We start from the raw sequence: 72,089 nt of genomic DNA, 5'->3' as shown, positions 1-72,089 counted from the left end.
TTATTTTAGTCCTAGTGGACTATGCAACACGATGCCCAGAAGCAGTCCCACTGCGTAACATTTCCACATGCAATGTGGCAGAGGCATTATTTAAAATGATCTCCCAAGTCAGGATTCCCAAAGAAATCCTGACTGACCAAGGCATTACATTTATGTCATGCACACTTCGTGAACTCTATGAGTTATTGGAGATTAAATCCATCCGCATCAGCGTTTATCACCCACAGGCAGACAGCTTGGTCGAACGGTTTAACCAAATTCTGAAAAACTTGATTCATTAGTTTGTAAGTGAAGACACACACAATTAGGATAAATGGCTCGAGCCCCTGTCGTTCACAGGATGAGAGGTTCCATGACCCTCCAAAGGGTTCTCCCCATTCGAATTATTATATAGGCGTAAGCCTTGTGGCATTTTGGACATGCTGCGGGAAAATTGGAAGTAGGGACCTTCAAACAGTACAAACAAAACTCAATACATTTTCAACCTGTGCACAAAGCTCCACATACTTAGTCATCTAACCCAGGAGAATTTGCGGCAGGCACAAAGAACATCAGGCCCGGCTGTACAACAGGGGCGTGTGCCTTAGAGAATTTACTCTGGGAGATAAAGTGCTCATATTATTACCCACTTCGAGCTCAACATTACTTGCTAATTGGCAAGGGCCCTTTGAGGTCACACAATGAATTGTGGATGTCGACTATGAGGTGAAATAAATGGATGGGGTGGGGCGCTACAAATATACCACCTCAACCTACTAAAACATTGGAATGAGGGAGTTCCTGTGGTGTTGGCATTGGTAGTTCTGGAGAGGGCAGAATTGGGGCCAAAGGTAAAAACAAGTAATCACTTGAGCCACTCCAGTCCCTTGTGGAGACCACCTCTTGCCAGCCCAACTCACAGAGGTTGCCAGGTTACAAGCGAAGTTTTCCAAAGTGTTCTTGCCTCTTCCCAGCCGCACCCAGCTCATAGAGCACCACAGTGAGATGCCCCCAGGGTTGGTGGTGCATAGCCACCCAAACTGCTTGGCCAAACACAAGAAAGTTGTGGTTTTGATGAACTCAAGGCTATGCTCAAAATGGGAATAATCAAGGAGTCCCACAGTGATTAGAGCAGCCTGGTGGTCTTGGTCCCCAAGATTGACAGGTCAGTCCAGTTCTGTGTGGACTATAGAAAAGTTAATGTGATGTTTAAATTCAATGCGTACCCAATGTCTTGCATTGATGAGTTGCTCAAGCGGTTAGGCACTGCTCACTTTTATTCAACACTGGATTTGACAAAGGGATGTTGGCAGATCCCCTTGACTTCCCTATCCTAAGAAAAAACAGCCTTTTCCACACCATTTGGCTTACACCAATTCGTTACCCTTCCTTTCAGGTTATTTGGCGCTCCCACAACATTCCAGTGGCTCATGGACAAAATCCTCTGTCAACATGCCACCTATGCTGCTGCCTACCTAGATGACATCATTATATATAGCAATGATTGGCTGCGGCACCTAAAACACCTCAGAGCTGTCCTGGAGTCGCTGCGGCATGCAGGCCTCACTGCTAACCTGAAAAAATGTGTGATTGGGCAGGTGGAAGTACAGTATCTGGGTTTCCACTTGGGTCATAGGAAGGTGCATCCCCAAATTGACAAGACTACAGTGACTGTGGCCTGCCTGAGGCACAAGGCCAAAAAGGGGGTGAGACAATTCCTGGGGCTGGCTGGCTAGTATCGCAGGTTTATACCTAACTATTCAGATATCACCAGCCCACTGACTGGTCTCACTAAAAAGAGAGCACCAGATCCCGTCCACTAGACAGAGCAGTGCTAACAGGTGTTCACTAAGATAAAGGCTGTACTGTGTGGAGGGCCACTTTTATATTCCCCTGACTTCTCTCTCCCTTTTATTTTGCAGAGAGATGCATCAGACAGAGGGCTGGGGGCCATTCTGTCCCAAAAGGTGGAGGGGGAGAAACCTCCAGTGCTGTACATCAGCCACAAGCTCTCAATGTGAGAAAGTAAGTACAGCACCATCAAGAAGGAGTGTCTGGCTATCAAGTGGGTGGTCCTCACCCTCCGCTACTATCTGCTGGGGCACTCTTTCTTCCTCTGTTCTGAGCATGCCCCACTCCAGTGGCTCTACTGCATGAAAGAGGCCAATGCGTGGATCACCTATTGGTACTGTATCTAGACCTCCAGCCTTTCAAATTCAAGTTGGTTGACAGGCTGGGGGTGTAGATGGTAGTGGTGGACTGACTTTCCCATTGGGGGGAGGGTCTGGCTGTAGGCCGGACGACTCCCTGGCCTGTGTTGGGTGCTGGGGGTATGTGGCAGCAGGGGCATGGTCAAGCGTCAGTTTGTGAATGGAGGTTGGGGCCAGGGAAGGTGAGTGGCAAAGTGATCACACCTGTTGTCAATTGATGTTTTGTGTGTGTGTGTGTGTGTGTGTGTGTGTGTGTGTGTGTGTGTGTGTGTGTTCCACAGTGATGGCAGAGCAGTGAAAAGGAGGGGAAGAACAAAGAAGTGTCTGTCTCCCAACCAGAGCATGTGTACATGGATGCGTGTGATAAGTCACAACATTATGCTGAAAAGTCCTTTTAATTAACAGTTTGGCTGTGTTGAACATCATTTCCCACCTGTCTGCACTTCAGTGTTCTACCCAACCTCAGGGACATACTATAGTTCAGTAATGTAATGAAACTGTAAAAGCTTTTGTGTGGGGGGTGGGGGGTGGAGCTGATACAGGCAGCTGCACACCACCATCCCTGGAGGAGTCTCAATGTGGTGTTCTATGAGATTAGAGCAACTGGGCAGAGGTGAAAACACATCAGAGAATTCCTCCTGCAACGTGGCAACCTGTGCTCTCTGGGATGCGAGATGTGGTCTCCACAGGTGACTGAGGTGAATTGAGCTGAAATTTTTAGTCTTACCTCTGGTCCCAGCTCTTCCTTCTCAGGAACCACAGTTGTCAGAGCCACAGGAACCTCTTCTCTCTATGGTTTCAGGAGATTGAGGTGGTAAATTGACTTCTCTGACTTATGTGATCTCAAAGGATCCTTGCCAGTTGGCAAGTAATTTAGAGCTCAGCATGGGTAGTAAAACAAGCATTTTATCTCCTGGTGCAAAATCACATGCCCCCCTCCCCCATTGTACAGCTGAGATTACTGTGCTTGCACCTGTAGCAAATTCTCCTGGGTTAGGTAACTCAGTGTGTGAAGTTTTACTCTCAGGTCAAGAATGTACTGAATTCCATTTTTCTATTAGAAGGTCCCTCTTCCCAGGTTTCCCTGATGACATCTAGGATGCCATGAGGTTTGCGACCATACAATAATTCAAATAGGGAAAACCATGTGGAGGCTTGCAGGACCTCTTGCACTGCAAATAAAAGGGGGTTGACACATTTGTCCTAGTTTCTTGTGTCCCCATGAATGAACTTATAAATCATGGTTTTAAGTGTTTGAACAAATCATTCAACCAGCCCATCCATTTGTGGATGGCAAACACTGAAATGAATCAATTTAATCCTTAGTAATTCATCTCATCTCATTATCTCTAGCCGCTTTATCCTTCTACAGGGTCGCAGGCAAGCTGGAGCCTATCCCAGCTGACTACGGGCAAAAGGCGGGGTACACCCTGGACAAGTCGCCAGGTCATCACAGGGCTGACACATAGACACAGACAACCATTCACACTCACATTCACACCTACGGTCAATTTAGAGTCACCAGTTAACCTAACCTGCATGTCTTTGGACTATGGGGGAAACCGGAGCACCCGGAGGAAACCCATGCGGACACAGGGAGAACATGCAAACTCCACACAGAAAGGCCCTCGCCGGCCACGGGGCTCGAACCCGGACCTTCTTGCTGTGAGGCGACAGCGCTAACCACTACACTACCGTGCCGCCCCTTAGTAATTCATACAGTTCTCAAATTCATTTTAGGATTCCGATTCAGGAGATAACACAGAACAATGCATCTGCAACAGTGCATGCAGACATGTTGTAGTGAGGCACTGCTTCCAGGATTCATGTTACTTAAGCCACTAAGACTAATATAAAGAAATACCCTCATGTAGATTGATCTAATAGCCTAATGAGATCCATGCCAATTATTTCAAAGGGGCTCTAGACCAAGGGTAAAGGGCACCATAGCACTTTTGGGGTGACCAGCAGATTCATCAGCTGACATTCGTGACCTGCACCACCTGTGAACATCAGTGCAAATGCCCATGCAATACAAATAGGCCATTAGTCGGTTCCGTGTTTTATCCTGACCTAAATGCCCTGCTATGGGATTATGATGAGCCACATGGAATAAAAGTTCCCTATAGCTCTTTGGGACCGGCAACTGGGTCATTTCCAATCCTGTTTGAGTGTCCTGCATCACTCAATATGACCTATCTTTAAATACCAAATATATGGGTAGGAGAGTGCAGAATTAGGCTGGAGGTTTTTATCAATTACTCTCACTTGGTCAAAAGCATGTATCAGAGTTTCATCCTGAAACTGCTCCAGTGGGAAATCCTGAAGGGAAATCTCTGCAAAGAGTGAGGGGTGGAGCCCTTCCCACCCTCCATGTCCCCATTACGCAGAGTTGACACAGATGGCCCTGGGACCACCTTCCCAGATAACGCTGCACTGGAATTCCCCCAGAGTTTCACTGCAGTAGGACACATCCATGAATAAATGCCTGACTAGCATTTTAAACCCTGGTCAAATTGTCCCCAGGATTAGTGGATGGGTGAAGCAAGGACTTACTACTGCCTCCACATTATGTTTTTGCCCCTAAATTGGATAGTCATGGATACCAGTGGATATTTGTGAATGTCCCTGTGTACACACCTCACCTTCACCAATTGTATATTCCCCAATGTACCGCACTGAATCAGGCTTTGAAGAACTATGGTCTGATTACAGCCCAAATCTACGGTACCAAAACCTGATGTGTGCACCCTTGAATACTCACTGACACTCTGTACACTCCTGTTCAATCAGTGGAAGCCCAAAGCCCATCAGGAAATGCAGATCAGAATCCCTACCTCCTTAAGGGGACACTGATTCCAGAAATGTCTGGCATTCCCGCTGTGCCTATAGACCTGCCCGGGACATGGGTTAGAGGAGTGGGCTTTGGGGGTATCGGTCCCCACTTCCATGGTGCGGGGATAGGGGAGGGGTTTTGAGACACAAAGGGAAAGAGAGAGAGAGAGAGAGAGAAGGGGTGGGAGTGCCTGCTCCTGGAAATGCTGCCAGATGGTTCTCCACCAGCTATACCACCTCCTCAAGTGATACCACATGGTGGCATTGAACACAAGCTACCATTACTCCCAACATTCAAACAATGAACTGCTCCAGTACCACTCAGTCGATGATGTCCTCGGCATGGCATTCTCCAGTCAGCAGCCACTGTCGGCAGGTGTCTCGGAGCTGTTGGACGAAGGCGAACAGGTGACCAATTTAACTGTATACCAGCACATAGAAGCACTGGCAATGTTATTCCAGTGTGCGACTCATTTCAGCTTGAATTATTTTAAAAATATAAATTATAAAATAAAATATAATAAAAATTTCAGCTTGATCTTTATTTACTCTTACACTGCAAAAAACAAAACTAAATTTGAGGAGAAAATTCCTTAATACTAGTAAAATTATCTTGCTGCATGGGCAGATAATTTTACTTGACAAGACATCTTGGAATAAATTGGTTACAATCTAGAACTAGTTTTAATAATCTCAGAGTTGGTGTCATTTATTCTTCTAATAGGAAATGCTAGATCATTTCAATTATATTCAAGATATTCTAACTTGTTAAGCTATCATTTTTGCAGTGTAGAAGAATACAAAATACCAACTCTGAGATTATTGAAATCTTTTCTCAGGCAATTACCACAGAGAACTTGTGGTAGTTGGTGGGAGTCATCAATGGCTCACATTCATGTGTCTTTGAAGAGCTCTTTCCTGTGCTGAAACACCCCTGCAGCCTGATAACTATTCCTCCAATGTGCATAATTTGCAACCTGGATATAGGATGTGCCTGACACCTTTGATCGATTAGTGCTTAAGAGCAGTGGCCTTTGAACAACCAAATCATTATCACAACTCTGTGTCCTTAATGTTGTATTATTCCTAATATTCTGTTCTATTTTAATTTTGAAAAGAATACTGCATATTTCAGTTACACAGATCTGTGATTTTTTTTGAGGCAACCTTAACTCATTCATATAAAAGTGAGATACTATCCATGTTTTGCAAATAATATTTATTTTATTTATTGCTTGTTGTTGCTTACATTTGTAATGTAAAAAAAACAAAATTCAAAAGACTGTAGCATGCAAGTGATCACTCTACACTGGACCTTAATAGTTCATACTGTATTCTTTTAACAGACACTTTTGTGTCATCAGTTTCTGTACACTTTTGTGTAGTAAGGGTGTTAAGGGTCTGAACCATTAAGGGCCAACAAAACCTATGACAACTACACTAGCCAGTGACCTAACCTGTTGTTGTTGGGGTTTTGGGGGTTTTACAGTGAAATTGCTCTCTGCATTTAACCCATCTGAAGCAGTGAACACACACATGCTCACACACATGAGCAATGAGCATGCACACATAACCAGAGCAGTGGGCAGCTATGCTACAGCACCCGGGCAGCAGTTGGGGGTTAGGTGCCTTGCTCAAGGGCACTTCAGCCCAAGGCCACCCCATGTTAACCTAACTGCATGTCTTTGAACTGTCTTTGAACCCAGAGGAAACCCATGCAGACACAGGGAGAATATGCAAACTCCACACAGAAAGGCCCCTGTCGAACCCAGAACCTTCTTACTGTGAGGTGACAGTGCTAACCACTACACCACTATGCTGCCCAATTACTGTGTTATTTTGTGATTTGGGTAGATCTGTGATGAAATCGATAGCCAGGTGTGATCATGGTCTCTGGGGTGTGGGTAATGGCATGAGTTTACCAGCAGGTGGAGCTCATGGCACCTTGGCTTGTACACAGGCAGAACAGGAAGATATGAACTGGTTGATGTCAGATCTCATGTTCTCCCACCAATACTTCATCCTGATAAGTTGATGTGTGTTGGCTATTTGGGTGTCCCATGGCAGGAAATGAATATGCCCACATGATGAGGCAACCTCTGTACTTTGGTGGAATAAACATGAAACCTGGAGGACAGGTTTCAGGCAGGTTGCATGGTTGGTTCTGGGCCAGTTCCTTGTCAATGTCCCAGGAGAGACTGTTCACAAAGCACTTGGGTGGCAGAATGGGTTTGGACAGAGCATCAGCTTTCATATTCCAGAAACCAGGACAGTATGCGATGGTGAATTGGAATCTGTTTTTTTTTTTAAGTGCCCAATGTACCTGTCATGGGTTCAGACACTTAGCTGACTTGTGATATTCAAGGTTCTTGTGGTCAGTGAAGATGACAAGTGGATCTGTGGCCCCCTCAAGCCAATCTCTCCATTCCTCCAAGGCAAGTTTAATTGCCAACAGTTCTCTGTTCGCAATGTCATAGTTCTGTTCAGTTGGTATAAGTTTCCTTGATAAGAACACCACTGGGTGCAGCTTGGGTTTCTCCCCAAAGTGTTGGGACAGGACTCCTCTGACTCCAGTTTTGGAAGCATCTACTTTAGTGGTGAAGGATTTCGTGGGATCTGGGTGTCTCAAGATTGCTGCTGTGATGAAGACTGACTTGAATTCAGCAAAAGCTTCCTCTGCCCCTTGATTCCATTGCAGGTGTTTAGGGCCCTTTTTGAGTAGTGTGATGAGTGGGGCAGCAATGGTACTGAATCCCTTGATGAATCGTCAGTAGAAGTTTGCAAACCCTCGGAAAATTGGAGTTCCTTGATAGATGTGGGTGTGGGCCAGGAGGTGAAGATGGAGACCTTGCTTAAGTCCACACTAACTTCTTCCGCACTAATTATGTACCCCAGGAACAAGATTTGGGAGATGTGGAATTCACACTTTTCAGCTTTTATTTAAAACTGGCTTTCCAGGAGTCTAGTGACTCCTGACTTGACATGTTCATGGTGACTGGTTTGATCTGGGGAGTAAATCAGAATGTCATCTATATATGACTGTGGCAGAAGGGGCATGGCCAAGCGGTCGGTCTGTGAATGGAGGGCAGAGTCAGGGAAGGTAAGTGGTGGAATCATTGCACCTGATGGGAATTAACCTGCTTGTGTGTCTTCCTCAGTGACCATGCCCTTTAAAAGGAGAGAGAGAGAGCAGAGAAAGGGAGCTCTCTCCCCAACCAGAAGACTTGTGTGTGTGCGCGCGTGTGTGGCTGGGAGATTGGGAAAAGCTTAAAATAAAAAGAGTTTTGAGAACTCAGTTGTGGCCTGCAGTGCTTCTGTGCTCCACCCACCTGGTCAGATACTACAGTGGTGCCGAAACCCAGGAGGAGTGCAGAAGGGAACGGCCACATGGAGTCCTCCCCCTTCAAGGACCTAGTCCATGCCCTTGCCACGGCCCAACAGAGACAGCACCAGGTGCTGATCACCCTCCGGAAGGAGCAGGAACAACGGTTCAAAGCCCTGCTGCTGGCACAACAGGAAGATCGCCAGGTGTTCCAGCACCTGCTCGTGTCGGCGGGGGCCCCGATCAGCGCTGCCGCAGAACCTCCCCACCTCACCCTAATGAAGATGGGTCCGCATGATGACCCCGAAGCCTTCCTCACTCTTTTTGAGCAGGCAGCAGAGCCGTGGGGTTGGCCGGTGGAACAGCGCGCAGCGCGCCTCCTCCCCCTGTTAATGGGCGAAGCACAGCTGGCTGCGCTACAGCTCCCTGCCGATAGCTGGCTGGTCTACGCAGACCTCCGCAGGGCCGTCCTCCAATGCGTTGATCGCACCCCGGAACAGCAACGGCAGCGCTTCCGTGCGCTGTGCCTGGAGGAGGTCAGCCGGCCATTCACGTTTGGCCAGCAACTCCGGGACGCCTGCCGGCAGTGGCTGAGGGCCGACAACCACGACGCTGAGGGAATCATCAATCTGGTGGCGCTGGAAGAATTTGTCGCTCAACTTCCGGAAGGAACAGTGGAGTGGGTCCAGTGCCATCGCCCGGCGTTGTTGGATCAGGCCATTGAGCTGGTGGAGGACCATATGACGGCCATTCCAATGGCAGGACAGCGTGTCTCCCCTTCTCCCCTCTCTTCTCTCTCTCTCCCTCTGTTCCCTGTCCTCGCTCCATTCCCCCACCACGAAGGCGGGGGCTGGCTCCACCCCAGCCGGCCCACTGCACCCACGATGTCCTACCATGTCCTACTTCCTTGTCTGTGTCTTCACCCCCTCAGGTGAGTGATCTCTGGAACACCAGTGCAGGGAGAGAGCCTGGGTCAATATGCTGGTGCTGTGGGGAACCAGGGCACCTCCAGCATCAGTGCTCGGCGATGGAGGTGGGTGCAGTGGTCTGTATCCCCGACGTGCCTGGGACCACCCTCAATCGGGTCAGAGTGTATCGCATACCGGTGAGTATCCAAGGGGATACGCATCAGGCTTTGGTGGACTCCGGCTGTAATCAGACCTCAATCCACCAAAGCCTGGTACAAGACGAGGCATGGGGAAGAGCACAGTTGGTGAAGGTGTTGTGTGTGCACGGGGATGTTCACAACTACCCTTTAGTGTCGGTCCACATTCTATTTCGAGGGAAAAAATTTAGAGTAAAGGCGGCGGTTAATCCTTGCCTTACCCACTCAATAATTTTGGGGACTGATTGGCCAGGATTTTGGGAATTAATGACTCATTTAGTGAAGAGTGGGGCCTGCCATAGTTCAGCAGAGGGAGGTCCCGGAGTGGCATTGGCAGGAGCAGCTGTCACAGAGCCGTCTACATCATCACCGCTTCAGAGTGAGGAGCAGCAGGCTCCTCCTCCCTCTCTCGTGGATTCCCTCGAGGATTTCCCATTAGAGCAGTCGTGAGACGAGACTGCGGCAAGCGTTTGACCAAGTGAGAGTAATCGATGGTCAAACTCTCCAGCCAAACGCCACCCCGTCCTTCCCCTATTTTTCCATTATTAAGGATAGATTATACTGAGTGACGCAGGACACTCAGACTAAGGAACAAATAACACATCTTTTAATCCCAAAGAGCCGCCGGGAATTTATGTTCCAGGCAGCTCACTTTAATCCCATGGCCGGACACTTAGGGCAGGATAAGACACTAGCCCAAATAATGGCCTGGTTCTATTGGCCAGGGATTCGCAGCGATGTCCGTAGGTGGTGTACGGCGTGCCGCAAATGCCAGTTAGTAAATCCTGCGGCCATTCCAAAAGTGCCTTTGCACCTTCTGCCATTAATTGAGACCCCATTCGAAAGAATTGGGATGGATGTCATTGGGCCATTAGATCAGTCAACACGAGGATATCGCTTTATTTTAGTTCTGGTGGACTATGCAACACGATATCCGGAAGCAGTGCCTCTTCGCAATATCTCAGCATGTAGTATTGCAGAAACACTCTTCTGCGTCATCTCCTGGGTCGGAATCCCCAAAGAGATTCTGACTGATCAAGGCACTACATTTATGTCATGCACACTGCGTGAACTGTATGGGTTACTGGGAATTAAGCCTATTTGCACCAGCATTTATCGCCCACAAACAGATGGCTTAGTCGAGCGGTTTAATCACACCCTCAAAAACATAATTAGAAAATTTGTAAACGAAGACGCACACAACTGAGATAAATGGCTCGAGACCCTGTTATTCGCAGTGCAAGAGATCCCGCAAGCCTCCACGGGGTTCTCCCCGTTCGAATTATTGTACGGGCGTCTAAAACTTTGAGCGGGTGGGTGGAGCACAGAAGTACGGCAGGCCAGAACTGAGTTTCCAAAACTCTTTATTGTAACACTTTTCAGCAAACACACTCTCCCAGACACTCAGACATGCACACACCCATCGGTCATCTGGTTGGGGATAGAGCTCCCTTCCTCTGCTCTCTCCCTCCTTATATAGGGCGCGGTCACTGGGGAAGACACACAAACACAGGTTAATTGACATCAGGTGCAGTGATTCTGCCACTTACCTTCCCTGACTCTGCCTTCCGGTCACAGACCGATGCTTGACCACGCCCCCGCTGCCACATACCCCCACCGCCCGACTCAGGCCGGGCAGCCATCCAGCCTGCAGCTGATTCCCCCCCCCCCCTTTGACGGGAGAGGAAGTCCGCCACGACCATCTGCGCCCCCGACCTGTGGCTCACCTTGAAATTAAAGGGCTGGAGTGCCAGATACCAACGGGTGAGCCGCGCGTTGGCATCCTTCATGCGGTGGAGCCACTGGAGGGGCACGTGGTCCGAACAGAGGGTGAAAGGGTGTCCCAGTAGATAGTAGCGGAGGTCAAGGACTGCCCACTTGATGGCTAGGCACTCCTCTATTGTGCTGTAGCGCCCCTCACGCACCGACAGCTTCCTGCTGATGTACAGCATGGGGCGATCCTCCCCCTCCACCTCCTGGGACAGAACAGCCCCCAGCCCCCTGTCTGACGCGTCCGTCTGCAACATAAAGGGGAGAGAAAAGTCAGGGGAGTGTAACAGTGGCCCCCCACACAGTGCAGCCTTCACCTCAGAGAAAGCCCGCTGGCATTGCTCCATCCACTGGACTGGATCTGGTGCCCCCTTTTTAGTGAGATCAGTCAGCGGGCTGGTGATGTCCGAATAATTAGGTATAAACCTACGATAGTAGCCAGCCAGCCCCAGGAACTGTCTCACCCCCTTTTTGGTCTTGGGCCTCAGGCAGGCCGCAATCGCTGCTGTCTTATTAATTTGGGGATGCGCCTGCCCATTGCCCAAGTGGAAACCCAGATACCGTACTTCCACCCGCCCAATCGCACACTTCTTCGGGTTGGCTGTAAGACCCGCTCGCCTCAGCGACCCAAGGATGGCCCTCAGGTGTTGCAGATGCCGCGGCCAGTCGTTACTATAGATTATGATGTCGTCTAAGTATGCAGCTGCATAGGTGGCATGGGGTGGAGGACCCTGTCCATAAGCCGGTGGAACGTAGCGGGCACCCCAAACAGCCCAAAAGGAAGTGTGACAACTTGGTGTAAGCCAAACGGTGTGGAAAAGGTCATTTTTTCTTGGGATAGTGGAGTCAAGGGGATCTGCCAATAACCCTTTGTCAAATCCAGTGTCGAATAAAAGCAAGCCGTGTCTAGTCGATCCAGCAACTCGGCATTAGGTACGCATCGAATTTAGACACCACGTTGACTTTTCTATAGTCCACACAGAACCAGACCGACCCATCGGCCTTGGGAACCAAGACCACCGGGCTGCTCCAGTCACTGTAGGACTCCTCGACGATGCCCATTTTGAGCATGGCCTTGAGTTCTTCCCGAACCACCTTTTTCTTGTGTTCGGGTAGCCTGTAAGGCCAGCTGCGCACTACCACCCCGGGGGCGTCTCAATGTGGTCTTCTATGAGGTGGGTGCGGCCGGGCAGGGGCGAGAACACGTCCGAAAATTTGGTCTGCAACTGGGCAACCTTCGTGAGTTGGGTTGGGGAGATGTGATCTCCACAGGGGACCGGAGAGGTAACGATGTCAATGTTCCTTTTTGAACCTCCAGCCCCAGCTCTGCCTTCTCCAGAACCAATGACATGGGGACCTCCTCGTTCCAGAGTTTGAGCAGATTGAGGTGGTAAATCTGTAGTGTCCCACCTCTGTCTGTTCACCTCACCTCATAGTCTACGTCCCCGACTTGCCGTGTGACCTCAAAGGGTCCTTGCCACTTGGCGACCAATTTGGAGCTCGACGTGGGCAACAGTATGAGTACTTTATCTCCCGGTGCAAACTCCCTAAGGCGCGTACCCCTGTCGTACAGGCGGGTTTGCCTTTCTTGGGCCTGCCGCAAATTCTCCTGGGTTAGGTGTGCGAGTGTGTGGAGTTTTGCGTGCAGATTAATAACGTATTGAATTTCATTTTTGCTCGGGGAAGGTCTCTCCTCCCAATTTACCTGCAGAACATCTAGGATGCCGCGCGGCTTACACCCATATAATAATTCGAACGGGGAGAACCCCGTGGAGGCTTGTGGGACCTCTCACACTGCGAACAACAGGGGTTTGAGCCATTTATCCCAATTGCATGCATCCTTGCATACAAACTTTTTAATTATATTCTTGAGTGTGCAATTGAACCATTCAACTAAACCGTCCGTTTGTGGGTGATAAACGCTGGTGCGGATCGGTTTAATTCCCAGTAACCCATACAGTTCGCGCAGTGTGCGTGACATAAACGTAGTGCCTTGATCAGTCAGAATCTCTTTGGGGATTCCAACTCAGGAGATGACGTGGAAGAACGCTTCCGCAATACTACGTGCTGCGATATTGTGAAGAGGCACTGCTTCCAGGTATCACATTAAATAGTCCACCAGAACTAAAATAATGCGATCTAATGGCCCGACGAGATCCATCCCAATTCTTTCAAACAGGGTCTCGATTAATGGTAGAGGGCGCAAAGGCGCTTTTGGAATGGCCGCTGGATTTACTAACTGGCATTCGCAGCATGCCATACACCACCTACAGACATTGCTGCGAATCCCTGGCCAATAGAACCGGGCCATTATTTGGGCTAGTGTCTTATCCTGCCCCAAGTGTCCAGCCATGGGATTAAAGTGAGCCACCTGGAATACCAATTCCCGGCAGCTCTTTGGATTCAAAAGTTGTGAGATCGTCTCCTTAGTCTGAGTGTCCTGCGTCACTCGGTATAACCTATCCCTCATAATGGAGAAATAGGGGAAGGACGGGGTGGTGTTTGGCTAGAGCGTTTGACTATTGATTACTCTCACTTGGTCAAACGCATGCCGCAGAGTCTCGTCTCATGACTGCTCTAACGGGAAATCCGTGAGGGATTCCCGAGAGAAGGAGGTGGAGCCTGCGACTCCTCACTCTGACGCAGTGATGACGTAGATGGCTCTGTGACAGCTGCTCCCACCAATGCCACACCAGGACCTCCCCCTGCTGAACTATGGCAGGACCCACTCTTCACTAAATGAGTCATTAATTCCCAAAATCCTGGCCAATCAGTCCCCAAAATTATCAAGTGGGTAAGGCGAAGATTAACCGCTGCCTTTACACTAAATTTTTCCCCTCGAAAAAGAATGTGGACCGACACTAAAGGATAGTTGTGAACATCCCCGTGCACACACAACACCTTCACCAATTGTGCTCTCCCCAATGCCTCGTCTTGCACCAGGCTTTGGTGGATGGAGGTCTGATTACAGCCAGAGTCCACCAAATCCTGATACATATCCCCTTGGACACTCACCGGTATGTGATACGCTCCGGCCTGATCAAGGGTGGTTCCTGGCGTGTCGGGGCTCCGGACCACCGTGCCCACCTCCATTACTGAGCACTGCTGTTGGAGGTGCCCCAGCTCCCCGCAGCGCCAGCAAACCAGCCCGGGCTCTCTCTCTGAACCGGCGCTCTGGGGCTCACTCACCTGAGGGGGGAGACCGACAGACACGGAAGCGGGAAATGGGAGAGCACCGCGGGTGCGGCGGGCCGGCTGGGGTGGAGTTGGCCCCCACCTCCGCGGTGGGGGAACGGGGCGAGGACGAGACACTGAAGGGGAGAGGGAGAGAGAGAGAGGAGAAGAGGAGATCTGCAATCCTGCCGTGGGAACAGCCGCCAAATGATCCTCCGCCAACTCGATGGCCTGATCCAGCGACGCTGGGCGATGGCACTGGACCCACTTCGCGGTCCCTTCGGGAAGTCGGGCGATGAACTGCTCATCTTCGTTAGGGTGAGGTGGGGAGGGCCTGCGGCGGTGGAGGTGGACCCCGCTGACGCGAGGAGGTGCCGGAATGCCTGACGATCTTCCTGTTGCGCCAGCACCAGGGCCTCGAACCTTTGCTCTTGCTCCTTTCGGAGGGTGACCAGTGCCTGGTGCTGGCTCTGTTGGGCCGTGTCGAGGGCGTGGATCAGGTCTGCAAAGGGGGAGGACTCCATGGGGCTGTTCTCCTCTGTGCTCCATCCCGGGTTTCAGCACCACTGTAAAACTTTGAGCGGGTGGGTGGAGCACAGAAGTACGGCAGGCCAGAACTGAGTTTCCAAAACTCTTTATTGTAACACTTTTCAGCATACACACTCTCCCAGACACTCAGACATGCACACACCCATCAGTCGTCTGGTTGGGGAGAGAGCTCCCTTCCTCCGCTGTCTCCCTCCTTATATAGGGCACGGTCACTGGGGAAGACACACAAACCCAGGTTAATTGACATCAGGTGTAGTGATTCTGCCACTTACCTTCCCTGACTCCGCCCTCCCATCACAGACCGACGCTTGACCACGCCCCAGCTGCCACAGGGCGTAAGCCGCGTGTCATTCTGGATGTGCTACGGGAAAATTGGGAGGAGGGACCTTCAACCAGTAAAAATGAAATTCAATATGTTATCGATCTGCGCGCCAAACTCCACACACTCACGCACCTAACCCTGGAAAATTTGCGGCAGGCCCAAGAACACCAAGTCCGTCTGTACGACAGGGGTACGCGCCTTAGGGAAATAACACCGGGAGATAAAGTCCTTGTGTTGTTGCCCATGTCGAGCTCCAAATTGATCACCAGGTGGCAAGGACCCTTTGAGGTCACACGGCAAGTTGGGGACGTAGACTATGAGGTGAGGTGAACGGACAGGAGTGGGGTGTTACAGATTTACCACCTCAATCTCCTAAAACTTTGGAATGAGGAGGTCCCCATGGCATTAGTGTAGGTGGTTCCGGAGAAGGCGGAGCTGGGGCCGGAGGTTCAAAAAAGAAAATTGACATCGCCCACCGCTCCGCTCCCCTGTGGAGACCACCTTTCCCCGACCCAGCTCACGGAGGTCGCCCAGTTGCAAACAGAATTTTCTGACATGTGCTCATTGCTGCCTGGCCGCACCCACCTCGTAGAACACCACATTGAGACGCCCCCGGGGGTAGTAGTGCGCAGCCACCCTTACAGACTGCCCGATCACAAAAAAAAGGTGGTTTGGGAAGAACTCGAGGCCATGCTCGAAATGGGCATCATCGAGGAGTCCCACAGTGACTGGAGCAGCCCGGTGGTCTTGGTTCCCAAGACCGATGGGTCGGTCCGGTTCTGTGTGGACTATAGAAAAGTCAACGCGGTGTCTAAATTTGACACGTACCCAATGCCTCGTATTGACGAGTTGCTCGATCAACTAGGCACGGCTCGTTTTTATTCGACACTGGATTTGACAAAGGGATATTGGCAGATCCCCTTGACTCCGCTATCCCGAGAGAAAACTGCCTTTTCCACACCACTTGGCTTACACCAGTTCAGCACACTTCCTTTTGGGCTGTTTGGGGCACCTACTACGTTCCAGCGGCTTATGGATAGGGTCCTCCGCCCCCACGCCACCTACACGGCCGCCTACATGAACGACATTATTGTTTACAGTAATGACTGGCCGTGGCACTTGGAACACCTAAGGGCCGTCCTTAGGTTGCTGAGGCGAGCGGGTCTCACAGCCAGCCAGAAGAAGTGTGCGATTGGGTGGGTGGAAGTATGGTATCTGGGTTTCCACTTGGGCAATGGGCAGGTGCGTCCCCAAATTAATAAGACAGCAGTGATTGCGGCCTGCCTGAGGCCCAAGACCAAAAAGGGGTTGAGACAGTTCCTGGGGCTGGCTGGCTACTATCGTAGGTTTATACCTAATTATTCGGATGTCACCAGCCCGCTGACTGATCTCACTAAAAAGGGAGCACCAGATCTGGTCCAGTGGACGGAGCAATGCCAGTGGACTTTCTCGGAGGTAAAGGCTGCACTGTGTGGGGGGCCACTGCTACACTCCCCTGACTTTTCTCTCCCCTTTATTTTACAGACGGACACGTCAGACAGAGGGCTGCGGGCTGTTCTGTCCCAGGAGGTGGAGGGGGAGGACCGTCCAGTGCTGTACATCAGCTGGAAGCTGTTGGTGTGTGAGGGCGGGTACAGCACAATCAAAAAGGAGTGCCTCACCATCAAGTGGGCGGTCCTCACCCTCTGCTACTACCTGCTGGGGCGCCCTTTCACCCTCTGTTTGGACCACGTGCCCCTGCAGTGGTTCTACCGCATGAAGGATGCCAACGATCACCCATTGGTATCTGGCACTCCAGCTGTTTAAGTTCGAGGTGGTCCACAGGCCAGGGGCGCAGATGGTCATGGTGGACTTCCTCTCCCATCAAAGGGGGGGGACTTGGCTACACGCCAGACAGCTCCCCGGCCTGAGTCGGGTGGTGGGGGTATGTGGCAGCGGGGGCATGGCCAAGCGTCGGTCTGTGAATGGAGGGCGGAGTCAGGGATGGTAAGTGGTGGAATCATTGCGCCTGATGGGAATTAATCTGTGTTTGTGTGTCTTCCCCAGTGACCGCGCCCTTTAAAAGGAGAGAGAGTGCAGAGAAAGGGAGCTCTCTCCCCAACCAGAAGATTTGTGTGTGTGCATGTGTGGCTGGGAGATTTGGAAAAGCTGAAATGCTTAAAATAAAAAGAGTTTTGAGAACTCCATTCTGGCCTGCTGAGCTTCTGTGCTCCCCCCACCTGGTCAGATACTACAATGACATATAGGCAATAACGTAGCATCCCAGCATGTCCCTGAGCACGTCATTGATCAGGCACTGTAACACACTGGGCACACAAGAGAGTACATATGGCATGACCAGATATTCAAAATTACTGAAAGTGGTATTAAATGTTGTCTTCCACTCATCCCCTTCATGAATCTGCACCAGGTTGTAGGCACTTCTGATGTCAAATTTAGTGAAGACACAGGTAGACCATAACTGTTCCAAGGCAGAGGGTACAAGGGGTAACAGATATGGGTATCTTCAGTTATCTGATTCAATTCTCTATAATCAATGCAGGATTGAAGGCCTCCTCCATTCTTTTCCATGAAGAGAAACCTGCAGAAGCTGTAGAGGTCAATGGACAGATGTAACCTTGTTGTAATGCTTCTTGTACATATTTCTCCATAGCAGATTGCTCAGTAATTGAAAGAGAGTAGATACGGCATTGTGGAAGGGTAGTGCCTGGAAGGTGGTCAATCATCCAGTCATATTGGCTGTGACGGGGTTGACCACTAGCTTTTCCTTTACTGAAAACCTCACTGAGTTCATGGTAGCATACTGAGACATGTTTGATGCCCCCAGGAGAGGGGCTCTCCACAGATGTGGAAGCCAGAGTGAGTTGGGGCAATTGCAGGCAGTTCTAGTGGCAGGATGGGGACCATTTTAGAATCACCCATGTTGCTAGGAAATGAGGGGATCATGAAGCTGTAACCATAGGAATCCTAGAATGATTGCATGATTGGAAGTTTGAGTGATGTACAATGAAATGTGTTCCTTGTGTAGAGCCCCAGCCCGAATTTCAGGTGGTATGGTGTGTCTGGTGACCAATCCCTCTCCAGTGGGTCTGCTGTCTATAGCTCAGAGACTTACTGGTCACTGGAGTTTTTCTGTTGGCTTCTCAAGCCTTTGAACAACCTCAAGGTCAATGAAGTTACCCTCTGCCCCAGAGTCTAGTAGGGCAGAAGGAACATGGGAGGACTCTGATATGGATAACAAGACATTGAGTTTAAGGAATGGGTAAGTATGAGAAGGTTTGTGACTCACTGGGGTGTTGGAGTAGCCCTCCTGCCCGAGGTAGTCATGCTTCCTGGTGGTCATTGGCCAGACAGGACACTGGGCCAGCAGGTGACTGGGCTCACCATAGTGGAAACACAGTCCTTCCTGGCATCTTCATTCTCTTTCTGAGCAAGGTGTGCATGTGTTGGAGATCTCCATGGGTGTAGGAGACTGTGCTGATGGGGTAGGAGCATGGACTTGCTGCAAGGAGGGACAGATATGGAGGATATTGTCCAGTTTAATAGCCAGATCAATAAGAGAGTCCAAGGTGTGCTGCTCATCTTGGCATGCCAGTTCAGTGAGGATGTTAGAGTCCAGGCCCTGACAAAAAAAAATGGCCTTCCATGCTGGGTCATTCCATCCACTACCAGCTGCCAGCGTGCGGAATTCTAGGGTGTACTCGCCCATGCTTCTTGCCGCATTGTAAGCATCTCCTCCCCAACCTCGATTCCCTCTGGCTGATGTTCAAATACTCTTCTGAAGAGCTCAACGAACCAGTCATAGGATGTTGTGGGTTCGCCTCCGCAATTCCATATGGCATTGGCCCATTTCAAGGAACAACCAGTAAACAGATTCACAAACTGGGCAATTTTCTGCTGTTCAGAGGTCCCTGTTAGTGTTGTGAATTATAATGAACATTGACAAAGGAAACCCTTGCATTCAGAATCATCCCTGGAGAACTTATCTGGTCAAGGAATGATGGTAGAGGGGTTCCCAGCTGGAGCTAGATGTGTCAGGAGGGCCTGTGAAACAGCAGCAGCGAGCTGAGATAGGTGGATTTCAATATCACTCAACAGCTGCTAATTTTCTCCCAGTAGTTGTCCTTGAGCCAAAAGAGCAGTCTGCTCCACCTCTTCTGCTGAGTCTATGATGGCGAGGTATCCTGTCAGTATGTGCAGGCACTTATGGATGCAATTGCAGGGAGAGCAGGTGCATCATAAACTGGTAACCAAATCCAAGATGTAAGGCAAGAATCAGTTGAATCACGGTTGTGCCAAAAGTCAGTTGATGAACAAACAGAGTGACAGAGGTAAATAAAAGTCTCAGAGTCTGAAAGTAAATGTAAATGGGTCAAGATCACTAAAGTCAGGCAGACTGACAAACGGCTTGGTATGATCAGGTACAGGGACACAGAAAAATACTTCACATCATGTGTTTGTGACTGCTATCCTTAAATAGGGTGTGCTGATTACTGGGGATATGGAACAGGTGTGACCTCAATCAGAACTCGGGAGAGGGAGGGCACTGTGGTGCTTGGGAGTTGTAGTCCATAGTGGCCATATTTGAAGGTTGCTGCGAACTTGCATTATCAGTGACACTTAACATAATATAGATATAATAGAATAGAATGTCTTTATTGTCACTGTACACATGTACAATGAGATTAAAAGCAACTCCAATAACAGTGCAAACAGCGTGTAGAGAAAAAAAAAAGAGGGTGTAAGGGGGGTAAGGTAAGGTGCACAGTCCTGAGGTGTATGTGTTGTGTTTCACATTATGGAGTGAGGTATTGCACATTATAAATTATTGCACAGAGAGAGTCACATTATAAAACAAAATATTACACATTATGAAGTATTGCAAGGTAAGGTAAGGTGCACAGTCCTGAGGTGTATGTGTTGTGTGTAAGGTGCATAGTCCTGAGGTGTATGTGTTGCATTTCACATTATGGAGTGAGGTATTGCACATTATAAAGTATTGCACAGAGAGAGTCACCTTATAAAGTATTGCACATTATAAATTATTGCACGAAGAGAGTCACATTGTAAAATAAAATATTCCACATTATGAAGTATTGCACAGGGGGTTAGACTATAAAGTCAGAGCATATCCGAGTTCAGGGTGGTTATGGCTTTTGGAAAGAAGCTGTTTTTGAATCTATTTGTTTTTGTCCTGATGCACCTTTAGCGCCTCCCTGAGGGCAACAGCTCAAACAGATCAAAGCCAGGGTGGGAGCTGTCCTTGATAATGTTCTTAGCTCTGCTGAGGCAGCGGGAGGTGTAAATGTCCATCAGGGAGGGGAGAGGGCAGCCAATGATCTTCTGTGCTGCCTTAACTACTCTCTGGAGCCTCTCCCTGTCTACAGCAGTGCAGCTGCCGTACCATACTGTGATACAGTACGTCAGCAGGCTCTCGATGGATGAGCGGTAGAAGGTCAGCAGCAGGTTGGAGTTTAGGTTGTGCTTACTGAGGACTCTCAGGAAGTGTAACCACTGCTGAGCCTTCTTAATGACTGCTGTAATGTTTTCTGACCAGGAGATGTTGGCGGAGATGAGGACGCCAAGAAACCAGAAGGTGTGGATCCGCTCCATGTACTTGTTGTTGATGTCAAGGGGGGCTAGGTCGGTGTTGTGCTTCCTGAAGTCAACAATGAACTCTTTGGTTTTCTTGGGGTTCAGAGCGAGGTTATTCCCTGAACACCAGGCTGCCAACTTCAGGACCTCCTCTCTGTAGGCTGCCTCGTCTCCCTTTGAGATGAGTCCGACCACTGTGGTGTCGTCAGCAAACTTGACAATGAGGTTGTTGTTGTTGTTGTGGGTCGAACTACAGTCGTGGGTGTAGAGGCAGTACAGGAGGGGGCTCAGCACACAGCCCTGTGGAGAGCCGGTGCTCAACGTGCGGGTGGAGGAGAAGTGGGGTCCAAGTCTTACAGTCTGGGGCCGGTTGGTAAGAAAGTCCTTTATCCAGGCACATGTGAGAGGGGGAAGGCCGAGAGTGTCCAGTTTACTGATGAGGATGTCCAGGATTATTGTGTTGAAAGCTGAACTGTAATCCACAAAGAGTATGTGGACGTAGCTCTGCTGCTGCTCCAGGTGGTTCAGCACAGAGTGTAGAGCTATGGCGATGGCGTCCTCTGTGGATCTGTTTGCGCGATATGCGAATTGGTAGGGATCGAAGTCTGGGGGGAGGTGGTCCTTGATGTGCTGAAGAACTAGTCTCTCAAAGCACTTCATGATTACCGGAGTGAGGGCCACAGGATGGTAATCATTCAGGCTGGTGATGGGAGACTTCTTCGGCACCGGGATTATTGTAGCTGATTTTAGGCAGGGCGGGATGACTGCCTGAGCCAGGGAGAGGTTAAATATTCTAGTGAAGGTAGGGGCGAGCTGGTGGGCGCACGCTCTGAGCACCTTACCAGGTACTCCATCTGGGCCGGCAGCTTTATTGGGGTTCACTGCCAGGAGCACCCGTCTGACATCGTGCTCCTGTACAGTGAATGGAGTGGTGTAGGAACTGTGTGGTGGTGGGGGCAGGGCTGGAGCAGATGAGTGCTGCTGAGATGTTTCAAAGCGAGCAAAGAAGCAATTTAGCTCCTCTGCCAGCGGCACACTCCAGTCTCCTGTTGACGCATCACGGTCTCTGAAGTTCGTGATGTCTTGTATGCTCTGCCACACCTCCTCTGTGTTGTTGCTAGACAGGTGGGACTCTATACGCAGCCTATGGTCCGCCTTGGCTTTTTTAATTCCTCTTTTCAGGTCAGCTCGAGCGGCTCTGTACAGAGCTCTGTCACCTGACCTGAAGGCAGCGTCGCGAGCCCTGAGGAGTGAGCAGACCTGGCTGGTCATCCAGGGTTTCTGGTTTGGGAGAACCCGGATGTTTTTATCCACCGTCATATTCCCGATGCAGAACCTGATATAGTCCAGTACCGTTCCTGTGAATGTCTCCAGCTCCTGGTGTTCAAATAAGTCCCAATCTGTCCATTTAAAGCAGTCCTGTAGTTTGGAGAGTGTGTTGTCAGGCCAGGTTGTGATGGTCCTTGTGGTGGGCCTGGCTCTGCGTCTGAAGGGGGTGTAGGCTGGGGAGAGCAGGAGGGAAAGGTGGTCTGACTGGCCAAGGTGGAGGAGGGGTATGGCTCTGTACGCATGCTTGATTTTGGAGTAAACATGATCTAGAGTGTTCTCCCCTCTAGTGGAACACTTGACATGTTGATAGAACTTCGGCAGTACAGTCTTCAAGTTGGCCTTATTAAAGTCTCCTGCGATTATGTGAACACTGTCAGGGTGGGCCCGCTGCTGTTTGTTTACGGTGTCCAGCAAAAGAGAGAGCGCTGTGTTAACACTGGCGTCAGGTGGAATATACACAGCTGTGACAATCACCACAGATAGCTCTCTCAGTAGAAAAAAAGGCCGGCATCTTACAGACATGTACTTGAGGTCTGGGGAACAGTGTCTGTCTATAATTGTTCCGTTGTTACACCAATTGTCATGCACGTAAATACAGGGCCCCCCTCCTCTGCTCTTACCGGAGTCCTCAGTCCTGTCCCAGTGGAGCAGAGTGCGACCTGCTAGCTGCAAGCTAGCATCGAGTATTTCTGGATGAAGCCAGGTTTCGGTGACAATTAAAATACAGCAGTCACGAACATGGCAATTTCCAGCGAGTTGTAATTCCAGATTATCCATTTTATGCACCAGGGATCTGGCATTGGAGAGATACAGGCTTGGTAGAGGTGGCTTGTGTGGTTGTTTTCTTAGCCTTAGCATAGCACCGGACCTGCGGCCCCGCTTCTGCTTCCTCTTCCTCCGTCTGCGCCGCCTCCTAGACCCGACAACAATCCACGGAGAGCCCAGCGGTCTCGCTTATGTCATCTGGGATGTTATGCGTGTAGTGAAATTCGCTCGAAACAGATATCTGGTGTTGGTCACTGATGGCCAAAAGTGTCTGATGGGTGTACTGGATGTTCGCAGAACCGATGGTGCACAAACAAGAAAGAAAGAAATATTAAAAAAAAGCGCACTGAAAAGGAGAGCCATGAGCCGCTGCAACCACGCGTGCCGCCATCTTGGAGATTACTACAGTTGTCAAATAGAGCTATTTACTGTATTTTTATTATTTGCTGTTTACTATTTAATAGTTTCAGATGTCTTAAGAAGGCAAGAAATTCCATAAGTTAACTTTTAGCAAGACATACCTGTTAAATGAAAACATCCCAGGTGACTTTCTTATGAAGCTGGTTAAAATAATGCCAGTGTGCAAAGGTGGCATCAAGGTAAACGGTGGCTACTTTTAAGAATCTAAAATATGAAACATTTTGGTTTTTAAACACTTTTTTGTTTCCCACATAATTCCATATACACTGATCAACCATAACATTATGACCACTGACAGCTGCAGTGAATAACACTCACTACGTTTACATGCACATAGAGAGAATCGAATTTCTGCCGTTGCTCGACTGAAATCGAAGTTCAAAATGCCATGTATACACCTTAATTCGGCTGAAATTGAACCGAACTTGATTTCTCGGAATCGAGCTACACGACCTAGTTTATGCGATTTCTGCCGAGCTACTTTGTGCATGTATACCCTATCGAGCTAGTTGTCAAGCTACTTCCGGAAGTGACGAGTGACGAGACCACAAGCGGGAAACACAACAGCCTCGGTCGGCATGACAACGAATCATGACAACGGCATGAATCTTTTCTTTTTGTGGCATTGTTTGCACTGTTAAAATTTAGCTCACTTACTGTATCACCAAATACATCTGTACAGCTGTTGCATAGCTGTGAATTGTGTACATAAACAAGTCATTGTATTTGTGTGTGTGTATATATATATATATATATATATATATATATATATATATATATATATATATATATATATGTCCAACATCTGAAGAATGTCAATAAAAACAAAACAATTGAACTTTTTGTGTGTTTATTAAGACACAAGTTAAATTGTAAGCAAAAAAAAAATATTTTTTTGTAAGCAAAAAATGGACTTTAGAAAAATATTATTGTGCAAAATAAGTTGTCTTACAAAACAGTGGTCTGCGCCGGACAGTTTGTAGCCATAGTCTGTTAGAGCAAGCCTAACAGCTTGAACACGGAACTGCTAGTGTTGCCAGATTGGGGGGTTTAAGTGCATTTTAGCGGATTTGAACATGTTTTGGGCTGGAAAACGTCAGCAGTATCTGGCAACACTATAGCTCTTCTTCATGACGACAACCGGAGGTGTACCAACACGATGGGGCGTGTAGCGCCACGTGTGGCTCGGGTGCACAATGCACCTTGCACAATAGCCCGATTTCACTTGTGCATGTAGGATTGGATTTCTCTGGCACCCCTGCTGGGACCCTTTGCTCGATTACCAACAGCAGCTCGATTTGGACGTGCATGTAAACGTAGTCACTGATTATCTTGTTCCAATGGCACCTGACAGTGGATGGGATCTATTAGGCAGCAAGAGAAGAGTCAGTTCTTGAAGTTGATGTGTTGGAAGCAGGAAAAATGTGCAAGCATAAGGATCTGAGCGACTTTAACAAGGGCCAAATTTTGATGGCTTGATGACTCAGTCAGAGCATCTCCAAAATGGCACATTTTGTAGGGTATTCCTGGTATGTAGTGGTTAGTACCTACCAAAAGTGGTCCAAGGAAGAACAACCAGTGAACTGGTGACAGGGTCATAGGTGTCAAAGGCTCATTGATTTGCATGGGGCATGAAGGCTAGCCCATATGGTCCAATTCCACAGAAGAGCTACTGTAGCACAAACTGCTGAAAAAGTTAATGCTGGCTAAAACAGAAAGGTGTCAGCATTAACTTTTTCAGCCGTTTCTTCATTACAGTCTTTTTATCCCATTAAAAGTAAGGCATGAGAGACAGACATCACACCTATAACTTCCATCAGCTGTTCCAATACTCTGAAAGCAGAATTTTAATACTGATCCTGGACCAGGCTTGATTCCTATAACTTCTGAGTGTGGAACATAGGTTAGCCTTTTCCAAAATGTACTTACCATAGCTGAGTAGAATTTAAGCCCTTAAAGTGTATGTAATACCTCTAAACCCCACTCTTTTCCTTGTACAAAGCAACAATCATTATTTTGATTGACCATGTGTTTTCGAACCATAGCTGATCCAAAAGGCCATAAATTGATGGAAAATCAATAAGCAGTTTCTCCCCAACCTCGACTCCCTCTGGCTGATGTTCAAATACTCTCCTGAAGAGCTCAATGAAACGATCAAAGGACGTTGTGGGTTTGCCTCCGAAAATCAATAAGATTAGCCGATTTTAAGCCCCTGGTCCAGCTGGCTATACTTCAGAATTTTACAAAGCCTTTAAAGAGCAAATTTCACCTCTGCTGTTAGAGGTATTCAATGAGGCTTTACATAGGGGCTGTTTACCTCCAACATTTTATCAGGCAAGTATTTCCCTTATTCACAAAAAAGACAAAGACCCCCTAGACCCTGCATCGTATAGACCTATGAGCTTACTTAATGTAGACAACAAAATACTAGCAAAAATCTTAGCCACATGTATTGAAACAATCTTACCAACAATCATCTCACAAGACCAAACCGGGTTTATCAAGAATAGACAATTGTTTAATATTAGAAGATTATTTAATATAATCTATTCAAGGGACAAAAAAAATCTGCACCCTGAGATTTTACTTTCTTTAGATGCAGAAAAAGCCTTTGACAGGATTGAATGGGATTACCTCTTTTCAGCCCTGTCAAAGTTTGGATTTGGCTCAGGATTTATATCTCTGGTAAAATTACTATATACCCATCCTCAGGCTTCAGTGCAAACTAATAATATACATTCAAGTCATTTCTCTCTCAGCCGCTCAACCAGACAGGGGTGTCCTCTCTCGCCGTTACTTTTTCCATTAGCCATTGAACCCTTGGCTCTTTTATTACGTGAAACAAAGGAGTACACTGGGATAGGAAGAGGACAGTCAGAACATAAAGTCTCTGTGTATGCAGACGATCTCTTACTGTACATATCAAACCCGGCAAAATCCATTCCAGTGATAATGGAAATCTTAAAGGAATTTGGGACAATATCGGGATACAAATTAACTTTATCAAAAATTACGTTATTTCCTATCAATTCTAAAGCCCGAATGAATACCAGCGCGTTTTAATTTTTTCCTTTTTCAGTCTCAACTCAATTCAAATATCTTGGGATAAATATTACTCAAGAATATAATGGCCTTTTTAAACATAACTTTTTAAAATTATACAATAAAACAAAACAGGACATAGATACATGGATGAATCTGCCAATCTCATTACCCTGTTTTCGACGCTATTATTGGTCATGTAATGTTCGCTCAATGTTGTTCTGGATGTCCACACAAGGGCCTGATTGGAGTAAGATGGAAGATGAAAGCTGTTATCCTTCCTCTTTAAAAGCATTATTATATTCAGCTCTTCCTCTCTCAAATCAAAAGATTAAGAATCCAGTAGTCTCTCATTCTGTTAAAATCTGGTCCCAAATAAGAAAGCATTATGGATGGACAGACACGTCAGTTCTTAGTCCATTGTTAAATAATCACACGCTCCCTCCATCAGTTTCAAACATATCATTTAATCAGTGGAACCATAAAGGGATTCAATGTATAAAAGATTTATTTATCGAAAATGTTTTTCCCACATTTCAACAATTACAAAACAAATTCAATTTGGAAAGTAAAGATTTCAGGCAGCACAGTGGTGTAGTGGTTAGCGCTGTCGCCTCACAGCAAAAAGGTCCGGGTTCGAGCCCCGTGGCCGGCGAGGGCCTTTCTGTGCGGAGTTTGCATGTTCTCCCCGTGTCCGCGTGGGTTTCCTCCGGGTGCTCCGGTTTCCCCCACAGTCCAAAGACATGCAGGTTAGGTTAACTGGTGACTCTAAATTGACTGTAGGTGTGAATGTGAGTGTGAATGGTTGTCTGTGTCTATGTGTCAGCCCTGTGATGACCTGGCGACTTGTCCAGGGTGTACCCTGCCTTTCGCCCGTAGTCAGCTGGGATAGGCTCCAGCTTGCCTGCGACCCTGTAGAACAGGATAAAGCAGCTATAGATAATGAGATGAGAAGTAAAGATTTCTTCAAATACCTACAAATTCGAAGTTGTATAAAAAGCCTATTTCCATTCTTCCCTAGTCAGCCCCCATCCTCCACTATGGAGACAGTGCTTCTGTTTGATCCAGTTAAAAAAGGTTTAATAACAAGGATCCATAATTGGCTATCACAGGAAGACTCAGCGCCTACATTAGACCATCTGAAAAAGGCTTGGCAGGAAGATCTAGGAGTGATTATTACAGATAATCAATGGTCTAAAGCCCAAGAATATGTTCATTCTACAACCCCGATTCCAAAAAAGTTGGGACAAAGTACAAATTGTAAATAAAAATGGAATGCAATGATGTGGAAGTTTCAAAATTCCATATTTTATTCAGAATAGAACATAGATGACATATCAAATGTTTAAACTGAGAAAATGTGTCATTTAAAGAGAAAAATTAGGTGATTTTAAATTTCATGACAACAACACATCTCAAAAAAGTTGGGACAAGGCCATGTTTACCACTGTGAGACATCCCCTTTTCTCTTTACAACAGTATGTAAACGTCTGGGGACTGAGGAGACAAGTTGCTCAAGTTTAGGGATAGGAATGTTAACCCATTCTTGTCTAATGTAGGATTCTAGTTGCTCAACTGTCTTAGGTCTTTTTTGTTGTATCTTCCGTTTTATGATGCGCCAAATGTTTTCTATGGGTGAAAGATCTGGACTGCAGGCTGGCCAGTTCAGTACCCGGACCCTTCTTCTACGCAGCCATGATGCTGTAATTGATGCAGTATGTGGTTTGGCATTGTCATGTTGGAAAATGCAAGGTCTTCCCTGAAAGAGACGTCGTCTGGATGGGAGCATATGTTGCTCTAGAACCTGGATATACCTTTCAGCATTGACGGTGTCTTTCCAGATGTGTAAGCTGCCCGTGCCACACGCACTAATGCAACCCCATACCATGAGAGATGCAGGCTTCTGAACTGAGCGCTGATAACAACTCGGGTCGTCCTTCTCCTCTTTAGTCCGAATGACACGGCGTCCCTGATTTCCATAAAGAACTTCAAATTTTGATTCATCTGACCACAGAACAGTTTTCCACTTTGCCACAGTCTATTTTAAATGAGCCTTGGCCCAGAGAAGACGTCTGCGCTTCTGGATCATGTTTAGATACGGCTTCTTCTTTGAACTATAGAGTTTTAGCTGGCAACGGCGGATGGCATGGTGAATTGTGTTCATGGATACTGTTCTCTGGAAATATTCCTGAGCCCATTTTGTGATTTCCAATACAGAAGCATGCCTGTGTGTGATGCAGTGCCATCTAAGGGCCCGGAGATCACGGGCACCCAGTATGGTTTTCCGGCCTTGACCCTTACACACAGAGATTCTTCCAGATTCTCTGAATCTTTTGATGATATTATGCACTGTAGATGATATGTTCAAACTCTTTGCAATTTTACACTGTCGAACTCCTTTCTGATATTGCTCCACTATTTGTTGGCGCAGAATTAGGGGGATTGGTGATCCTCTTCCCATCTTTACTTCTGAGAGCCGCTGCCACTCCAAGATGCTCTTTTTATACCCAGTCATGTTAATGACCTATTGCCAATTGACCTAATGAGTTGCAATTTGGTCCTCCAGCTGTTCCTTTTTTATACCTTTAACTTTTCCAGCCTCTTATTGCCCCTGTCCCAACTTTTTTGAGATGTGTTGCTGTCATGAAATTTCAAATGAGCCAATATTTGGCATGAAATTTCAAAATGTCTCACTTTCGACATTTGATATGTTGTCTATGTTCTATTGTGAATACAATATCAGTTTTTGAGATTTGTAAATTATTGCATTCCGTTTTTATTTACAATTTGTACTTTGTCCCAACTTTTTTGGAATCGGGGTTGTACTTCTGTATGTATTAGACATGGTCTTTTGCAGTTCAAGGTTCTACACAGATTGCATTTATCTAAACTGAAAATGTCAAAGATGTTTCCCTCTCTTGATCCTTCCTGTGACAGGTGTACACTGGGACCGGCCTCACTAGCACATGTTTTGGAATTGTCCGTACATTATAACATATTGGAACACTATTTTTCAAACCCTTTCCAAAATTTTGAAAAACCAGATCAAGCCAGACCCAGTTTTGGCTCTATTTGGTGTGGGGCCGGTTGCTGTACAACTGTCAGACACGCAGGATAGGATGATCCGTATTGTAACTTTAATGGCATGGAGACTGATTTTATTATGTTGGAAGCAGAACACCCTCCCACACACACTTGGCCTTAATGAAAGATATTTTGGGACATTTAAAATTGGAGAAAATTAAATATTCATTGAAGGAGAAATCTAATGTTTTTTACTCAACTTGGCAGTCCTTCATAAATTATTTCAATACAGATATATGATTATTTAGTTTGGTACAGTGATGTATATGATGTCCTCTGATGTTTGTTTGTTCTTTTGTTTTTGTGTGCGTATTTTTGTACTATGATGGAAAAGCTTCAATAAAGAGAAGATTAAAAAAAAAAGATTAGCCGATTTTCACAGAATCTGCTGAGACTCATCCGGAAGATACTGAAAGGGTGTGTGACGTCACACATGTAACAATTCAGGTATCAATTTCATTCATGTGCGCAGCAGTGGTTAGACCAGTCTCGATATGGAATCATGTTTTGGAGAGAATTCTGATAGTGATTGGGATTCTTATATGTCGGATGAAGGGGCAGATAATTATCAAGGATATTCTGGAGTAAATGGTTATCTTTTCGAGCCCCCAAAACGAGAAACTGCCAGTTCACTCAGTTCACAACAGTCTTCCTCTGTAGCACGTGTGAGATGGAGAGATAGATAGAGAGAGATGTGCAGAACACGGTGGTTACCTTTCATCATGTTTTCCTGAACAAAACTGAAAACAAATTGAGTCTTGCAATATTGCAATCTGAGAGCACTTAACATGTTTCAGTTAATAATTAATGGTGATTGCGCACATGCATTTTTCTTCCTGTTAAAGTGTCAGATATGATAAGATAGGATGTTGCGAGCATGCAAATGTTGCTCATAATACTGCGTCTGGTGCACTCTGTGTGTGTGTGTGTGTGTGTGTGTGTGTGTGTGTGTGTGTGTGTGTGTGTGTGAGAGAGAGAGAGATAATAGGGAATCGATGAACTGTCCAAATGTCAGATCAAATGTACAGTGGGGCAAAAAAGTAGTCAGTCACCAATCGTGCAAGTTCTCCCACTTAAAAAGATGAGAAAAAAATCCAGAAAATCACATTGTCTGATATTTAAAGAATTTCAGGGTTTCCCATACATAGACCATTGTGTGGCGCAGTGCCACACAATGGATTCCTAGCGCCACACAATCAGACTTATGATTTTGAAAAAAAAAAATTCCGTTGCGTACCGTTCCATTCATTCACGATGCTCTTTCTTCTCGTTCACGCGGGCACACCCACACACAGAGAGAGAGAGAGAGAGAGAGAGAGAGAGAGAGAGAGACAGGCGTGTCCACAGGCCTGCCAGTGCACATATACCCGGACTGCAAGTAGGCCTGTTAGGCTAATTAAAAATAACCCAGCCTTCCTGATTTGCCTTCCGACCCCTTATTTTAAAAGGTAGCCTACGTCGTGCTCGTGATGAGCTTTATCATAGCCTTCTTGGCTTACAGGAAATGGACATCCCTGAGTCAGGCTATAAACCAATTTTGATGCATACAGTAGCAGCTTGACACGAGGAACCGGCCTTAGTGCATTATCCCATTTATCCCGCTTCAGCAATCACTTCTCTTACGATAGGGCACTGGAGGGTTTTTTTTCAGGAAGCCACGCAGAATTAAATGTTCTGATAGGGCATGCAGGCTTTGCACCAATTAGGCTAATGCTTTTTCATTACTGTTAGTTGCCTTGGTGTTACCTTAAGTGGTTTCTTACATCTAATTATGATATTTTATTTTATTATTATTTTGTTACATTATACTATTTATTTCATTTTAGTATTGGTTGAGGTAAGTGTTGAGTTCAATATTTAAAATAAAAACCTCCAGCTTGTTTTTTGCAATTTATTCCTTGAATGTCAACTAAAGAATGATTGAAAGATTGCCACCAAAAAGGCAAAAAACTAAGGTAAAAACCAGAGATGCACCGATTGACCGGCTGCCGATCGGAATCAGCCGATTTTCACGTGATCGGCCATGACCGGCGACCGGCCGGTCAAAATTAAAATATGCCGATTAAAACTTGTGTATCACATAGAGATGAAAGTGGAAATACTCGTAATTCACAACTAAAAAGACTGCAGCTACACTGGCAGCTTGAACATGCTTTCTAGTGTGATTGTGTTACGCTTGCGCAGAACAGTGTCAGTCCTGCGTGCCTAACGAGCTCCGGCGCACACGCCGTTAACAAAAAAAAAAATTCACTATATTTGGATATCCAAATATAGTGATTTTTTTTTTTGTGCCAGATATTGGATGTGAAAAGAAGAAAACGTTTGTGGTTGTGTGAATTTCCCATTACAGGAATTAATACGTTAGCCTATTACCAAACATCTAGTTAGAGTTGTACAAAGAGAGAGAAAAAAAATGTCTTTTTGTTTGTTTTACAACCTTGGTTGCACTTGATTCCATTGGAAATTACTCTACAAATACACATTTGACAAAGATGATAGAATGGCTATGGTATAGAGTAGAGTGGGGTAATACGCCCCCGGCCTGTTTTACCCAAAATAACCACCAGATGGCGCAAAGTTACATTTCTATTGTTGCTATGGACTGGCTTGACAACGGGGATATACAAATATCCACTGTGGATCGCATATCAGCAACGCAGCGGAGAGAAATCAAATTTCATGGTAAGTGATATAATTTTCAGATATCAGTAAAACTGTATTTAGATAGCTGCTGTTTCGTCAGATATCACAGCTGTGTATGTGGTATGAGTAGACAAGTCAGTACGTTAAAAAAAATACATTAGGTATAAAAAGTTGAATCACATTTTAAAAGTAAGACCCTTTTTTGTAAAAGTGTAGTCTGTGGGGTAAAACGCCCCCTTAATGGCGGGGTAAATGGCCCCCGGGGGCATCGTTTCCTTTTATCATAATTACTGTATTTCATACATTTCTGAATAGCAGATACATAGTTTTTAATAACATCTCACTTACCTGGTTGAGTAAAGCAAGTAATTTGAACTTAATATTAAAAATAATTGAAATTAAAAAAAATTGAAATTAAAATGCGAAATATAATAAAATAATGCATCTATTCATTAATTCAGGGATATTTTCTTGTTTCTTTCACATTATAGGCTTAAGTAAACACTTTTGCTATCCAAACAGCTTTTTTTGAGTGAGGGGGCCTATTGAGGTATTTCACCTGACGTCACAGGGTCACGTGACGCCCCGGTGTCCGTCATTTTGAACGTCAAGCTACATACTAACGCTGCAGACAGAGAGGGAGAACCAGCTTGAAAAAAAACATGTTACAGACACCTAGAATAGATTAATTTGTCAGTAAGCACTCTATAAATAACCATGGTGTTTGCTTGTTGTGCTGTGGGCTGCCACAACAGACAGGGACAGGACGCTCCTTTTACCGGTTTCTAGTGATGGGAATTTCGGCTCTTTTTCGGGAGCCGGCTCTTTTGGCTCTTCTTATTATAAGGAGCCGGCTCTTTTGGCTCCCAAACGGCTCCTGAGATTTTATTTTTGATTTAATTGCTGCAATTAACTAGTTAATTAATTACATTATTATTTATATTTTATCAATAGGATGTTTTCCATTTTATTTTTTAGTTTTTGTAGCCATTGTAAAGCTTTGTAAAGTATAGCAGTGTAACAATGTTCTAGCTATAGAAATAAAACTTACTTACCAATTAATAAATTATTTTCTCACAAACATAATGCAAAACTGTGTTATATTACCAATATAAAATACACAGCTGATTTTCCCCTCCTCAGGTGCCTCACAGACTCCTCTCCCCTACGCTCCACAGCTTTAAGCATTACACCAATTTTCGTATTTTCGCAGCTGTGAATGACATCAACCCCCCCAACCAAAAAAAGTAGGCGTACACCATGCTACTTTTTTTCCTTTGAATGGTAATAGACAACACAAAGACGCAATCGGACAGCAACTTTTTTTTGTGAAAGTCTCTCTCTCTCTCTGAGGCACCTAAGGACAAAAAACTAATTCGGCTCCCCAACTTGGCTCCCACCGAAGAGCCGGCTCCCGTCGTTCACTTCAAAGAGCCGGCTCTTTGAACCGGATCGTTCGCGACCGACACATCACTACCGGTTTCCTACTGACCCAGACAAGAGGGCCAAATGGATTGCAGCTGTGAAGAGACAGGATTGGGAGCCAACAGAGTACTCCAAACTTTGCAGTGATCATTTCATTTCAGGTTAGTTTATCAGTTAACGCAATTTTGATAAAATATATAGCAAAAAGTAAATGGGTCAGTGTTTGTTAACCCATCTGAGCAGTGAAACAAGGCAGTGTTAATTTGTCTAAGGTTGCATGTAGCAGACATCAGACATAAAACGCAATAACAGAGGCTAGAAAGAAACGGGACACAGAAATAAATAAACAGGGCTCCATACCAAGGCTGGGTACAGTGTTTGTGATAAAAGACAGATCCAATTTAACATGAATCACAGCTTACTTTCTTGTTAAAATGTGCAAAGGTCTCCACCATCTCATACCGCCTTGCACTGAAGGACTTAAGCGTGCCGTCCAAAATGGCTGCGTCACGTGACTTGGTCACGTGGGTGAAATACCTCAATTGCCCCACCTCAGGGGGCCTTTTACCCCACTGGGGGGGGGGGGGGGGTAAAAGGCCCCCTTGGCACAATGTTTGTTTTTGTAAAAAAAAAAATGAAGTATTAACTTTAGGCAAACTTTAGGTGGCATTATTGTTCATGTCACTGTTGTCAAAAACTATGATTAAAACTAAACACATGGTTCATTTCAACTTGGAGAAAAACTGAATTTTCCTTCAGGGGGGCTTTTTCCCCCACTCTACTCTAAGTATGACTGGAAATTATTTTTGTATTTTGATACTGAATGAAGAAATGGGTTGTTCTATAAGGCATAAGTTTTCAGATCTAAATAGGCTTATGAAAGTGTGTTCCATAGCAGTAGGCAAATGATATATGACGGGGAAGTTGTTTTTGTGCCAGATATTGGATGGGAAAAGAAAAAATCTGTGGTTGGTAGAAGAGAGCAACTGGACTTGCTTGAAAAGTCTTGAAGACATTTCGCCTCTCGTCCGAAAGGCATCATCAGTTCTGTCTGTCTAATAGGGAGTATCAAGTATTTATCCTCTCATGGATCATAATAGAATCCAAATCAGAATGCTGATGGCTGCATTGAAGGTGGCTGATAGATGTCATAGACACCCACCTCTGTTCAGTGATGGTCGTTCCAGGCTGACAAAATTGAACGATCCTCTCTGGCTAAGATGTCTGCCAGTTTTCTGGAAGTCCTCTCATACTCCCGCACTAGTCGAAGGGAACTCATCCCAAAGTGTGTAGAAACATATCTGTGAAGATACTCAGTCGTCCAGGTACATAGTAATCTGTGGTTGGTAGAAGAGAGCAACTGGACTTGCTTGAAAAGTCTTGAAGACGTTTCGCCTCTCGTCCGAAAGGCATCATCAGTTCTGTCTGTCTAATAGGGAGTATCAAGTATTTATCCTCTCATGGATCATAATAGAATCCAAATCAGAATGCTGATGGCTGCATTGAAGGTGGCTGATAGATGTCATAGACACCCACCTCTGTTCAGTGATGGTCGTTCCAGGCTGACAAAATTGAACGATCCTCTCTGGCTAAGATGTCTGCCAGTTTTCTGGAAGTCCTCTCATACTCCCGCACTAGTCGAAGGGAACTCATCCCAAAGTGTGTAGAAACATATCTGTGAAGATACTCAGTCGTCCAGGTACATAGTAATCTGTGGTTGGTAGAAGAGAGCAACTGGACTTGCTTGAAAAGTCTTGAAGACGTTTCGCCTCTCGTCCGAAAGGCATCATCAGTTCTGTCTGTCTAATAGGGAGTATCAAGTATTTATCCTCTCATGGATCATAATAGAATCCAAATCAGAATGCTGATGGCTGCATTGAAGGTGGCTGATAGATGTCATAGACACCCACCTCTGTTCAGTGATGGTCGTTCCAGGCTGACAAAATTGAACGATCCTCTCTGGCTAAGATGTCTGCCAGTTTTCTGGAAGTCCTCTCATACTCCCGCACTAGTCGAAGGGAACTCATCCCAAAGTGTGTAGAAACATATCTGTGAAGATACTCAGTCGTCCAGGTACATAGTAATCTGTGGTTGGTAGAAGAGAGCAACTGGACTTGCTTGAAAAGTCTTGAAGACGTTTCGCCTCTCGTCCGAAAGGCATCATCAGTTCTGTCTGTCTAATAGGGAGTATCAAGTATTTATCCTCTCATGGATCATAATAGAATCCAAATCAGAATGCTGATGGCTGCATTGAAGGTGGCTGATAGATGTCATAGACACCCACCTCTGTTCAGTGATGGTCGTTCCAGGCTGACAAAATTGAACGATCCTCTCTGGCTAAGATGTCTGCCAGTTTTCTGGAAGTCCTCTCATACTCCCGCACTAGTCTATGACATCTATCAGCCACCTTCAATGCAGCCATCAGCATTCTGATTTGGATTCTATTATGATCCATGAGAGGATAAATACTTGATACTCCCTATTAGACAGACAGAACTGATGATGCCTTTCGGACGAGAGGCGAAACGTCTTCAAGACTTTTCAAGCAAGTCCAGTTGCTCTCTTCTACCAACCACAGATTACTATGTACCTGGACGACTGAGTATCTTCACAGATATGTTTCTACACACTTTGGGATGAGTTCCCTTCGACTAGTGCGGGAGTATGAGAGGACTTCCAGAAAACTGGCAGACATCTTAGCCAGAGAGGATCGTTCAATTTTGTCAGCCTGGAACGACCATCACTGAACAGAGGTGGGTGTCTATGACATCTATCAGCCACCTTCAATGCAGCCATCAGCATTCTGATTTGGATTCTATTATGATCCATGAGAGGATAAATACTTGATACTCCCTATTAGACAGACAGAACTGATGATGCCTTTCGGACGAGAGGCGAAACGTCTTCAAGACTTTTCAAGCAAGTCCAGTTGCTCTCTTCTACCAACCACAGATTACTATGTACCTGGACGACTGAGTATCTTCACAGATATGAAAAGAAAAAATGTTTGTGTGAATTTCCTATTTCAGGAATTCATATGTTAATACCAAACATGAAGAAAGATTTTACAAAGAACAATATCTTTTTGTTTGTTTTCAATCTTTGAGGTGTTGAAAATTTATTAGTGAAAATCTGGCAGAATGTTCTATTAAAGAAAAGATAAAAAGAAAATAGTCTTTGTGTGTGCTGTGAAGGGGTTGAAAAAACGAAATCGGAATCAGCCAAAATCGGTATCGGCAGGTCACACTCCATGGGAAATCGGAATCGGCCCAAAAAATTGCAATCGGTGCATCTCTAGTAAAAACTAAACTTTAACTTCAATTTTGGTCAAGGGCGGCTGGTGCATAAGGGCGATTGGGCGACGCACTGCCAAAACGAAAAAAAAAAATTTTTTTTTTTTTTAAACATACTTTCACCAGTGCTGCTCTAGGCCATTTTAATCTGTCTCTGGGTATCATTGTCCAATCACGGTGGTCTTGCTTCTAGATATTTCAGTCACGCTGAGAATCGCCCAAGAGTTCACTGATAGAGTCCCATGTTAATATATTTTTTTTCTCCTGACTGACACTTCAATGCAATCTCTATGGGTTCTGGGGGGGCTTGCCCTAACGTGCTTACGTCACTGCGAAGCGCAGCAAAGTTGCGCTCGATCCGCTCAGTTTCTGAGGTGAGATGGATGTGGAAAGCAATTCAGTGTGGTCCTTAAAAGGAGTTCCATTTAGTCAGCGATCAAATCGAGCTAAATTGGCAACAAAACAAGCTGGACCCCCTCGACCAAATCTAAACATAAAACAAATTTCGACAAAGGGGGGAAATCATATACTCGAGGTTTTACTTCAACATGGTCCCAGGGCAAATCCTGGCGAGCTGGCTGCAAGGACGCCTCAGCGCTTTTCTGCTCCCCCTGCTTACTTTTCCACCCTGGGGGTGGCTCCACGGACAACACTGCTTGGACGGTCACTGGAGTTTCGGACATGCATCATTTGTCGGAGAAAATTAAAAAAAAAACGAGTCATCAAAGATTCACATGGGCAGCTGCCTGAAATTTTCGGCTTTTGGGAGAGTGAACATCGCTACACAGCTGGATGAGGGCTACAGGCTAGCAGTTCACTGCCACAACGATGAGGTGAGCAAGAACAGGCACATATTAAACCAGCTCATCCAATGCGTGAAATTTTGTGGAGTGTTTGAGTTAGCTCTACGAGGCAAAGACAAAACTGAGGGCTCCAGTCACCGTGGTGTTTTTCTGGGTTTGGTTGACTTCGTGACTCTCTCTCTCACACACACACAGTCACAGAATCAGTTCACTTTTGATGTTTTCAATGTGCATTTTTATATTTGCCACACTTTGCTCTGAGAGTTAGTACTTTGGTAATATCCTTGGTAAATGCCAGTAGCTAATTGCAAGATCTAAAGATCCATTCATCAATTTATTCAACTGCTATTGTTATGTTAGCCAACTATTTACAATGTTTTGTTACAGTCAGTGCATTTACATGCACATCCAAATCCAAATCAAGCTACTGTTGGTAATCGAGCTAAGGGTCCCAGCAGGGGTGCCAGAGAAATCCAATCCTACATGCACACAAGGAAATCGAGCTATTGTGTGAGGTACATTGTGCACCCGAGCCACAGGTGGTGCTACACGCCCCATCGTGTTGGTACACTTCCGTTTGTTGTCATGAAGAAGAGCTATTCAAGAGTATAAACAAAGTTATCAGCAGTGTTGCCAGATACTGCTGACGTTTTCCAGCCCAAAACATGTTCAAATCCGCCAAAATGCACTTACTGTAAAACCGCCCAATCTGGCAACACTGGCAATTCCGTGTTCACAGATTCCATGCTCAAGCTGTTAGGCTTGCTCTAACAGACTGTATGGCTACAAACTGTCCTGCGCAGACCACTGTTTTGTAAGACAACTTATTTTGCACAATTGTATATTTTTCTGAAGTCCATTTTTTGCTTACAAAAATTTTTTTTTTTTTGCTTACAATTTAACTTATGTCCTAATAAACACACAAAAAGTTAAATTGTTTTGTTTTTATTGACATTCTTCAGATCTTCAGATGTTGGACATACACATATATATATATATATATATATATATATATATATATATATATATATATATATATATATATATATATACACACACAAATACAATGACTTGTTTATGTACACAATTCACAGCTATGCAACAGCTGTACAAATGTATTTGGTGATACAGTAAGTGAGCTAAATTTTAACAGTGCAAACAATGCCACAAACAGAAAAGATTCATGCCGTTGTCATGATTCGTTGTCATGCTGACCGAGGCTGTTGTGTTTCCCGCTTGTGGTCTCGTCACTTGTCACTTCTGGAAGGGGCAGTGCTGAAGTAAATAGCTCGACTACGTAGCTCAATAGGGTTTACATGCACTAAGTAGCTTGGCTAAAATCGCATAATCTAGGTCGTGTAGCTCGATTACGAGAAATCAAGTTCGGTTCGATTTCAGCCTAGCTAAGGTGTTTCCATGGCATTTAGAACTTCGATTTCAGTCGAGCAATGGCAGAAATTCGATTTTCTCTATGTGCATGTAAACGCACTGAGTAAGTGCACTTTCCTGTTGTCCTTAAGTTGCACAGTCTGTAAAATTCTTACTGGTCATGGAGTTTGAAATACAAAATCTATTTACAGAACATTCTGTAGAACAGTACTTTCAAGATTGGCAAATAAATATGTATTATTTTTTAAAAAATATGGTTTCCTTTCGGGCGGCACAGTGGTGTAGTGGTTAGCGCTGTCGCCTCACAGCAAGAAGGTCCTGGGTTCGAGCCCCGGGGCCGGCGAGGGCCTTTCTGTGTGGAGTTTGCATGTTCTCCCCGTGTCCGTGTGGGTTTCCCCCACAGTCCAAAGACATGCAGGTTAGGTTAACTGGTGACTCTAAATTGACCGTAGGTGTGAATGTGAGTGTGAATGGTTGTCTGTGTCTATGTGTCAGCCCTGTGATGACCTGGCGACTTGTCCAGGGTGTACCCCGCCTTTCGCCCGTAGTCAGCTGGGATAGGCTCCAGCTTGCCTGCGACCCTGTAGAAGGATAAAGCAGCTAGAGATAATGAGATGATGAGATGAGATGGTTTCCTTTCTTATTTAGTTGTTGGACATATCTTTTATAAAGATATCATTCTTGGCTATTTCACATCATACAATATTGAAATAATGTGAATAGTGAATAGGGCGTAATTGGAATTGGTCATTGTGGAGCCAAACTATTCTTCGATTGTGAATGTTGTTTGCAACTTTACAGCACAGCCTATAGCTTAGGTAGCTACAGGGAAAATATTTCTTTAATGTGCTGCCATCTAGTGGACAGAAGTGGCATGGAACTGTGATATGCAGAGAGAAAACAGAGTCAATAATGTCTGGCTACCTATAATGTACCTGTTGAATGAGTCACCTTGTGACATTATTGGATAAATTGCCCCTCCTGAGAAAATTTTCAGGACCCGCCACTGATTTTGGTGAGTAATTTTCATAAATTTAAAAGACAGGTTTTCCACCAACATCAAGCCCAGCAAACTAATGGCCTGCCCTGTAATGTAAAGTTGGGTCGAGGAATGAAACCAGGAAGGGTTCTGGTAAAAATTGTTTTAGCTGTCTTCTCTTAAAGAACTTAAAAGAATTTAGATTGAACTGAATAATCTCAAATGCTTCTTGTAGCTTTAAAATAGTCCCAGCAGGTGATTCTGAAGAAAAATACTGTGTGTTTTGAACACCGCCCGCTGTAAACTCTTTGCATACACCCCAATGACCAACTCCACCGACCGCCACGACACCACCGCGCACGATTCCCTCATCGGCACAGTGGAGCACCACAAATTGCTACCTGGTCTGTGGGAAACACTGAATTTATTTGCAAATTATGGTGGAAAATAAGTATTTGGTCAATAACAAAAGTTCATCTCAATACTTTGTTATATACCCTTTGTTGGCAATGACAGAGGTCAAACGTTTTCTGTAAGTCTTCACAAGGTTTTCACACACTGTTGCTGGTATTTTGGCCCATTCCTCCATGCAGATCTCCTCTAGAGCAGTGATGTTTTGGGGCAGTCGCTGGGCAACACGGACTTTCAACTCCCTCCAAAGATTTTCTATGGGGTTGAGATCTGGAGACTGGCTAGGCCACTCCAGGACCTTGAAATGCTTCTTACGAAGCCACTCCTTCGTTGCCCGGGCGGTGTGTTTGGGATCATTGTCATGCTGAAAGACCCAGCCACATTTCATCTTCAGTGCGTTGCTGATGGAAAGAGGTTTTCACTCAAAATCTCATGATACATGGCCCCATTCATTCTTTCCTTTACACGGATCAGTTGTCCTGGTCCCTTTGCAGAAAAACAGCCCCAAAGCATGATGTTTCCACCCCCATGCTTCACAGTAGGTATGGTGTTCTTTGGATGCAACTCAGCATTCTTTCTCCTCCAAACACGACAAGTTGAGTTTTTAACAAAAAGTTCTATTTTGGTTTCATCTGACCATATGACATTCTCCCAATCCTCTTCTGGATCATCCAAATGCTCTCTAGCAAACTTCAGACAGGCCCGGACATGTACTGGCTTAAGCAGGGGGACATGTCTGGCACTGCAGGATTTGAGTCCCTGGCGGCGTAGTGTGTTACTGATGGTAGCCTTTGTTACTTTGGTCCCAGCTCTCTGCAGGTCATTCACTAGGTCCCCCTGTGTGGTTCTGGGATTTTTGCTCACCATTCTTGTGATCATTTTGACCCCACGGGGTGAGATCTTGCGTGGAGCCCCAGATCGAGGGAGATTATCAGTGGTCTTGTATGTCTTCCATTTTCTAATAATTGCTCCCACAGTTGATTTCTTCACACCAAGCTGCTTACCTATTGCAGATTCAGTCTTCCCAGCCTGGTGCAGGTCTACAATTTTGTTTCTGGTGTCCTTTGACAGCTCTTTGGTCTTGGCCATAGTGGAGTTTGGAGTGTGACTGAGGTTGTGGACAGGTGTCTTTTATACTGATAACGAGTTCAAACAGGTGCCATTAATACAGGTAATGAGTGGAGGACAGAGGAGCCTCTTAAAGAAGTTGTTACAGGTCCGTGAGAGCCAGAAATTTTGCTTGTTTGTAGGTGACCAAATACTTATTTTACCGAGGAATTTACCAATTAATTCATTAAAAATCCTACAATGTGATTTCCTGGATTCTTTCCCCCCATTCTGTCTCTCATGGTTGAAGTGTACCTATGATGAAAATTACAGGCCTCTCTCATCTTTTTAAGTGGGAGAACTTGCACAATTGGTGACTGACTAAATACTTTTTTGCCCCACTGTAATTACCTCCGCCAAGGAGGTTATGTTTTTGGTAGCGTTGGTTTGTTTGTTGGTTGGTTTGTCTGTTAGCAACATTACGGAAAAAGTAATGAACGGATTGCTCTGAAATTTTTTCCAGAGGTGTGACTGGGCACAAGTAACAATCCATTAAATTTTGGCGGTGATCCGGATCACCTTCTGGATCCTGGATTTTTTTAAAGGATTCTTGGCAGAGGTCTGCGCTCTCCGAGTGCTTTTCTAGTTTATTAAATAAATGGGTTTCTTTTTGCTCCAGTAATTCCCATGTGGTCGTTCTGGTGGTGATGAACACTTGATGAATCAGATTTATTATTAGTAGGTGATATGAAATCTGCCTGTTTCGTTTGCACAAACCTCACCCACTGTCACTTTAGAATTGTGTTTTTTCTTGGAAATTCATAAACCAAATGTCCTGTTGTATAGGAATTTGAACATCCAAACAAAACACAGCGCTTTCCCATCGTTATTTTTGTAAGATTCCTACAACAATATCCAATCTCAGTGAGTAAACAAGCATGGAGTCAGATGAACAGAAATGACCCAGGTAAGCGGGGTTCCATGTGTGACGTTGTGCGAGATTTGCCCTGAGGCAAGGCTGCTTTCTTCTGGGATCCAGAAGCCGCAATTTATCAATAGTTTTGTGCTTGATAATAAAATAAATAATTAATATCATTGTTCCCCCTGCTTTATTAATTCATTTTGGTCATTACTAATGATATATATTCATTTTAAAGCATTATAAAAAGGCATTACATACACTTTAATTTCCCAGGAACCATCCAGTTCCAGGTTTACTTTCCTCACGCTTGTAATTACATATATTTTCTATTAGTTTTACTGCAGTTCCTGAATAATTCATAGTTGTATATAATAATTTTCTTTTAGATAATTGCATAACTAGCCAAGAGTTTAAGGAGTTAATCCATTCAGTTCTTTTAAACATTCAACTTCTACAAGTTTTTAATCTATCTGTAGAAATGTATTAAAATTTAAAGTTCTATTACAAATAAATGCAATTAATTTAATGTGTTCAAATGAATTGCATAGTTTTTGTACATGTAAAAACTCCCTCTTGTGTAGTAAGTATATATGATTGATCATAAATGTGATTTATGTGGTGCAGTATTAGAAGAGTGTGTGTGTGTGTGTGTGTGTGTGTGTGTGTGTGTGTGTGTGTGTGTAAACAGAATTTTTGCCTCTTGTTGTGTGGCTTGTAACTGCCCATTAATATAATTAAATTGCTCTAAAAATGTTCCCTTTGAAGCAAATTAATTAAGATGCTGTTATTTAGTCATTGAGAGGTTAGTGACTGCCATTAGAAACAAAGGCAACACCAATTGCCATTAGCCAAACTCAGTTATTTTGGTTATTTACTGTGTAGAAGATTAATGAGCTCCAATACTGACCCAGATGCTAATTAGCTTTAAAAACATAACACTATCCATCATTGCTTGTGATTGTAACACACACACACACACACACACACACACACACAAATTAAAAAAAAAAATGGCACAAACCCTGCAGGTAAACAGGCATGACTACACAAAAAGTGTCTGGTATGTTTTAAAGGAATTTCTGAAATAAGTATCAAAGATGTTAATGCAATATTCATCTAACTTTGTTTTAGAACTTATAAATTATCCACACATGGTTTCAGCATCAGCCTTGTAATAGATTGGTGACCTGCCGAGGAAGTACCCTGCCTCTCACCCAACGTTAGCTAGGATTGGCTACATTTTCCCCTGTGGCCCTGCTGGACAGGTGGTGTGGCAGGAAAATATGACCAGGATGGTATCTCCTTCTTTGGTCATTATAGCTCTTACTACATCAGATTAATTTTTTTTGTAAAACCTCAGTTAATTAAATGTTTAAGCTGAATTAAATTTACTAAAACAGAGATTCAGAAAGTCAAATACGTAACTTATCTGGAGTCCTTCCTGGTAGCAAGACTAAGTATTTTACTGCAGACAAAATCAGTCAAGAATTCATCCCAGGATGAAGTCAAGTGAGCCTGGTTCCATCAGAGTTTCAGCAAATGAAACTCATCAGACATAGACTAGATTATTGGACTGACAACCATTCTTTTTATACAATTACTGGTGACTCCTCCTGCTTTGTTTCTTCATCCTTCAATACCTCCCCCTGGTTAATATTTCCTATTTTCCCTTCCATTGTAACTTAATTACTATATTTTAACCACTTATTTTTCCATCATTAACTTTTGCCCTCTGGCCTTTTCTCTCATCTGTTTAAGAAGAAGCCTTTGTCACATGTACACTCAAGTGCTGTGAAATTCCTCCTCTGCATTTAACCCATCTGAAGCAGTGAACACATGCATGCACACACACACACACACACACACACACACACACACACACACACACACACAAATGAACAATGAGCACACACATATCCAAAGCAGTCAGCAGCTATGCTACAGTGGGAGCAGTTGGGGGATAGATGTCTTGCTCAAGGGCACTTCAACCATGATACAGAGGGAGGGGAAAATGCTGTTCATTCACTCAACTCCCTTCACTTACCCTTTTTCAATATACCCTTTATCTATACCCTGCAACTTACCCTTTATCTATAGTTACGCATTTTCCATCTTCCATAGGCTTCTGTTTTCTACCCTTGTAGTTAATGTTTAGCCTTTTGGGGCCTCTTTTCCCAACATAAAGTTTCACCTAGGTCCCAGCACTCTGGTTTTTTCCAACCATTATAATTCTTCCCATTTGCCCACTGAGTGTTCTTCCCCTGTTCTTCCCCTTAAGCATAAGGGGAAAAATTTATAACTTTCGCCTATATTTGGAGGATCTAGCTAAAGTAGCAAAATGTCAGTTGACATTAAATACCTTGCAGTTTAGCACTGGGACACAATCCATAACTAAAGCGATTTTCATATGTCTAAGAATATCTGGTCTTGCTAATAAAATTTAATTATCTTTTTCTTTCTTTCTTTCTTTCTTTCTTTCTTTCTTTCTTTCTTTCTTTCTTTCTTTCAATTTAAAGCATTTATATTCCCAATCTTCTTTCTTCACTCTTTGGCAGTCCATCGAGGTCGATGATGACTGTTATACTGAGAGGTTTTTATGGCCTGCAAGCCCTCGAGTGGGCTGCAAGGCCAGCACATGAACAGCAGAGCCATCCACACAGGTTGCATGTGTGTCCCATTGCAGCGGGGTTGTGTCGTCTGTCATGCGCTCTTTGGTAGTCCTGCTGACGCTTTTCTTCTATGCTTTTGATGGATCTCCTCACCGATGTTCTCCACTTTCTTCTGTCGGAGGCAGCTTGCTCCCAGGTGTCAGGGTTGATGTCAGCATTCTTCATGTGTCTCTTTAGTACATCCTTGAAGCGGAGCTTCTGTCCTCCATGCTTCCTCCTTCCTTTAGAGAGCTCTCCATAGAAAACAGCTTTAGGGAGTCTGGAATGCATCGTACATGCCCAGCCCAAAGAAGCTGTAATGAGTGCCTCAACACTAGGAGTCTGGGCTCTCCTCAACACTTCAATGTCGGGTACTCTATCTTGCCAGTGTATTCCCAGGATTTGACGCAGGTGCCGCAGTTGTGTTCTGGTGAGTTTCTTGATATGCCTTCGGTAGAGGATCATGCACTCTGTGGAATACAGAAGGGCTGGCAATTTAAAGCATTTATATTCCCAAAAGTATATACAACCCCAATTCCAAAAAAGTTGGGACACTGTGTAAAACATACATAAAAAATAATGTGAAGATTTGCAAATCATGGAAACCCTATATCCATCCATCCATCCATCCATCCATCCATTATCTGTAGTCACTTATTCTGTACAGGGTCGCAGGCAAGCTGAAGCCTATCCCAGCTGACTATGGGCGGGAGGCGGGGTACACCCTGGACAAGTGGCCAGGTCATCGCAGGGCTGAGACATAGAGACAAACAACAATTCACACTCTCGTTCACACCTACGGTCAATTTAGAGCCACCAATTAGCCTAACTTGCATGTCTTTGGATTGTGGGGGAAACCGGAGCACCCAGAGGAAACCCACACAGACACGTGGAGAACATGCAAACTCCACACAGAAAGGCCCTCATCAGCCACTGGACTTGAACCCAGGACCTTCTTGCTGTGAGGCGACAGTGCTAACCACTACACCACCATACCACCGGAAACCCTATATTTCACTGAAAATAGTACAAAGACAAATAAAACATTAAAAAATATATCCATCCATTATCTGCAACTGCTTATCCTGTGCAGGGTCACAGGCAAGTTGGAGCCTATCCCAACTGACTATGGGCAAGAGGTGGGGTACACCCTGGACAAGTCACCAGGTCATCACAGGGCTGACACATAAAGGCACACAACCATTCACACCTACAGTTAATTTAGAGCCTAACCTGCATGTCTTTGGGGGAAACTGGAGCACCCAGAGGAAACCCATACAGACACAGGGAGAACATGCAAACTCCACACAGAAAGGCCCCCGTCGGCTGCTGGGCTCAAGCCCAGAACCTTCTTATTGTGAGGCGACAGTGCTAACCACTACACCACCATACCACCCTGAAAAATAGAAGCTCATTTTGAATTTGACGTCAGCAACACATTTCAGAAAAGTTGGTACAGGGGCAACAAAAGACTGAAAAAGTTGTGCAATGCTAAAAAAAAACTAATTTGGTTAATTGGCAACAGGTCAATAACATGATTGGGTATAAAAAGAGCATCTCCAAGAGGCTAAGTCTCTCAGAAGTAAAGATGGGGAGGGGTTCACCTCTCTTTGAAAGACTGCATGGGCAAACAGTGGAACAATTTAAGAATAACGTTCCTCAAATGTAAAATTGTGAAGAATTTGGGGATCACATCATCTATGGTACATAATAACATTAAAAGATCCAGAGAATCTGGAGAAGTCTCTGTTTGCAAGAGACAAGGCTGAAAACTGACATTGGATGCCTGTGATCTTCAGGTCCTCAGGCAACAATGCATTAAAAGCAGACGTGTCTGTAGTGGAAATCACTGTATGGACACGTCAGAAAATCATCGTCTGTGAAAACAGTTCATTACTGCATCCACAAATGCAAGTTAAAACCATATATAAACATACAGAAACACCATCATCTTCTCTGGGTGTGAGCTCTTTTATGATGGACTAAGGCAAAGTGGAAAATTGTCCCGAGGTCTGACGAATAAAAGTTAGACATTATTTTTAGAAATCATGGACACCATATCCTCCAGGCTAAAGAGGAAAGGGACCATCCAACTTGCTATCAGTGCACAGATCAAAAACCAGCATCTGTGAAGGTATAAGGGTGCATGAGTGCACATGACATGGGTAGTTTGTACATCTGGAAAGGCATCATTAATTCTGAATGCTATATGCACATTTCAGAGCAATATGCTGCCATCCAGAAAAATATTTTTCAGGGAAGGTCTTCATTCTTTCAGCAAGACAATGTCAAGCTACTTTCTGCACATATTAAAACTGCATGGTTCTGTAGTAAGAGTGTCCGGGTGCTAAACTGGCCTGTCTGCAGTCCAGACCTGTTTCCTATTTAAAACAACTGGTGCATTATGAAGTGCAAAATATGACAAGGAGACCCCAAACTGTTGAACTGAAACTGTATATCAGGCAAGGATGGGACAACATTTCTCTTTTAAAACTACAACAATTGATCTCCTCAGTTTCCAAACATTTACAGAATGTTGTTAAATGTAGAGGTGATGCAACACAATGGTAAACCTGCCCCGTCCTAATTTTTTTGAAACGTTGCTGACATCAAATTCAAAATGAGCATATAGCTTTCAAAAAAACAAAAATTTCTCAGTTTCAACAGTTGATATGTTGTCTTTGTACTATTTTGAATGAAATATAGGGTTTCCATGATTTGCAAATTACCACATTCTGTTTATATTTACAGTTTACACAGCATCCCAGCTTTTTTGGAATTGGGGTTGTACATCTCAATCCTGTGGATGGTGGTAATGTACTAAGATAATGTAATAGCTCAAGAGAAGATGATGACGCACGCCTGCACACTCGCTAGACTGTTCCACTTATGTGTTCTTTGAATGTTTGGAAATAGTCTTGCCTAGCCTCTGAAGTGTCCATCTTGGCAGGACCCTTTCTACCAAGGAAACATCCTTGACATACCGTATGAGAAACACCCATTGTCTAGCTTTTGTTGTGTGCCACACTTGTTAGGTTGTGTTTATTGTCTGTTATCTAGAGTCCATATTCATACTTATAGTCTTGTTTTGTTTTTCAATTGATAATTTAATTTAAAAAAAAAATGCCTGCACTTGTATCTGTCTCCATTACCATTCCTGGCAGTCACTGATTGGAGACTACTGCCTAGTTCTGGAATAATGTGTTGATAGCAGCTGTGACTCTTTAAACTCAATACTTAAACTCACCAACAGAGATATTCACTTGGGTGTCGTGAGCGCACAAGTGTTATGTGAGCTGCTGGGCTTGGGGTTGCATTTGCTCCTGAAGCAGGTATGACACAGACGGAAAAGCCTTAAAGAGTGGCAGATCTGCTTACAGGCTGAAAGCATCAATGGGGCCTCTTGTCAAGTGCTGCTCTTCAAATATAGCCCTCAGGCCCAGCAATAATTTTAGACTGACAGTCTAGACAGCAGCTGTCTCACAACGAGCTGCTACAAAACTCTGCTCAGGACATCACTCCTCCCTTAACACACAATCAAATTTTCTCTATGACCAGTCAGGAAATGTTTCATTGCCTTAAAAGGACTGGTTAGTAATTTCCAGATTTGCATACACAGAAAAACTCATAGTAGAGATTGTTTTGTTTACTATGCCTGCTAGATTTTAAAAAATAATAATAAATAATTTTAAAAAATACAGTACCAGTCAAAAGTTTGGGCACACCTTCTAATTCAGTGATTTTTCTTTACTTTTATTAATTAAAAGACACGTCATGTCTTAAAGTAATGATGGACTCTTATTTCTCTTAGTTGAACAGTTCTTGACATAAAATGGAATACTGCAGTTGTTGCTGAATGACTTTTGACTGGTACTGTACATATTGCCACTTTTACAACACATGTTTATTCAAGATTTCCTCTGCACATGAGACATGTATCATATATAAATTCAAACAAATTGCTGAGCATGTGTGTCTCCAAATTGTGTTCTAAACTGTTTTTTTTTTATCTTTGAACAACTATTGCAAATTAAAGTCAGCTCAGTCTACTGTATACCCAAAGAGGCCATTTGTTCCAGCATTCCTGCTACTTCATCAGCATCATAAAAGTAAGTGACGAGCTTTCCTGCCTTCTTAACTACCATTCCATGGGGTGGCTAGAAGTGACTGAGCACACTCCATACAACTTCTCACATAGCAAAAAGTACAATAATCAGGCAGGATAAGAGGTGCTACTGACATTCTATGAAACCTTTATTTTAATGAGACAGAAAAGATGGGGCAGAATATAGGCTATAAACTAAAGCTCATATGTTCTAGTAGTTTTAAAGAAGAAAAATTAAGCCTAAAATACAGTGCCGAGATATTCCTCAATAATGTATGTTTATTCTTGTACTGTTGGGATCACCACATTGTAGTGGTGGCGCAGCTTGTGTGTTCCAGTGACCCCTAGAGCTATGTCAGCCAGAGTCTTAAGGCTCCTGGCAGGGACACCCATGCCAAACAGGTCGAAGGGTAGGGACCAGACGAAGAGTGATCCTCTGGTTCTCCAGGTTAGGGATTGGGTAGAGGGCTGCACTGCAAAAAATGATATCTTAGCAAGTGAAAATATCTTGAAAATAGTTGAAACGATCTAGCATTTCTTATTAGAAGAAAACAAGACACCAATTTTGAGATTATTAAGCCTAGTTCTAGATTGCAACCAACTTATTCTAAGATGTCTTACCAAGTGTAATTATCTTACTGCACTGGCAGATTATTTCACTTGATTATAGTCTAAATGTTCTCAAATTTATTATGTTTTTCCTTATATTAGGATGGCTAGTTTTTGCAGTGTGATAACCCACTCCTGAAAAAAAAAACATATTACAGAAACCAGAAGCAGAGGAAACCCATTGAATCTCAGGAATACAGTGGCCACTCATCCTAACAATGGAGAGCCCATGACACAGGAGGGCCAAAGCCAGCAGGATACCCTCAGGCCGAATACACCACTTCTACACCCAAAGAACATCACCAAGATTGGAAATTGGAATGCAAGAACACTGTACCAAAGTGGCAATATTGCACAAGGAGCAAGAGAGATGGTTAAGACAGACATAGATATAATAGGCATCAGTGAGATTCATTGGACCAGACAAGGGAAACTACAGCTCCCAAGGGGGACCATAATCTACTCAGGAAGAGAAGACATTCATAGCAAAGGGGTAGGTATACTGACGTCAAAGACCACAGCAAGAGCCCTGATGGATTGAAGCCCGATCAATGAAAGGATAATTCAAGCAAGATTTTATTCTAAGCATATTAAACTGACGATAGTGCACATTTACGCACCCATGGAAGATACCGATGAACAAGTGAATGACAAGTTCTACATGAGACTGCAGGACATGCTGGATAGAGTCAACACACATGACATGCTGATAGTCACCAGAGACATGAATGTGAAGGTCGGCGATGACAACCAGAACTATGAAAGCATGATGGGCAAACATGGCTTGGGACGGCAGAATGATAATGGCAAAAGGCTGTGTGAATGAATAACATAAATGAATTAGTGAGAACTGGAACACTATTCCCACACAAAAAAATACACAAGGCAACATGGATATCACCAGACGGGACAGCCAAAAACCAGATAGATCATATCCTCATTAGCAAAAGATTCAGGAATTCAGTTAAAGACACCTGAGCATTTAGCTAATATTGGAAATGATCATTACCTTGTGTGTATGAAAGTCAAACTAAAGCTAAGACACCAACCGAAAAAGAAAAACAGCATGAGAGTAAGGTGTGATACTGTGAAGCTGAAAGACGAATACATCCCAAAGGCTTTTAGCATCACCCTGAAGAACAGGTACCAGGCACTGGAAAAGGAAGGAACAGAAAAAGCTGAAGGAGAAGAGAACAAGCTGAAAGAGAAGCTGAAGAATAGGAGACTTTGAGAAAGCATTTGATTTGATCCATCATGACAGTCTGTGGATAATTGTGAGGAAATATGGGATACCAGAGAAAATCATGAGGATGGTCAAATTATTCTACAATGGCTTCCAGTGGTGTCAGCCCTGCGATAACCTGGCGACTTGTCCAGGGTGTACCCCGCCTCTCGCCCATAGCTGGGATAGGCTCCAGCTTGCCTGTGACCCTGTAGAACAGGATAAGCGGCTACAGATAATGGATGGATGGATGGATGGATGGATGGATGGATGGATGGATGGATGGATGGATGGCTTCCAGTGTGTAGTCTAAGATCAGAGAGAAACATGAGTGGTTTGACATTAAAACTGGAGTTAAGCAAAGATGCAACATGTCAGGATTCCTGTTTTTGATTGTGTTGGACTGGGTGATGAGAAAAACAGCCGGGAATGGCGAAAATGGTATCAGTAAATTCACATCTAAACTTGATGACCTAGACTTTGCAGATGATATAGTGCTGCTGTCTTCCACCAAATAACAGATGCAGGACAAGACAAGCAAACTGAATGTAGAAGCTAGACGAGTAAGCCAGCTGAAGATCAATGTAGAGAAGACTAAGATGATGATAATTAACTCCAGAAATCAAGACAGAGAAACCACTGATGGACAAGATATTGAGGATGTTGAAGAATTTACTTACCTAGGCGCTACAGTCTGTAAAGAAGGTGGCATGAAAGATTTAAAGAACCATCTGTCAAAAGCCAGGGGTGCTTTTGTGAGATTGAAGAAGATCTGGAGATTCAACAACATATCAAGAAGAATGAAACTGAAGTTGTTCAAGACTAGTTGTGCCAGTCCTTTCATACAGTTCCAAAACATGGAAAATGAATCAAGAAGACAACAGAGTAGTAGACATCTTTCAGAATAAGTGCCTCAGACAGATCCTACGAATCCACTGGGAACATTATGTGACCACTGAAAAATTACTTGTGAATGCAGATATGAAACCATTTAGCACAGAAGTGAGATGGCGATGATGGAAGATGATTGGCCACATTCTAAGACAAGATTGAAGCAATCACAGCAACACAGCGATGACTTGGGTGCCAGAGGGGAAAAGAGGGCAACCAAAAACAACCTGGAGGTGTCCAGTGGAGAAAGAGAGAGAAGCGGGATGGAGCTCATGGGATGAGGTGTGAGTGACTGTGGCAGACAGGAAGAAGTGGAGGAGCTCTGCGGAGGCCTTATGTGCCACTCGGTGCACAGAAGATAGGTAACAAGTAACAGGTAACATGTTTATACACTATATGGCCAAAAGTATGTGGACACCTGACCATCACACCCATATGTGGATCTTTCCCAAACCATTGCCACAAAGTTGTAAATACACAATTGCCTACAAAGTCCCTTCACTGACCCTAGAATGATTTCCCTTCACTGGAACTAAAGGGTCCCATGACACTGTCCCCATTGCACAAAGTGAGATCCATAAAGACATGGTTTGCCAGAGTTTGGTGAAAGAACTTGATTGGCCCAAGCACTATTCTCAACCCCTCTGAACATCTTTGGGAACTGGAACACTGATTGCGCACCAGACCTTCTCACTTGATATCAGTGCCCAATCTCACTAATGCTCTTGTGGCTGAATGAGCACAAATCCTCACAGGTATGGTCCAAAATTTAGGGGAAAGCCATCCTAGAAGATTGGAGCTGTTACAGCAGCAAAGTAGGAGCCAATTCCATGTGAATGCCCATGGTTTTAGAATGCACACATATGGGTGTGATGGTCAGGTGTCCACATACTTTTGTCCATATAGTCTACAGTATATACCCAGGCTCCTATCTAAAACTAGTAGTGTTTTAATGGAAAGTAAGCATAAGCATGTCCATATAATTGGATGGAAACTATTTTTCAGGAATGTTTTAAGAGCACTTTTGTAATACCTTCAGATATATTCTTCTATCCTGAAAAAACTGCAGCAGAGGTGTGCACCTAAACAGATCTTTATCGCTAACATGAAACAAATCTGCAGTAACTATTCTAAATAATCTGAAGGTGTCTAAAGAGGCAAGAATATATGTATTTCAGTTCCAAACATGTCAAAATGTACATAATGGTGAGCAACTGTTTGGGGGAAATGGTGACACTAAGAAAGCTGCTCAGCTGCTTGCCTTATGTCAGCCATCTCATGCTACTGAGAAAATCACAGAGCAGATCTCCCACTTGCCCAATTCCCAAACCCAACATACATTTCCCCACCTGTGTGTGTGTGTGCATGCGTGCGTGCGTGTGTGTGTGTGTGTGTGTGTGCGCGCAGACATGTCATAAAACCCTAATTTGTCATTTGGGAGAAATCAGCCTTCATGGGCTTCAAGTTGGAGACAGGAACATTCCTGAGGGAAAATATGTCTTGCCAGCTGCACTCCCATCTGCTTAAGTCTGCTCCATAAACCAGTGTCTTAAAAATTATGAAGTGAGCAAAATGCATTACATATTATCTGACTGTGTGAGGACACCTGGTGAAAAGCCAGTGAAGCCCTGCAAAAAGGGCTTCAGAAAAGTTTAGGAGCATCTAAAATAGTGATGATATTAATGATTTTGAAAGTGACAATAAATTAACAATTAACAAGTAAATCTAGATGAGACTACTATGACATCACTGTGATATTTTCATAAGCATTTCAAAAGCAGGTGTGATGCTTGTTTACATGCTTTTTGTATGCTATAATTTTCTTCTATTCCAAGACCTCTAGAAAGAAAAACAAATGAGGACATTCTGAAGAAAAAGTATATGAAGAACAACAGAATGCAGGGAAAACCATCCCAGACCTTGGTGGTGAGGGGCCATGCTCATAGCAGCATCTGACTTTCACAAGCTCAGTTTGTCCTGCACAGTCTAGAAAGGGTAAATAAAACTCTCTTATCTTGATGAATCTAGCCATCGGCATGAAGCAAGGTGAAGGAAAGGTGGCACAAATGAGGGGGAAAATGTCAACAGCACTAGTATAAAGTGCCCCAAACCTGAGTGCTGCTCCATCACTCATGATAGGATACCCCCATGCTCCCCCTGGGGTCATGTTTATTTAGAGCCAATGCCAAAGCCAGCAAAATTCCTTAAATAAAGATGCATCTCATGCATCTCCTTAATGGGTTCAGTCAGGTCCTGCTGCCAGCAATTCTTTTTAATGCTTATGAAGAAAAAAATAATTCAGCATTATACCAATGAGTAAATATACTAGAATGAGTAGTATAGTAAAGAAAACCTCAGAAAATATTCTGATCTGATTCTGAAAATGTTAATGCTGGTTATAATAGACAAGTGTCAGAACACGTAGTGCATCACATCTTGCTGCACAGCCACAGACCAGTCAGAGTGCCCATGCTGACCCCTGACTCAATTACTGAAAGCTCCTACAATGGTTACATGAGCATCAGAACTGGACCATGGAGGAATGGAAGAAGGTGGCCTTGTCTGATGACATCATGTGGCTAGCCGGGTGTGTGTGCATCACTTACCTGGGGAAGAAATGGCACCAAGATGCATTATCGGAAGAAGGCAAGCCAGCGGAGGCAGTGTGAGAGACATTGCTCTGGGCAATGTTCTGCTGGGAAACCTTGGGCCCTGGCATTTGTGCAGATATTACTTTGACATGCACCACCTACCTAAGCATTGTTGCAGACCAAGTACACCCATAATGTGTACAAGGAAATGCTGTCCCTTTTAATTTGTTCTTAATTTGCACAAAGTTGTGTTCTGGTCATAAAACCTGCTGTGCAATGAATCGTGACTGGGTTCCCCCCCCTCCAAAGCAGATTACTACAGTGAATTTCATTATATTATGTCTTTTCATTCTTTCCCTACCACAAATATGCGTTTGTTCAGACAAAAATCCATTAACAAATAATAGTTGACAATGTATCAAGTTTCTAAATGTGTGTGGCATACATTTCTTTTATATACCCCCTCCCCCCATGGCAACGGTATTCCCTAATGGCAGTGGCCTCTTTCAGTAGGATAATGTGCCATGTCACACTGTAAAATTTGTTTTGGAATAGTTTGATGAACATGAGAAAGAGTCATGTTGACACTGGAGTGGCTGGTCGCTTTATGTCCCAAAGCACCTTTATGTCTGTGTTACCTTCTGGCTTTGCCTTTTAGTTATGCTGTTTTAGCTAGTCTTTCTGGAGTCCTTGTTTTGTACTTGGCATGCAATGTACACTTTTCTTAACATTACATGACAATGAGCATACCTACCAATCTCTCTCTCTCTCTCTCTCTCTCTCTCTGTGTCAAGTTACACATGCTACTCCTGCGATACAAGTGGCCCCTTCTGCTCTCCAGACCTGCCTGATCCATCCTGATGCCCTATGTCTGGTCGCACTGAGAAACCATGAAGATGGCTTTGGTCTTGCTACAATGGCTTAGGATTACAATTGCCATGATAGGAATGCATTTGCCATGAATAGTCTTGCACTCACGTCTCCATCAGTGAACAGTTGATAATCAAAATAGACTTCATATTAAAACTATCATGAATTTCCAGGTTACACAATTGCACTTTTGACTTATTGACTTTGTAACACACAACTATGGAAGCAAGTTATCGAGTTACTATCCAGTGTCACCTAGATGAGGATGGGTTCCTTTTTGAGTCTGGTTCCTCTTAGTTTCTTCTTCATGTCATTTCAAGGAGCTTTTCCTTGCCACCATTGCCTCTGACTTGCTCCTTAAAGAAAAATGTATAAACACACACACACACACACACTATATATATATATATATATATATATATATATATATATATATATATATATACACACACAGTGGTGCTTGAAAGTTTGTGAACCCTTTAGAATTTTCTATATTTCTGCATAAATATGACCTAAAACATCATCAGATTTTCACACAAGTCCTAAAAGTAGATAAAGAGGACCCAGTTAAACAAATGAGATAAAAATATTATACTTGGTCATTAATTTATTGAGGAAAATGATCCAATATTACATATCTGTGAGTGGCAAAAGTATGTGAACCTCTAGGATTAGCAGTTCATTTGAAGGTGAAATTAGAGTCAGGTGTTTTCAATCAATGGGATGGCAATCAGGTGTGAGTGGGCACCCTGTTTTATTTAAAGAACAGGGATCTATCAAAGTCTGATCTTCACAACACAATGTTTGTGGAAGTGTATCATGGCAAGAGCAAAGGAGATTTCTGAGGACCTCAGAAAAAGCATTGTTGATGCTCATCAGGCTGGAAAAGGTTACAAAAGCATCCCTAAAGAATTTGGACTCCACCAATCCACAGTCAGATTGATTGGGTACAAATGGAGGAAATTCAAGACCATCATTATCCTCCCCAGGAGTAGTCGACCAACTAAGATCACTCCAAGAGCAAGGCGTGTAATCGTCGGCGAGGTCACAAAGGACCCCAGGGTAACTTCTAAGCAACTGAAGGCCTCTCTCACATTGGCTAATGTTAATGTTCATGAGTCCACCATCAGGAGAACACTAAACATGGTGTGCATGGCAGGGTTACAAGGAGAAAGCCACTGCTCTCCAAAAAGAACATTGTTGCTCATCTGCAGTTTGCTAAAGATCATGCGGACAAGCCAGAAGGCTATTGGAAAAATGTTTTGTGGATGGATGAGACCAAAATAGAACTTTTTGGTTTAAATGAGAAGCGTTATGTTTGGAGAAAGGAAAGTACTGCATTCCAGCATCAGAACCTTATCCCATCTGTGAAACATGGTGGTGGTAGTATCATGGTTTGGGCCTGTTTTGCTGCATCTGAGCCAGGACGGCTTGCCATCATTGATGGAACAATGAATTCTGAATTATACCAGTGAATTCTAAAGGAAAATGTCAGGACATCTGTCCATGAACTGAATCTCAAGAGAAGGTGGGTCATGCAGCAAGACAACGACCCTAAGCGCACAAGTCATTCTACCAAAGAATGGTTAAAGAAGAATAAAGTTAATGTTTTGGAATGGCCAAATCAAAGTCCTGACCTTAATCCAATCGAAATGTTGCAGAAGGACCTGAAGCGAGTAGTTCATGTGAAGAAACTGACTAACATCCCAGAGTTGAAGCTGTTCTGTATGGAGGAATGGGCTAAAATTCCTCCAAGCCGGTGTGCAGGACTGATCAACAGTTACCAGAAACGTTTAGTTGCAGTTATTGCTACACAAGGGAGTCACACCAGATACTGAAATCAAAGGTTCACATACTTTTGCCACTCACATATGTAATATTGGATCATTTTCCTCAATAAATAAATGACCAAGTATAATATTTTTGTCTCATTTGTTTAACTGGGTTCTCTTTATCTACTTTTAGGACTTGTGTGAAAATCTGATGATGTTTTAGGCCATATTTATGCAGAAATATAGAAAATTCCAAAGGGTTCACAAACTTTCAAGCACCACTGTGTGTGTGAATATATATATATATATATATATATATATATATATATTACACTGTGTGTGTGTGTGTGTATATATATATATATATATATATATATATATATATATATATATATATATATACACATACACACACACACTATTACACTGTGTGTATATATATATATATATATATATATATATATATATATATATATATATATACTGTGTGTATATATATATATATATATATATATATATATATATATATATACTGTGTATATATATATATATATATATATATATATATATATATATATATATATATATATATAATTTATATTTTGAATTTATATATTTCTGTAAAGCTGCTTTGTGACAATGTCCATATTAAAAGCACTATAGAAATAAACCAAAAGACTTCAAGGTATCAACTTGGCCTCCAAATTCCCCAATCTGATCAAGTATCTATGGGATGTGCTGGACAAACAAGTCTGATTCATGGAGAACCCAATTCACAACCGAAAGAATTTAAAGAATCTGCTAACATCTTGGTACCAGATAGCACAGTACACCCTCAGAGGTCTTGTGGAGTCAATGCCTCAATGGATCAGAGCTGTTTTGGTGGCACAAGGGGGACTTAAGTGATATTAGGCAGGTGGTCTTAATATTCTGGCTAATTAGTGTATAAAGGCAAAAGAGACTCTTACACATATCTCCTCATTTTCATGGAGTGTCACTCTTTCTCTGCTTCTACAGGACCCACTTCTTTTGTACACATATATAGCATTACTGATGCCATTATTAGTTGCCATTTTTTTAACAATGACCCTGGTTCATAATGTCAGTTGTTTGTCAAAAACTCAATGAAATGTACTACTTTTCCCAGCCCTTGTGAATACATCATATGGACTAAAAGAGGGAAAGGACAATAAAGCTAATATCTGAGCTGGATGCACAAAGCTGCTGGTGCAAAAACAGAGTTTTAAATATAAACATCTTTTAAATATGATCAAGCAAAGACTTTTTTGATATTAGTTCCTCATTACTAGCTACACTAGAAAAAAAACAGGGTGCTATACAAATCTGTGATTCAATTACAAGAAAAAAAAAAAAAACTTCATCATTAGAGCCCAAGCACCGCAGGTACAAGTACCCTATTGGCTCCATAAGGATTTTTTTTTCTTCAAGACTTGAACATTTTTGATGTGGTTCTCATGGTTAAAAACTCATGAAATTTGGCACACATCTCAGTGCTTGTTAGTTACTTGGGGACAGTGCTTTGGCCTGAGATGTGGCCCAATGACTCTAACCTCAGGAGTTTTTAACCAAGTCTTGTGCCTGGCATATAATTTCACGCATATGGATCAAATTTGGTAGACATGTGGGTCTTTCTAAGGTGAACACATTTGTAATAGTGTTTTAACTTTGCTCAACAGAAAGTTAGTTATTTTGGATTTTGTACAGTTTTGCACGTGTTACATTTTGAAATACTCATCCTAGGTAGCTCATGAGACTCATCCCGGATTTGCTATACATGATGGCAAGATCTTGCTGATGTTAAATTGCAAAGGAATTTTTGATATTTTGCAAGGCATTGAAATGGTAACAGGATTAGCTTATATGTCTCTCCATATAAGGAAATGCCTCATATATTCTCCATGCATTGCTTGATACAGCACAACTTCACAAGTTATTGGTTATGATGATTATGATATCCACATACCCAGAGTGACACTCTGGTATAGCACTACAATTTGGCAACAGAAAGAGTGGCTTTTTTTTTTTTTACCTTTTTTAGCTATATTCCTCCTAGATGGTTCATTGGCTTCATGTCAGACTTGGTGTACCTGAGGTCAAGGGTTTCTTAATTTTATATTCTGAAGGAATTTTTTTATATGTTGAACAGTGTAGCCATGGGGGCAGGATGAATTTGGATACCTTTCAAGATTTCAGGTTATTTAATTAGTTTGATGATTGACAGGATTTCAACCAAATCAGTGACTGGGTAACTTGGGGGTTGGTCTTAACGTGCTTATGTCATGACATTACCCTATGTGGCAATACTGTTTATAGCATGTTAGCTGCAGTGTTGCTAATTCATCAATCTAACTCACTGGCTAATTAAAAACCAACTATTTTAACTCTATAATGTTGATGGACATGCTACTAATACTATTCCCTCGGAATAAGTTAGGGTTAGCTGTCAGCACTAGCTGATGGGCTGGTTAAACTCACTAGCTATGGGGCTTGCTAGTGAAGCCTAGCTGAGAAGCTGGCTAACAGAGCCTAGCCAAGGAGCTGGCTAACAGCGGCGAGTTGACAAGACAAACAGGCAAAGGTGGCTTAGAGGAAGTGATGGGCCATCTGAAGCCAAGGCTCTAAAGTGGGCATCAAGTATAAGGGGGCATATCAGACAAAACCTCACTTCAAGGCATCTACAATGCTCAGCGTAAATGAGTACACCCCCTTTGAAAAGTAACATTTTAAACAATATCTCAATGAACACAAACAATTTTCAAAATGTTGACAAGACAAAGTTTAATATACTTTGATAAGTTAAACATCTGTTTAACTTGTAACGTGAAAGTAGGGTTAATAATATAACTTAGATTACACATTTTTTCAGTTTTACTCAAATTAGGGTGGTGCAAAAACGAGTACACCCCACAACAAAAACTACTACATCTAGTACTTTGTATGGCCTCCATGATTTTTAATGACAGCACCAAGTCTTCTAGGCACGGAATGAACAAGTTGTCGACATTTTGCAACATCAATCTTTTTCCATTCTTCAACAATGACCTCTTTTAGTGACTGGATGCTGGATGGAGAGTGATGCTCAACTTGTCTCTTCAGAATTCCCCATAGGTGTTCGATTGGGTTCAGATCAGGAGACATACTTGGCCACTGAATCATTTTCACCCTGTTCTTCTTCAGAAATCCAACAGTGGCTTTAAATATGTGTTTAGGATCATTGCCATGTTGGAAAAGTGCACAACGACCAAGGGCACAGAGTGATGGTAGCATCTTCTCTTTCAGTATAGAGCAATACATCTGTGAATTCATGATGCCATCAATGAAATGCAGCTCCCCGACACCAGCAGCACTCATGCAGCCCCACATAAGGACACTGCCACCACCATGTTTCACTGTAGGCACCATGCATTTTACTTTGTATTCCTCACCTTTGCGATGTCATACAGTTTTGAAGCCATCAGTTGCAAAAACATTTATCTTGGTCTCATCACTCCAGAGTATAGAGTCCCAGTAGTCTTCATCTTTGTCAGCATGGGCCCTGGCAAACTCTAGGTGGGCTTTTTTGTGCCTGGGCTTTAGGAGAGGCTTCTTTCATGGACGGCATCCATGCATGCCATTCCTCTGCAGTGTACGCCGTATTGTGTCAAGGGAAATAGTCACCCCAGTTTGGCTTTCTACTTCTTTAGATAACTGCAGTGAACTTCATGCCGATTTTCTTCAACCCTTCTCATCAGAAGACGCTCCTGTCGAGGTGTTAACTTCCATGGACGACCTGGACATCTCTGTGAGATGGTTGCAGTTCCATCTTTCTTAAATTTTTGTACCACTTTTGCTACAGTATTCTGACTGATAAGTAAAGCTTTGCTGATCTTCTTGTAGCCTTCACCTTTGTGGTGTAAAGAAATTATTTTCTTTGGGGAATTCTGAAGAGACAAGTTGAGCATCACTCTCCATCCAGCATCCAGTCACTAAAAGAGGTCATTGTTGAAGAATGGAAAAAGATTGATGTTGCAAAATGTCGACAACTTGTTCATTCCATGCCTAGAAGACTTGGTGCTGTCATTAAAAATCATGGAGGCCATACAAAGTACTAGATGTAGTAGTTTTTGTTGTGGGGTGTACTCATTTTTGCACCACCCTAATTTGAGTAAAACTGAAAAAATATGTAATCGAAGTTATATTATTAACCTTACTTTCACATTATAAGTTAAACAGATGTTATATTAAACTTTGTCTTGTCAACATTTTGGAAATTGTTTGTGTTCATTGAGATATTGTTTAAAATGTTATTTTTCAAAGAGGGTGTACTTATTTACGCTGAGCACTGTATCTTTTAGCAGAAAACCACATGACTGATGGCAGATGAGGCCTTAATTTGTTTGCTTCACATCAGCATTTCCTCCTGAGTGCATGAGAAAAGGAACGGCCTCAATCCAAACACAGTGAAAAAGAAATCTGTTCCTAAACAAAAAAAACAATAAAGGTTCCCCAAATGTTACTCGGGTGGCATGATGGTGTAGTGGTTCGTACTGTCGCCTCACAGCACGAGGGTTCTGGGTTTGAGCCCAGTGGCCAACAGGGGCCTTTCTGTGTGGAGTTTGTATGTTCTCCGCATGTCTGCATGGGTTTCCCCCACACTCCAAAGACATGCAGGTTAAGTTAATTGGTGGCTCTAAATTGACCATAGGTGTGAATGGTTGTTTGTCTCTATGTGTCAGCCCTGTGATGATTTGGCGACTTGTTCAGGGTGTACCCCACCTCTCGCCCATAGTTAGCTGGGATAGGCTCAAGCTTGTCCGCAACCCTGCACAGGATAAGCGGTTATAAATAATGGATGGATGGATGAATGTTACTCCATGCAGTGCACGGCTGTAGTAGTACTTGCAGTCCATCACACACACACACACACACACACACAGAATACAAATGTTAGCCCTTATGTTTATGTACACTTTTTTATTGTGCAGACACAGTTATACTGAACATAAATTCATTGTATGCGCGCGCGTGTGAAAATAAGAGTAGGCACTATATAACAAAAAGGCACATTAAAAAATTACATAATTTTTAAAATGGAACATTGTGCAAAGTGCATGCAAATAATAGTGCAAAGTGGCAGAACACTGGTGTGATGAAGAAATTAAAATATGCTGTACATTTCTCTTAGCAGTAGGTGTCACTAGTCAACTCTGTTGAATGAGACTTCGAGTAATGAACCTTTTAGTGAATCACAACCGAGGCCTCGTTTGTCATAAATCACGTGGTTTTCTGCTAAATGATACACACCTCAAAGAGGGGCTTCATCTTCTATGCCCTCTTATAGAGAGCGTGCACGTGACATCATGAGGTCACGTGATATTTGTTTATCTGCCATCATGGACGGCATGGCCGCGCATAGAACTTAGACGAACCCGTTCTAATTATCAAGTGTGTGGGAGTAGATCTTTCAAGAATGGTTATATCTTGTTCAGCATTTGGTTGTACCAATAGACAGAGCCAAAAGGAGGGTCTGTCATTTTATAGATTCCCCGCAGACGAGGAGAGACGCGCAAAATGGGTGTCCGCTGTGCGAAGAGAAAACTGGTACCCCAGTTCTACCAGCCGAATTTGTAGTGAACACTTCATATCAGGTAGGTGTAATCTTCTAATTCAATACTCCTAGTACATCTGTTAAGTTGATTTTCGGATTGAATGATAACTGCATACTTAGAAACTAGACAGTACAGTGTTTGTGGCCGTTAGTCCGCTTGATCTCTAACGTTTAAAATGGCTATGCCTAGCCCTACTACCCTGGCCTAGTCTATGACAATGTTTTATCTTTTTGGCTCATATATGCCTTTGAAAGGCCAATCCATAGTATTTCACAAGTTCATACAAGGGTCCCCCTTGGAGAGAGTGATCCAGACCTATTTGGCTCACAGCCTGACACACACTGACTCAGGGGTGTCAGAAAATATTTTTTTAATTTGTTTGACTATAGAAGCTGGACATATCTGTGACCCCTATACATTTATATCTGATATTGAATAATAATTCTGCACAGATAAAGATAGCGGTGATTTGTGATTTTTTTTTTCAGACAAAAACATACATTTTTACAACCCTGTCATTATCTGGAACTGAGTTTAGATTTCTAACATTCTTACGATAAAACGTCCTGCATAGCCTCTTTATGATAAACGTCTTAATGCCACTTACCCGTGAGGTTATCAAGTAGACATTCTTCTTCGGAACCTTCCAGAGGTATAGTTGGGATACCCATCCCGCAACAAAATATTTATAAGCTTCCAGGCTCTTGTAAGCTTTGAGGGCTTTGCCAGTGTAACACGATTCACGATTAACAAGAAAATTGTAAATGTCGTGGTAGGCCAGATCGGGCAAATCGCCGGCACCGCAGCTCCGAATTTCCCTGAACAAGGATTGCGGCAAGTTGTACGGTTCTGCAATCCCCAACCTGGAACACTTTTCCACATAACGCTTCCTCACATCACCTTCAAGATGCTGAACAAACTTAGACAAGTTATCGCGCGATGTAGATGGGGTATTTTCCGAATTTTCTTGGGGATTACTCCCTGGATCCATTACGCTCGCGCAAGGTAAACAATCCTGAAGCCGTCCAATATGGCGGAGTAAATAGGGATGGGTCACGTGACTGCACATCCTCTATATGTGACATGCGCTTCGGAGCCTAATTTGGCTATCACTACTTAGAGGTAAGAGGGTTAAGAGAAGGAGACATTTTATCCTTGACATGCATACACGTGATCAAAATCTGTTACGTCATGTTGGTGGATATACAAAGCAACTCAGATGGCGGCCGCTGAAAGCACGTCTGTAAACAATACTGAATTTCCTCAATATTACCACGATTTGAACGGTCCAGCGAAGATTTGATACAAAGAGAAGATAGATATGTGTGGTTTTTACCCATATTATTTTAAAAAGTCATTTTTTCTTAAGATAAGACGCTGTTACCGACCATCAAGTACCCAGATATTGCATTCTGGTTTGGCAGACTTCGTAGGTCGACAAATCTCAAATGAAGGCTTACAAGTCCATGGAAACTTATAACTTCTTTGTCACTAGATGGTTAAATACCTTATTAATTAAACCAGTCAATGATGATAAAGCAGTTGTATTTGCAAGGGTAAGTTTGGGCTTCTTTTGCATTTAGTTTACTTCTATGTGTAAGCAACAGACGAAGTGTGAAATTTTGATAAATCTCTAGCTTTATGGCTCACAATTCACATTTCAGTTTATTTATTGTGCCCAGTCTGGATTGTTTCTATCGTATAATTTTGCTGACACTCCTAGAAGCGAAATTATAACTACAACCGAGTGAACCACAACAAGAGAACACTCATTTTATAGCAAAATTCTAGCAACACGAAAAATTCTTCCAGGATATTATTTAGAAAGCTTTTAAATCTCACCTGAGATTAAAAAAAAAAAATCACTACAAACACGAGTTGTTTTGGTTTTAGCCTCAGTTAAATTGTCAGCCCTGCCGATGTTGTTCAGCCATGCTCGTCTCCTCTCTGTACTAAGCTTCAAAGTTTCCTTGCCCTCTTTCTGAATCACGGATGGAATTCTAAAAAAAAATCTGAATTTACCACGGTCACAAGTATTGTTGTGACCACAACCATACACAGCACAAAGATATGAAATAGCTAAAAGAACACTTAAAGCAATGAACACAAGAGGGTTGTACACACATGACTATAGTGTTTTGTATGGAATGTCACTTGACCCCACATTTCTGTATCCACCAACATGGCCAACATCCGGTTCTCTAATTGGCTTTAACGTCACTTGCAAGTCAAGGATTTTGTTACCTTGGTTAATTCTGGTGTTAATTTAGTGGTTGTCATGGACAAAGGTTGATGAACTCTCCCATAAGTCTCGAGCATTACAGTTCCACTACTTAGTATAGTGATGGGCAGATAAATCCAAGGCTTTGAAGCATGTATCGAATATTAGAGGACGTACCAAATGAAATCCCGCTTCAAGGCATGTATCATGTTGCATAAAACCACATGACCAATGACAAATAAGGCCTCGCAGAACAAAAGTGACACTATTGGTTTGTTCGACTGGCATGTTATAATCTGAGACTCCAATATTAATTTTTTATTCTACAATGATAAAACTGGATGCAAGATCTCATCTCATTATCTCTAGCCGCTTTATCCTTCTACAGGGTCGCAGGCAAGCTGGAGCCTATCCCAGCTGACTACGGGCAAAAGGTGGGGTACACCCTGGACAAGTCGCCAGGTCATCACAGGGCTGACACATAGACACAGACAACCATTCACACTCACATCTATGGTCAATTTAGAGTCACCAGTTAGCCTAACCTGCATGTCTTTGGACTGTGGGGGAAACCGGAGCACCCGCAGGAAACCCACACGGACACAGGGAGAACATGCAAACTCCACACAGAAAGGCCCTCGCCGGCCCCGGGGCTCGAACCCAGGACCTTCTTGCTGTGAGGCGACAGCGCTAACCACTACACCACCGTGCCGCCCCTGGATGCAAGATAAACTAAATATAATAAATCTATGAAAATGGAACTTTGGCCTCAGTTTTGTATAAAATTAACTATTGTCACACAGTCTGTTTATGGGCTTTTTTTTCCACATGTATTGTTGCTCATTTATGCATTTAAATATATTGTAGAGTTTGTAATGTTAGAATAGAGTAAAGTAATGTTATTTGTGATAGTCTTACGATGGAGCAAGCAGGAAAAAAAAAAAGATGTTCACCTGTATGGCAACTGTCAGGTACACGAGGTAAGCGGATATAAATGCAGAAGTTTAATAATAAAACAGTGCAGTAAATATATACAGGTAGTCGTCGACTTACGACTGCATTTGGTTACGACTGACCGGTCATAAACCGATCTGGTCGTAAGTCGGCCTATGTTAAATGGACGTAAGTATATTGTGATGTGTAATGATATTGTAATCATCTTAAAGTCTTATTTTATCAACATTTTCTTATTTCATTACCTTGACTCATTACTTGGTTTAAGTCAAACACTGCATACTACACTGCGTACAGTACAATTCGTTTAATATGTGCAAAACAAAAAAAATGAAATACAGGTGTGAAAAATAGAAAACATTTTAGTTTGAAACATACCAAAATACAAATGTAAAATATAGCAAAATACACACTTTAGTGACTGCTGGCATCACTGGTACTTGGCTGTGGGTCGTCTAAGTCATCATCAGCTGTTGCAGCGCTCGGGCTGGCGGGAGCATTTGCTCGTTTCATAAACCAGGAGCTGGGACGGAAACTGTATGGCAGAGTGCGCGAGGGAGCGCGAGAGAGACTGCACATGTGCCTGGAGCTGGGGCGGAAACTGTATGACGGAGTGCGCGAGGGAGCACGAGAGAGACTGCGCATGTGCCTGGAGCTGGGGCTGAAACAGTTGTACGCGGCAAGAGGCGCTGCCGGGAGCTGGGGTGGAAACTGTCGTACGCTCAGCTAGCTCAGCTGGGAAATACTTGCCAGTCATAACCAGACAGTCATAAAGTCGATCGGTCGTAAGTCGCATAGGTCGTAAGTCGACGACTACTTGTACAGTGAACAAATATACACCAGCAAACAGTCCAAATCAGCAGGCAAAATCCAAAAACATGAAACAGGCAAAATGGTCAGGCAAAGCAAGAACGGAAACGAGAAACAGGCACAGGAATCAGGAACACAGGTGGAAAGGCTCAGTAATGCATACTGACATATCGTAATACTTCGCATTGATGGTGCATCAGCACAGTCCTTAAATAGGTGCATATAGCTCCTTAATTGAGTTCAGGTGCACGTTGTTAATGTTGCGCGTGCTGGAGTCCGCTCGAAGCACGCACAGCTCGGGGAGCACGCACCACAGCGCGCAGGGCTGACAGACCCCCCCCCCAAAAAAAGAGTTCCCTCCGGGAGCAAAAATCCATCATTCTTGGCTCCGGTGGTTTGATTAATCATACAATCATGCATACAATAATCATACAATCATGCATACAATACATATGCACACCAGTTCATCAAACACTGGTTTGATGAACTGGTGTGCATATGTATTGTATGTATGATTGTATGATTATTCGTTTGACCAGCAGGTGCTTCTAGTGAGCAAGTGAAGCTGGAAAGCTTCAGTGTTTCATGAAGCTTCATCTGGCCGTCAGTGCTATTTAGGTAACAGCACAACTCATGAATTGGATGTATTACAATTTATATATGAACTCATCAATATTCTTCACAAATGGGATAGGAATCCATCACAAACCAGCTTATGAATTTTAAACTGCACAAAATATTTAAACACTGAGCATTATGACTTCCATACCAAAATTGTGTTCTGCCTATATACACCTGATACTTCTAATGTTTAAAATTGCAAGACCATTACCACACACATCTAAAGAAATCATGCATGCAAAACTAGACAATTTATCACATGCATACAGAATTTATTCTGCATGATTTAACCTCTTAAGGCCTTGGGTGCTGGGAGGCGTGGCTCACCTCGACAGACATACCCAAAATGAATAAAGAATGGTTACAGAATTATCAGGTCAACATATATAATCTTGGTCTCTATGGACACATAACTCCTCAGAGAATATATTTCCAGTTTCAGTAATGTGACACTTAGTATGCTTAAGTAAATTGTGATAAACCAAAGGAGAAATTAATTTTTTTCCTTGCTTAAAGTACATTCTAGATTAGACAGTGGATAACACCATGATAGCAACATGCTGATGCACAAAGATTTTTTCATTCAGCAACTCTGACTACAACTGGATCAATAAAAACATCCATCCATCCATTACCTGTAGCCGCTTATCCTGTTCTACAGGGTCGCAGGCAAGCTGAAGCCTATCCCAGCTGACTATGGGTGAGAGGCAGGGTACACCCTGGACAAGTGGCCAGGTTATTGCAGGAAAAACAACTATTCATACTCACATCTACAGTCAATTTAGAGCTACCACTTAACCTAATCTGCATGTCATTAGGGTAAACCGGAGCACCCGGAGGAAACCCACGCAGACACGAGGAGAACATGCAAACTCCATACAGAAAGGCCCTTGCCGGCTGCTGGGCTTGAACCCAGGACCTTCTTGCTGTGAGGCAACAGTGCTAACCACTACAGCACCGTGCCACCCAATAAAAACATAGAAATACCAAAAAGTACATAGATACTACAAAGGTTTTACTAAGTATAGAACCAGGCATACTCTATTTGCCAACTTGAATACCCAGTGTCCCAAGTGTGCCCAGTGGATGTTTTTAACCTGTTGAAAGGGAATCTGACTATAAAATATGACTGATTATTCTACCATTCTCCAAAATCAATAAAGAAAAACCCACAATAATTTATAAAAATACAATATATTTTTATAAATTGTATTTTTGATACATTTATCTGCAGATGGAAAACAACTGATAGAAATATATGTTTGGCATGCTTGAAATTGGTTTGCTACTTGTTTTGGTTTGTTAAATCCTTGAGATTTATCTTCGCTCACACATTCTGCTCTCTGCTGTTGTTTACCATGTAATATCTTTGTGACAAAAGGTGATGTTTACCAGTAATGTCTTTCTTCTTTTCATAAGATTATGATCCTGATAGGTGATGTAATGGTACATAACGTCTCTCTACTTTCATAAAGTAGTGTAGTCTAAACCAGTGATGTAAATGGGTGATGAAGCATTACGTTATACGGTACATAGATAACTTAGCTTCATCAATTAAATCATCCAAATCACATAACTACAACACACTCTTGAATGTGAATATATACTCGTGTTTGTCCTACAATAAACTGAGAAACATCTCTGAGCTTCTGTGTCAGTGACTGACTGCTCCCAGATCGATCCATGAGGCAGAATCTCTTAGGCAGCAGGGGTCTATATTCCTTGATCATACTTTGTCAATTCAACCTCCTTCGGTACAGACAGATCAAAACCTAATAGTTTTCTGGGGGCTCATGTCTGGGATCTCCATGTGGAAGGTCAGAGATTTTTTTTTCCATTAAGTACATTGGATTGTTTTCTTCCATCTGGAGATCTGAAATCTGGTTATCCCAACTGCACACATGCGCACACTGTATAAATAGTCCTATGGTGTTTCCTAAGGCCAACTGGATGAAGTAGTTTTTGGTTCTCAGTCGTACACATGCATTGATCATATAAATAGTCCTATGGTGTTTCCTCGGGCCGACTGGATGGTAGTTTTCGGTTATCCCTTTCGCACACATATGTTGATCATATAAATAGTCCTATGGTGTTTCCTCAGGCCAACTAGAAGAGACTGTGATTTGATCGGTCTGATCTGATTTATTTTATTTATCCAAGTTATCCTTATCTCCGAGTACAACTATTTCTAAGGAATAAGGAGATCATTACTCAATATTCTAAAGCCGCCATATACTGTATAGATATGGTCTCAATGGTGTTTGCAGAGACAGGTTGAGAGGTCTATAGACTCTAACCTGAGAATAATTTCCCAAGATTATAATTTGTTGAAATTTTATCTGACAACAGGTGGCGTTTGGATCTTTGCAGTCAAACATGGCAACTGTGCAAGGGATGGACACCAAAAAAACCTTGTAAAAGCACTTATTTTAATTCTAACAACTCAAAGCATATCCATAATAAAAGTTTTCAAGGGGTATAGTTGTTTTTGTAAGGTTTGGCTACATCTTGAAGATATAAATGAACAATTTATCGCGATAACACATACATATAACAGCGCATCAATGGCTCATTCATCATTTTATGTGACATGCTTTTGTTCATTTTTATTCACTGAGAAAAGCAATCTTTTTAGATGGCAAGAATCACGTTGCAATGGCGGCGGCACGGTGGTGTAGTGGTTAGCGCTGTCGCCTCACAGCAAGAAGGTCCGGGTTTGAGCCCCGTGGCCGGCGAGGGCCTTTCTGTGTGGAGTTTGCATGTTCTCCCCGTGTCCGCATGGGTTTCTTCCGGGTGCTCCGGTTTCCCCCACAGTCCAAAGACATGCAGGTTAGGTTAACTGGTGACTCTAAATTGACCGTAGGTGTGAATGAGAGTGTGAATGGTTGTCTGTGTCTATGTGTCAGCCCTGTGATGACCTGGTGACTTGTCCAGGGTGTACCCCGCCTTTCGCCCATAGTCAGCTGGGATAGGCTCCAGCTTGCCTGCGACCCTGTAGAACAGGACAAAGCGGCTAGAGATAATGAGATGAGATGAGATGAGATGAGATGAGAGACGTTGCAATGGCAATGGGATTGTTTACTAGTATGCGTGTTGGTACTACATGCGTGTTATCTAGCTGAGTTAGATTTAAACTTCATAAAAGTGAAGTCTGTTGATTCGCGGATTTTGTTGCCAGTCAAAATCACATGGTTACAGAAAATTTCTGATTAGATTTTTAGGATGAGAAACCTTTATTTGTCACATATGCACACAGCTGATGGGGGGAAAGAGCTGAGAGGAGAAGGGAAGCCGATCTTCGTGGTGCTATCGCGGTAAATTGTTCACTTATATCTTCAAGATGTAGCCAAACCTTACAAAAACAACTATATACATTGAAAACTTTTCTTATGGAGCTGCTTTGACCTGTTAGAATTAAAATAAGTGCTTTTGCAAGGTTTTTTTGGTGCATATACCTTACGAAGTCACCATGTTGTTTGGCTGCGAAGATCCAAATGCCGTCTGTTAAAAGTCAATGCCTTCACAATAAAATCTTTTTTTTCCTGTAAAAATGAGTCTAAATTAAACTTCAAAAACTAATTTGACAATTCTTCTAGAAAAGGAAAAATATTAAGCACTATAAACTGCTGAAACTTTTGTTCCTGCCTTTGTTGAGGGTTTTGCTTACCTGAAAGCTTGCTCTCCAGTATGGGGTTGTTATGCAGTATCCAAGCATGTAACCTCTAGCTGTAAAGAGCCTATTTAGCCACTTTTATAAGCAAGGGCACAGCAGGTAGTTGAACCCCATTCCAGACAAGGGTCACTGTGTTGATTTAGGTGATGAGAACATGTTAGTGGTGTTATTTCATTGATATCAGGATGCAGTCACTCATTTTTGAGGCATTTGCCATGCTTGAAAATTAAGGAATTCTGGAGCATGCATCAGAAAAATAAAAAAAAAATTGACTTTGTACATGGGCCAGGAGCTCCATAATGCCCTTGAATGCAGGCAAAGGTCAGGATGAAGTTGCTCAGATGTGCACAAAATTTGGTATGGTCATTGCTCTCATCATGGCAGACAAAGTTCACTTGGTTATATGTGACTCTACTGAACAGGAATTTGACCATGTTGGATAGAATGTGTGAGTTTTAAATTTTCACATGATGTTTTGAGGGGCTTACAATGGCTGAAAACTCATGAAATTTCAAAAATACATTTGTGACTTCCGGTGATGCAAGCACCTGAGTAGCCACGTTTTGTTGGAGCTCTGGCACACTTATCCTACAATATTGGCATTTTTTTTTTATTCTTGGTGGCGTTAAATCTCACAAAAAATCAGAATGACTACTCCGGGTGATGTCCCTGGACTGATTCTTGAGCAAACCTGTGGGTAAAATGCCTCCTAAACAACTTTCGAAGAAGAAAGATATGCCTGTGGCCTCCCCCCAAGACGATGCTACGCTAGTGGCTAACACTAGCGTGGCACCTGATCCGGGTCTGACCAAAGCCCTTGAAGCGATGGCAGAGAATATTGCTATCATGATGGATGAAAAACTAGAAAAGATGCTGCACGATATCACCACAAATATTTCTCAGAGTTTGAAAGAAGTCACTGACCATGTCAGTGAGGCGGAACAGAGAATTTTAGTGGTGGAAAATGTGTCTATTGATGTTGATCAGCGCTTGCTTGCTATGGAAAAAACAGCAAAGGAGCTGACAGAGCGGCTTCAGGATTATGAGAATAGAGGTCGATGCAAAAACCTGAGGATTATT

Source organism: Neoarius graeffei, chromosome 7, assembly GCF_027579695.1.
Source record: "Neoarius graeffei isolate fNeoGra1 chromosome 7, fNeoGra1.pri, whole genome shotgun sequence".
NCBI classification, from domain to species: domain Eukaryota; kingdom Metazoa; phylum Chordata; class Actinopteri; order Siluriformes; family Ariidae; genus Neoarius; species Neoarius graeffei.
Note: the sequence above shows the minus strand (reverse complement) of the source record.